The 69,951-nt window shown below is 39.1% G+C and overlaps 2 protein-coding genes across 6 annotated transcripts; one reads left to right on the top strand and one right to left on the bottom strand.

Moving 5' to 3' along the window:
• Positions 1–37,533: 37,533 nt before the first annotated feature.
• LOC109207092 lies at positions 37,534–38,056 on the bottom strand. The gene is made up of 2 exons (XM_019369976.1): positions 37,914–38,056; positions 37,534–37,854 (listed from the first exon to the last, which is right to left on the bottom strand). Exons 1-2 carry the CDS (start codon positions 37,922–37,924, stop codon positions 37,560–37,562), a joined length of 306 nt encoding a protein of 101 aa, XP_019225521.1. The 5' UTR covers positions 37,925–38,056; the 3' UTR covers positions 37,534–37,559.
• Positions 38,057–51,797: 13,741 nt separating this feature from the next.
• Positions 51,798–68,455, top strand: LOC109207098. Of its 5 annotated transcripts, none has more exons than XM_019369982.1 (7): positions 51,798–51,902; positions 51,988–52,151; positions 52,255–52,462; positions 53,555–53,698; positions 54,671–54,797; positions 62,435–62,634; positions 62,723–63,008. In XM_019369982.1, exons 2-7 carry the CDS (start codon positions 52,093–52,095, stop codon positions 62,840–62,842), a joined length of 858 nt encoding a protein of 285 aa, XP_019225527.1. In that variant the 5' UTR covers positions 51,798–51,902; positions 51,988–52,092; the 3' UTR covers positions 62,843–63,008. The 5 variants fall into 5 exon arrangements, 4 of the variants coding, with proteins under 4 accessions (XP_019225527.1, XP_019225526.1, XP_019225528.1 ...); XM_019369983.1 differs by adding an exon at positions 68,333–68,455 and having other exon boundaries at positions 51,804–52,151; positions 62,723–62,802; XR_002064966.1 differs by adding an exon at positions 68,333–68,346 and having other exon boundaries at positions 51,810–52,151; positions 62,728–62,802.
• The last annotated feature ends 1,496 nt before the right edge of the window (positions 68,456–69,951 follow it).

Raw genomic sequence — 69,951 nt, 5'->3', positions numbered from 1 at the left:
TGCAGGACGGTAGGGTGATTGCCTACGCATCCAGACAGTTGAAGATACATGAAAAGAATTACCCTGTCCACGACCTTGAGTTAGCTGCCATTGTTCATGCCTTGAAGATCTGGCATCATTATTTATATGGAGTGCCTTGTGAGATCTATACTGATCATCGGAGTTTGCAGCACTTGCTCAAGCAAAAGGATCTCAATATGCGTCAGAGGAGGTGGTTAGAGCTGCTGAAGGATTATGACATCACTATTCTATATGACCCGGGCAAGGCCAATGTGGTGGCGGATGCCTTGAGTCGCCGGGCGGAGAGTTTGGGGAGTTTGGCATATTTACCAGCTTTAGAGAGGCCTATGGCGATGGATGTTCAGGCCTTAGCCAGCCAGTTCGTGAGATTGGATCTTTCGGAGCCCAGTCGGGTTCTAGCCTGTGTGGTTTCCCGGTCTTCCGTATATGACCGTATCAGGGAGCGGCAGTATGATGACCCTCATTTGCTTGTCCTTTGGGACAAGGTTCAGCGTGGTGATGCCAGGGATGTGACCATTGGAGATGATTGAGTATTGAGGATGCAGGGCCGGATTTGTGTGCCCAATGTTGATGGCCTTCGAGAGATGATTCTAGCAGAGGCCCATAGTTCGCGGTATTCCATCCATCCGGGTGCCGCGAAGATGTATCAGGACCTGAGGTAGCACTACTGGCGGAGGCGGATGAAGAAGGATATAGTTGGTTATGTGTCTAGATGCCTCAACTGCCAGCAGGTGAAGTATGAGCACCAGCGCCCGGGTGGGTTGCTCCAGCAGATAGAGATTCCGGAGTGGAAATGGGAGCGCATCACCATGGATTTTGTATCTGGACTTCCACGGACCTTGAAGAAGTTTGATTCCATTTGGGTTATTGTGGACCGGCTGACCAAGTCCGCTCATTTCATTCCTGTGTGTACCACTTATTCATCGGAGCGGTTGGCGGAGATTTATATCAGGGAGATCGTCCGTTTGCATGGTATTCCAGTTTCTATCATTTCAGACAGAGGTACTCAGTTTACATCGCGGTTCTGGAGAGCTGTGCAGCAGGAGTTAGGCACTCGGGTGGAGTTGAGCACAGCATTTCACCCCCAGACGGACGGACAGTCCGAGCGCACTATCCAGATTCTTGAGGATATGCTCCGTGCGTGTGTGATTGAGTTCGGAGGATCTTGGGATCATTTCTTTCCACTGGCAGAGTTTGCTTACAATAACAGCTATCAGTCCAGCATTCAGATGGCGCCGTATGAGGCTTTATATGGTAGGAGGTGCAGATCTCCGGTGGGTTGGTTTGAGCCGGGCGAGGCCAGGCTATTGGGCACAGAGATGGTTCAGGAGGCATTGGAGAAGGTTAAGGTGATTCAGGATAGACTCCGTACAGCCCAGTCCAGGCAGAAGAGTTACGCAGACAGGAAGGTCCGTGATGTTTCATATATGGTTGGTGAGCGGGTTCTGCTTCGGGTCTCGCCTATGAAGGGCGTCATGCGGTTTGGGAAGAAGGGAAAGTTGAGTCCGAGGTTTATTGGCCCTTTTGAGATCTTGAGGCGAGTTGGGGAGGTTGCCTATGAGCTTGCCTTACCTCCCAGTTTGGCCGGAGTTCATCCGGTATTTCATGTTTCGATGCTCCGGAGATATCACGGTGATCCGTCGCATGTGTTGGATTTCAGTTCAGTCCAGCTGGACAAGGATCTATCCTATGTTGAGGATCCAGTGGCTATTTTGGACAGTCAGGTCAGGAAGTTAAGTTCAAAGAACATCGCTTCAGTGAAGGTTCAGTGGCGGGGTCAGCCGGCCGAGGAGGCGACTTGGGAGACCGAGCAGGATATGCGCAGCCAGTACCCTCATCTTTTCACTACTTCAGGTATGTTCTCTATGCTCGTTCGAGGACGAACGAATGTTTATGTGTAGGAAGATGTAACGACCCGGCCGGTCGTTTTTGGAAATTTCACCCCGATCCCCCATTAACTATTTCCCCTAAGTTCATTTCTGCTATCTTGGTTTGCCGGGACGTTCGATGTTGAATTTTGGAGAGTTTTGGGACACTTAGTCCCTAAATGACAGCTTAAGAGTTGAAAAATGGTCCGTAATTAGAACAGTGTGAAGACGACCTCAGAATGGAAATCCGATGGTTCCGTTAGCTCCGTTAGGTGATTTCGGGGTTGGGAGCGTGCTCGGAATGTATTTTGGAGGCTCGTAGCTCATTTAGGCTTTAAATGCCGAAGTTTGCATTTTTGAAGTTTCCGGTCCGATAGTGAGTTTTTGATTCGAGGGTCGGATTTGAATTCCGGAAGTTGCAGTAGTTCCGTCATGTCATTTGGGATGTGTGTGCAAAATTTCAGGTCATTCGGACGAGGTTCGGGTAGGTTTTTGATCGAAAACGTGTTTGGTTCCCATGCCGCAGAAGCGAGATTTGCACTCCCTCTCAGGAACCGCAGAAGCGGTCGCCTTTCCGCTGAAGCGGAACCGCAGGAGCATTATGTGTCCGCAGAAGCGGACTCTGGTCCATTAAGTGAAAACCGCAGAAGCGGTTGTTTTTCCGCATATGCGGGACCGCAGAAGCGGTCCCTTGTCCGCAAAAGCGGAAATCCCTGGGCAGAAATAGAAATTTCGAGGGTTTGAGTTCATAAGTTACAAAAATCAATTGAGAGCTCGGTTTAAGGCGATTTTGAGTGGGATTTGAAGTGAAGATCACTGGGTAACGTTTCTTTGGTCCTTTCTTGTTATATTTCATCATTTTATAGTTAAATACACCATTGGAATTCGAATTTAAGATCAAAAATTGGAAGAAACTTCATAGACCTAATTATTGAGTTTTGAGTGGGCAACTGACCTCCGATTTGGGAGATTTTTATATGGTTAGACTCGTGAGAGTACAAGGGTTCTGAAAATGTGAAAATTATTCGATTCCGGGGCGTTGTCCTGGAGGGCATTTTGGTCATTTCACCTAATTTTACGCCGTAGCTTTGAATTTATTAGCAAAACCAGGTGTTTGCGATGTTATTTACAATGTGTAATTGAATTGAATAGATTTGAGCCATTTGGAGACGGATACTCATGGCAAGAGCTTGATTTCTAGTTGATATTGAGCCGGTTCGAGGTAAGTGGCTTGATCTTGAATATTTGAATGCCCCGTACGTGAGGTGACGAGCGCGTACTTGAGCTAATTGTTGTAAATCCGCTTCTACTTGAAGTATTTAAATTGAGCTTTCTTGTTTACCTGTTCATTTTAACTGCAAGTTTGTACCTGTGCTAGCTTAGAGACTCATGTTTAGCCGGCTTACCTGCTTATTTGCTTTAACTGTGCTATTTGTACTCTGTGAAGCATGTTAGGCTATAATTTACTACTTCGTGTCCTGATTTTTAGCATTGTTCCGAGATTTAGGAATCGTTGTTGTTGTGTGTTTAATTTGGGACTACGGGACGGCTTTCCTGGGAGATCCCTCTGTACTTGAGATATTCTGGACTGAGGGTGCGGGATACCAAGAGATCCCTGGCACATGTGTTTCTATATATATATTGGGATACCAAGAGATCCCCGGTTTACTTATTGAGGATACCAAGAGATCTTCGGGATACTAAGAGATCCCCGACTTACTTATTGAGGATACTAAGAGATCATCGAGATACCGAGAGATCCCCAGTGTTGATAATGAGGATACCAAGAGATCTTCGGGATACCAAGAGATCCCCCGGCTACTATTCCTTGTGAGGGCAGTTTTCCGTGTATTGTTACCTTTGCTTTCTATTACTGTTCTTCCTTATTTACCTGGTTTAGATTCTCGCTGTAGACTTTATTTACACTATTTCTGTTATCTCATTATTTNTCACTTATGAGCCAAACCTGACGGCCCCTACTCTGACCAGACTTGGGCCTGGAATTTGCTTGTACAGGGCCCATGTTTGGGCAACTTTGTTCTTATGAGTACGGCTGAATTTGTTTAGGGCCAGCTTTGAGGCCCAAGACACTGAAAGTATATCAATACTAATTAATTAGGGCCTTAGAGACAATATTAAATAGAAAATCCTAGTTTACCTTAGGTTGGACCTTCAAATAATAGAGTGAGATGAGCCTCGCCAATAAAAATGCAAAATTACGAGGCCCTCAATAAATATTTTATTAATTCTTAGAATTCGGGTGAACTGTTTAGCGAATTTCATGGTTTTCCCCAAAGATAATAAAAGCGTAGCTACTTTAGGCGCGTATTTTAATAATATTACCTTCCTGAATGCGGGTGCACATTTATGTGACCCAAATCTAAATCTCAACGGAGTCGAAATGCGTCAAAAGCCACGGGTGCACTGGTGTAACGTGGTTCGAGATATATTTTCACGACGTTGCAATTCTTATTAAAAAGACATAAAGTAAAAGCGGTTAAAATAAAAGGCACATAGGCTAGAATATGTTTTAAAATCAGATAAAAGCAAATACAACAGTTGAGCGACCGTGCTAGAACCACGGAATCCGAGAATGCCTAATACCTTCTCCCGGGTTAACAGAATTCCTTACTCGGAGTTCTGGTTCGCGGACTGTTAACAGAGTCATAATTTCCTCGGATCGGGATTCAACTGGTGACTTGGGACACCATTAATCTCCTAAGTGGCGACTCTGAATATTAATAATAAATCCCGTTCCGACTGTCCTTTAATTGGAAAAAAACTCCTTTACACCCTCACAGGTGTAGAAAAAGGAGGTGTGACACCTGACGAGGCGAAACAATGGGTTTTTGAATCAGTTTGTAGTGCTTGGAGAAAGTATAAGAGTCAACTGAAGGCAAACCACTTCACAGCCTATGAGAATGATGAGCTTCGAATGAAGAATAGGCCAGTAGATGTTCCGGAATCTCACTTTAAGGATCTTCTTAAATATTGGAACTCCGATCCACGCAAGCTAGTTACATCCAGAATCTCTTGTCTTGTTTTAACATAATTGTTTTTGGGTGCCTGAGTCAAAAGAATTATAAGTAAAATAGTACCGAACATTACAGTTTTGGTTGCGAAACTGTAATGTATATACTAAGTCCTAAAAAAGCAATGGTATCACAAACTTCTGCTATCTCTACCTGTGTTTTTCCTTTCTGTGTTCTCTTTTTTGCCCCTTTTCTTTTACTTTCTCCTCTTTGTGTTGTTCTTCTCTAGACTCTTGAATAATGAAATTGCATCAATAGGATTCTAATCTCATGCCCTTCCTGCGCATGTTTTTCATGTGCAGATCCAGGTACTTCCTCCCAGACGTATCATCCTCGTGGTGGAGAGTCCTAGCTGAGACTTGAGGTATATCTGCTACGTTCGCAGACCAGGAGTCTCTACTCTATTCCGGCTTTAGCAGATAGTCCATTTTCTTTCCTTTCATGTTGTTCAGACATTCTGGTGTAGAGCAGTTTACTACATTCTATTAGCCTGTGTTTCCCGTGAGTTTCCGGGTTTTGGGATTTAGTTGCAGACTTCCGCATATTTCGAGTTGTATAGGCTGAGTGGCCTTGTATACAGTTGTTATTTTCGTATGTTCAGTTTTTTTATTATTCCACAAATATTAATTTGTTATTCTGCACTGTTAGGCTTACCTAGTTGTAGGAACTAGGTGCCATCACGACATGTTTCATGGAGGGTGAACTGGTCGTGACAAAAATAGACTTAACAAGTACTATACACCAATACACAGAGAGTAAAATAAGGATATTTAGTTAATATTTTGAAGTATTCAATCACCGATAATACAACTGTCAATCCATGAGTAGGTTGAGAATCCCAAATTCTAAGAAAACTTGCAATAAAGATATATTATCAATATAAGGAAACAGAGAAGTTTTAAATACTTCAAACATTCATTTTGAGGGGGGAAACTTTGTAGTAAAATGTCAAAGTACGAAGGTACATTTTAATTTCAATTGAGCACAAAAGTAATTTATGTCCTAATGCTATATGTGTTGATGAAATGACCATAATGAGATTCTTGCAAGAAAAAAAACTACAAAGAATTAACCCTAGAAAGCAAAATAGGCTATATTTTAAGATGCTTAGCTAGCATGACGATTATCTGGTGATGAAGAGAAAATTAAAAGAGATTGCAAGAAATGAATTTGCAGCTTTAATTGCATAATGTAATTAGCAGTTTCAAGAAGCAGTTGATGAGAATGTAGTTGTCTAGCGCCTGGGATTAGACTTTGCAGCTTCACCACTTTGTCTTGCTGCTGTTTAAGATCAACGCAGCCCATTCTTGATCTTCTCCTAAAGGACTTCAGTTTGTAAGAATCTGGTGGCATTCTTCTTATGGGTGCCATCAGATTCAGCCATTGCTTTGCTTGCACTGCAACACTCAATGGGAGTACTTATTTCAAATATGTGTGGTTCAGATCTTAAATGCAATGTGAGAGATTTTAATGTAAAGTTCAGTTGTGATAGTACTTAATCAAGAAAGCTTTAATACTATGAGTGTAGTCTTGGGTCTTGATGTGGGTAATAGGCATAACTATTGGTTGCTATTGGTTGACTCGTTTATTTGCAGAAAATATCCGAAACCAATCAGATAATCAAAGTAAGTTGAAGTGTCCGCACACTGCTAGCAGAACACCTTTTGCTCTTATTCGCGAGGTTTGATGTTTTATCTTTCTTATTTTTTTTAAATTATGAACTTGCTAACTTTATATGGAAAGATTCTTATACCTGTTTTCATGTAACTAGGAAAAAAAGAAGAAAATCTCTGATACTTCAGATACTCTGTCAAGTAAGGACATCTTTGTGGCTACAAGAAAAAGAAAACTTGGCCGAGTATATAAAAGGTCATACGACAAAACGATTAGTAAAATTGTACGACATTTCTAATTTAAAGTTGTCGTGATTATTTATTTGTTCTTAATTATTGATTCAATTTTAGTTACTTAAAACTCTTTTCTCTTGTATTTGGCTTGTAGGGTGAAATGGAGAGAATACAATCAACTCAGGAAAGTGAAGATGGCAGTCATTCAGTTGACGCTTTTGCATCAGTCATGGGACATGAACATCCAGGTCGCGTGAGATTGTATGGACGAGGGGTTACCAAGACTTTGTTAAAAGGGCAAAAAGGGAATCTCGGATCTTCTTTAGATGCTGATGAGAGGATGCAGCAGAAAATAGAGGAAATGGAAGAGAGGATACAACAAAGAATGCATAAAAGTTGAACGAACGAACAAAAGGATGCTATGGAACAAAATATTACAATCAACGTCATCGCACGACTTTAGCGTTTGAACCCAGATTTGCGACTTGATCCTGACATGTTAAGGCTCAGTGCACGTACACCTGTAGTGCTTCCTCTGCACAACAAGCTGTTGTTTAACTAAGCAGTCGACCATCTGCTGGTAGTAACAATCAAGGTCAGTACGTACCAAATGTTATACATCTTCATCTATTTCTTCTTAGAGCTTTAGTTGGACTGGTATCACTTGTACATCTTCCATCTCTACTATTAACCTCCAAAGTTTCAATCTTTCTGGTGAAATGTCACCTTCTATATGTCAACTTCCCAATCTTGCTCATCTCAACCTTGCAAATAACTTCTTTAACCAGCCTATACCTCTGCATCTCTCACACTGTGGTTCATTAGAAACTCTGAATCTTAGCAACAATCTCATTTGGGGTACTATTCCTGAATAGATTTCTCAGTTTGGTTCACTCAAAGTTGTTGAATTTAGTAGAAACCATCTTGAAGGAAGAATCCCAGAAAGCATAGGGTCATTAAAAGAGCTTAAAGTTCTTAACTTTGGTAGCAATTTGCTCTCATGTGAAGTTCCAGTGGTTCTTGGTAACTTCACTGAGCTTTTGGTTCTTGATTTGTCTCAAAATCCATTCTTGGAAAGTGAGATTCCTGTAGATATTGCTAAACTTTGTAAGCTTCAGAAACTTTTATTACAAAGTTATGGTTTTTACGATGAAATACCAAACTTCTTTGAGGGTTTACAAAGTTATAAGAAGTTTTCTTTAGGAAACCCAAGGAACTGGGAATGATTTTTTGAAAATTAGAGAGGCTCGTGAATTATTTGATCTTGTAAGGATTAAAATGTATATGAGTCACGATTAAACTTAATTGGATCAAACGTAACAGTACTTAGAAAAGATCAATAGCTTGTGGGAAATCACTGGTTTAATTTGATCTTGTTTGAGATTATGTTTGGGTCTTGGGTCTCCATTTGGTGCAAATAACTTATGTTGAGCTAATTCTAGAGATGCTTGAGCAGTTAGTTGGCCGACTTCAGATAATGAGAATAACCAAAAATGGGGTAACAATTCCTTTGTTGTTCGAGCAGAGTAACCCCGTTTTGATGATCTGACTAGTGTATGTTCCATTTGAGACAATCACTTAAGATTGTCTCGATCTGAAAATCACTTAGCTTGTTGCTTGATCTGTATTTCTCTGTGTATTAGGATGGGGGTAAAAGCAATTCTCGAGCATGTGCGATGATCAATGTATCATTCCCAACAAACAGAACAGTAGCTGTTGAATTGGCCATATGTTTAACTTATCCTCAAGACTTTCATCTTTACAATTTTGGTCACTTTTTTTCCTTCAATCACGGCAAACATTTAACTTCAACATAGATGCAGCAACATTTGTGCTGATTTTGTAATTATGTTTGTGATTCTTCTTATGCATTATTCTTTACTTTGCCATCATAGCTTGATAGTTTGAAAGGCTTGGTCCTTGGTAATAATATCAGATTGTTATAATATTGTGTATAGTTTGTTGAGATGAATAAGTTGGATTAATAAAAGAAGAACGAAAACAGTTAAATGCTTGAGTATTCTTAGACCGGGTTCTCTTGAAGGGTAATAACTTTATTTATCCTCTTTTGTAGGTGGAGTAGATCAAGAAATGGATGATGAAGACGATGAAGAACTAGACCTTACTTGAGATGAATTTTGAATTGTTATAGATGAATGTTCTAGGAATCTTTTGTTACCGACATTTTTTAAAACTTATTTACACTCTTGAAATGTACTAAACTTATGCACTCATGAGGTAGAACATTTGCTTTATGGATATTATTTGTTTGATGGATAATTTTGTATTATTAATAGTTTCATTCTATGATGTATTTAAATTTTAGTGTTATTATAATTTATTATATGTATAAATATTTATTTATAACAAGTGCTATATTTTGGTTTTAACTGAACTGATACAATAGCCTATCAGAACCGTTGCAATAGGACACCAATGGCATTCCAGTAGGCAATGTAAACCGTTGCAATAGGTCCCATAAACTGTTCCAAAAATGATCTACAAACCGTTCGAAATACAAATGTAACCGTTACGATAGCTTAAAGAAACCGTTGCTATATCCAACATGAACGTAGCAATAGCTTACATAAGTGTTGCTTTAAATAATATGGCAACGGTTAAAAACTGTTGTATAAACAATATAGTAACGGTTTAAAACCGTAACAATTGAAAAAAATAACCGTTCCAACAGAGAAATGGAAAACCGTTGCGATAGACGTATCTATTGTCACGGCTATGCAAACCGTTGCAAGAACCGTTCCAATAGACCTATGGGTACGCCGGCTGATGTGACGGTCTGTAAACCGTTCCAAAATCCCTACGGCAACGGTTTGGCAGTCTGTGGGGACGGTTTTTCAACCGTTATCGTAGACCAATTTTTCAGTAGTGGAATAATTGTGGAGTCACAGATATTGGTTATAATGGTTCTAACTACACTTGGTGTAATAACAGAAGACCAGGGAAAAGAATTTGGAAAAGATTAGACAGAATCTTTGTTAATGACCTTTGGGATCAGTTGTTTCAAAGATGTTGTCACGATCCCAGTTCACCCTCCATGAACATGTCGTGATGGCACCTAGTTCCTACAACTAGGTAAGCCTAGCAGTGCGGAAATAACAATTTAACTTGCGGAATCATTAATTAAACTGAACATATGGAAAAATATCAACTGAAAATAAGGCCACCCGGCCTATACAACTCTAAAGATATGCGGAAGTCTACAACTCAATCCCAAAACCTGGAAACTCACGGGAAACACAGACTTATAGAATTACCATAAGTACTCTAGTCTCCAGAATGTCTACATCAAAGTATGATAGGAATAAAAAGCCTAGAATAAGGAAGAAGACTCTTCGGTCTGCGAACGCTGCAGATATACCTCGAAGTCTCCGTGTATCTCCTCGCCTCAAGGATAGTGCGCCTGAGTAGAGGTACCTGGATGATCTGCACATGAAAAACATGCGCAGGAAGGGCATGAGTACACCACAGCGGTACTCAGTAAGTGCCAAGCCTAACCTCGGTTGGGTACTGACGAGGAAGGTCAGGGCCCTACTGAGATAAACATAATATATGATGAAATAAGAACAATATAGATAAAGTCTACAGCGAGAATCTAAACAGGACAAATAAGGGAAACAACAATAGGAAGCAGAAACGAAACGATATAAGGAATACTGCTCACAACAGGAAGTAATAGCCGGGGATCTCTTGGTATCCCGAGGATCTCTTAGTATCCTCATCATATGCAGTAGGGATCTCCTGGTATCCCGAGGATCTCTTGGTATCCTCATCATTTACACGAGGGATCTCTTGGTATCCTCGAATCTTACATTTACATGTGCTGGGGATCTCCTGGTATCCCGCACCTCAATCCAGAACATAACAAGTACGGGGGGATCTCCCGGGATGTCGTCCCGTAGTCCCAATTTAAAACACACAATAACAGCCCAAACATCAGGATAAATGCTAAACTCAGAACAAGTAATAGAAATCCTAGCCTAACATATTCCACGTAGCACAAACAAGACAGTTTAAGCACTTAAGCAAGTAGGTCAACTAAGCATGCTCAACTAAACTAGCATAGGATAAACTTACAATTCAAATAAGCAGGTAAGCAAGAAGACTCAATTTAAATACTTCAAGTAAAAACAGATTTTCAACAATTAGCTCAAGTATGCGCTTGTCACCTCACGTACGAGGCTTTCACATATCAAATATCATGTCCTAAGGGGAAGAGGTCCCCCACACAAGGTTAGACAAGCCACTTACCTCGAACCGACTCAATATCAACTAGAAACCACGCTCTTGCCACGAGTATCCGACTCCAAATGGCCCAAATCTATTCAATTCAATTACACATTGTAAATAACATCGCAAACAACTGGTTTTGCTATTTAATTCAAAGTTACGGCGTAAAATTAGGTGAAATGACTGAAATGCCCTTCAGGCCACGCCTCGGAATCGAATAATTTTCACATTTTCAGAACCCTCGTACTCTCACGAGTCTAACCATATAAAAATCTCCCAAATCAGAGGTCAAATGCTCACTCAAAACCAAATAGTTTTGCTCTAAGAAGTTTTCCCACATTTTGATTCCAAATTCGACATTAGATGATGCATTAAGCTATATATTGATGGAATACAACAAAAAGGGATTAAGGAAATGTTACCCAATGATCTTCTCTTCAATACCCACTCAAAATCGCCCTCTCCCGAGCTCTCAATTGATTTTTCCAACTATAGAAACTCAACCCTCGAAATTCCTTTTTCTGAATAGGTGTTTCCGCTTCTACGGACAAGGGACCGCATCTGCTGTCCCGCTTCTGTGGACCAATATACCGCTTCTGCGATTTTAATTAAAGGGGACAGGGCCGCATCTGCGATGGCTGGGCCGCTTCTGCGGCTCCGCTTCTGCGATGCCTAAGCCGCTTCTGCGGCTCCGCTTTTGAGGAAATGGCACCGCTTCTGCGGCTTCTGAGGGAAAAGGGGACAAGCCGCTTCTGCGGAGCCGCATCTGCGATTCCCAAGCCGCAGATGCGAAAATACCAGAAGAGGGACATTCAGCTGCTGCATTAACTTCAAAATTCCTCCGTTAACCACCCGAAATCATCCCGAGGCCCCCGGGTCCCCAACCAAAAGTACAAATAGCACCTAATACCTCATTCAAACTTGTACCAATCCTTAAAACACCTCAAACAATGTCGGAAACTCGAATTAATCAATGATTTGAGCCTAAGAACTTCAAATTCCATAAAAAATACATTTTCGATCAAAAACCTAACCAAAACACGTCCGAATGACCTGAAATTTTACACACACCTCCCAAATGACACAACGGAACTACTGCAACTTCTGGAATTCCAATCCGGCCCTCGGATCAAAAACTCACTATCGAACCGGAAACTTCAAAAATTCAACCTTCGGCATTTCAATCCTATATGAGCTACGGACTTCCAAAATACATTCAGAACACGCTCCCAACCCCGAAATCACCTAACGGAGCTAACGGAACCATCGGATTTCTGTTCCGAGGTCGTCTTCACACTGTTCTGACTACGGACCACTTTTCAACACATAAGCTCTCATTTAGGGACTAAGTGTCCCAAAACTCTCCGAAACTTAACACCGAACGTCCCGGCAAACCAAAATAACCGAAATGAACTTAGGGGAAGCAGTTAATAGGGGATCGGGGCATAAATTCTTAAGACGACCGGCCGGGTCGTCACAGATGCTCTGTTAGGCATCTTGCAAGGACAGGATTCGATCACAGACCTCTTCTTATGAAGAACTTGATTGGTAATCAACAACACATTAAGTATTTTAGATTCCTAAACTGCTGTGTGAATCAAGAAGGTTTCTATGAAATTGTCAAGGATTCCTGGAATACTAAAGTGACTGGAAATCCAATGTGGATCCTTCAATACAAGCTCAAGGCTCTTAGTAAAAGGCTTTATCAATGGTCCAGGAATGAAATTGGGAATGTAAATGAAGTTGTTATCAATTGGGAGGATAAACTCCAAGAATTAGAAGATATTGATATTAAAAATGACTCGGAAAGAGCAGAGAGGATGTCAATAAGGCTCATGCACAATATATTAGATGGCTCAGTCTTCAAGAATTTATGCTCGGACAAAAATCTCCGGTTATTGTTTGAAGACGGGAAAAATAATACTAGCTATTTTCACTCAATCCCCAAGGAGAAAAGAAGAAGGCATCAGATCAATCGCATCAGAAATAGTAGGGGAAAGTCGATCAAGGGAGATGAGAAGATAGCCAAGAAAGCTATTAATCATTTTCAAAATATTTTCAACCATACTCCTCCTACGATCAACAATCCAATTCTGGATTGTATTCCTCATTGTATCTCAAGTGATGACAACAACATTGTTTACCTCGAAAAATGTGAGTAATAATTAAAGATAATTTATGATTTCAAAGATATGTGATATATTCTAATACTAGTGATTATACAAGTAATATTAAGCTTAAGTAAGAAGAAATGATGAACCAAATCAGTGTGTTGGAGAAATAGGGGCCTCGAGCTTGGTTATCCCAGGGACCTCAAGGTCAGCTAAGAAGAATATAGTATGAACGATAAAGTAAAGGCAATAAAGCTGAAGAATAATTGTTGAGCACGTTAAACAAGAAAAGTAGAGTAGAATGTTCTATTGCAGTGAATAATCTGAGATCCCCCTTACAGAACGATTGGGGTCCCCTTTATATAGGGGGAGAAACCCCCAATATAGTACATTCCTCATTGTGGTAAAGAATTCTATTGGTACAGGTGGATAACGACCTAGTACGGACCCGTACCATTTCGTACAAATCTTATCCTTTAATTTATTCCCTGGTCCACATGTCCTTGGGATATTCCCGCTCTTTCTTGATTGACTTCGAGATTGTGCTGCTCTCGATGTAGGTCGTGCCAGGCCTTCGATCAGCTTCCTCGAGGTATGTGTCCCTTAGCCGGATCTGACCTCCACTTCGAGTCTCCCGGACTCGGACCCATATCCCGATTTAACACTTCAAAATCATTCTCCTTGATTTTGACTGTATACAGATAGTCCCTGTGAGCACGTGATTTTTGCCCTAAGCAGATTATTTCCAAAAGTTTCGAATAATTGATTTCTTTATTATTTTACAATTTTTGTGAATTTTTGTTAAATTTTTGTGTTAATTGGTTGCATTTTTATTCATATGAAAATACAAAAATATGCACTTGCATTTAGGGTTTTAATTTCACAATTTTAGTATTAATTAGGTATTAATTAGTTTTAGAACAAAATTTAAAGAAAATTGCAAAAAAAAAAAAGTTTCTTTGCATTTTTAATTGTTAATTGTTGCATTTATCTTCAAATAGAGTTTTAAATAATTTTAGGAATTAAATAGTTTAATTAGGTCTTTGTTGTGTTTTAGCATTTTATAAAATCAGAAAAATATAAAATACAAAAATGAAAGCAAAACAAAAATAAAAAAGGAGCAATTAAAATAAAAGAATGGTCTTGATAAAAGACCAATTTTTGGGGCTAAAATCTAATTTTAAGCCCAAAAGCCACTCAAAACCGGACCAAACCACTGGCCCAAACACCCTGCCCAGTCCAATTGCCCCATATTCAAAACGACGTCGTTTTGACGTCGTTTAATCATGACCGTCCATCCCCTCTAATCCAATGGCCACGATTGATTCTTGAATTTAAATAAAATTGTCCGAAAAATCATACAAAACTTAAAACATAACTCATCTTCCTCGTTCTCTAGCCGCCACTACCATCTCCGCCGCCCTCCGCCCTAGCGCCGCCGCCGGAAATCGCCTCACGGCAGCGGCCAACGTCCAAATCATCCAAAATTTTCACCATGTCATCTCCTTTACCCTCCCGTCCCATATCCGTCACTATTTTTTTTCAAACCCCAACCAAACACCCCAAATCCTCCAAACCCTAGCGCCGCCGCCACCGTGCACGGCGGCGCTACCCTCCAAACCACTCCAAAGTTACACCCTAAGTTCTCCTTACTCCCCTATTCTCAAACCCCTAATTAATTTCTTTCAAATCATCCCTGATCTGTTCAAAATTTTAAATTACAAACCGGCAGAACCCTAGACGCCCATACTGTTCGATTTTTACCCGATTGCTCGAGTCCAATATTGGATTCGAGTCACGAAACAATGTTTCGTTTGTTCTTTGAGAAGAACAAATGCTTAACATTGTTCCGAGACTCGAATCGAGTTTTCGATCTCCATTCCAGCCTTGTATAGGTAAGTTTCTTCTATTTCTTTAGTTAGTTTGAACATAATTTTCTTTTATTCCTGATTAATTTGTTCATCTGTCAGTTATGCTTCTTTTCTTCTTTCTTTTTTTGGTAGTAATTAGTACTAATTTTGTCATTTGAATTTTGTTTTTGATTCCTCTTCTGTGCTTACTGACAGTAGTTTTAAAATTCATAAGTTATCGTCGATTACCTGCTGAATTCTTGATTGTTTGTTAGTTAATCATAGATTGTTGACTGATAATTTACTGGGATCTCAATTGTTTAGTGGTGTACTGCCTATTAGTTCAAAGTTACGTATTAATTAGAGTTGAATTTTAGCTTTGTTATAGCTGATTTAGACTCATTAGGATTAACTATAGTTAGAATCTTAACTAAGGTAAAGGGGTTGGTTGGTCTAGTAATTTTAGGAGCAAGTAAGGGTAGTTTGGGCATTGAAAAAGGGTAGTTTAATCAGATTTGGTAATTTTTGAAATGAAGTAAGGATAGAATAGGAATTGTAATGGGTATAGACCCTTCTAGAATGGGTTTTAGTATAGATTTCAATAAAATATGTGTAGTAACTTGTAGTACAAGTCAGAAATGAGGGTTAAAAATAGAAATGAACAGGGACTAATGTGTGAAAAGAAAATCTGAAAATTCCCTCCAAGTTATGTCTATAAAAGGGCATGTCCCTTACTTGTTTCACAAGTGGGAACCTCCAAAAAAACAAAATTCCTCCCAAAACTCTTCTTCCAATTTCAGATTTCAATTTGAATTTTAAATCTTCTAAAAATCCAAAAAAAATTAGAAAATCATCAACAAAAACCAAAATATCACTGGAGCATTCAAGATAATTTCAATTTCTAGCTGTTAAAATTCATTCTGCTAATTCCTGAAAATTTCAGAAGTTATTGGTTGGTTGTTTTTTCGAGTGAATTTGGATCAGTTCAAATTGATTGCTGGTTATCTACTGATTGTGATGGTGTAGTGTGCTCATTTTGTCTATTTGACACTACTGAGGGGTTGACCTATTGAGTTTGCTTGGCTTTTAAAACATCTCTGAGCTGTTGAACTCTTTCAGATTGAATTTTAATCCTGCTGTGAATCTGCTGTGATCTGCTGTTGTTTGTCACTGCTGATCTTCTCTTCTCTTCTTTGTTTCATTATCCAGGTACAAGCTCTAAACCATGGTGATGTATATTTGATTTAAGAAGCGAAATGGAAATCTCATTACTCTTGGCTTGGTGTTTATGTTAGCTTAGTTCTAATTTTAGTAGTTAAATGTTGTAATTGAACTGGACTATACAGACTTTTGATTTGAGGTAGTAAGAGCCATGATTAGCTATGCATTGATATTATAATTTATAGTTTGTTTGTTGCTGACTTTTAATTTCATAAGTCATTATAGTGCATTAGGATTAATCATATCAGCGTTAATAAACGGTGTCTCATGTGTTATAGGGACTGCTTCATCCCTTCAGGAATGTTTCATGTGTTAATAAGCAGTTGAATGCAACTCTGTGATTAAATGATAGTAGACGTAGTATTATAATTAGGGCAAACAATTATAATCAGTTTTGAGATCAAATACTCGGCACAATTACGTTAACCAGTTATCAGAATCTCTAGATGTTTGTATCATGTTCAGATTATGTGTCAAATTTAGAATTAATTAGCAATGATATTGAATTTAGAGTTCCCCTCTCTCTGTTAGTCGATCCATGAATTGAATGGCTTGGAATCGTGTAGTAGTTTGTTTGGGTTCGTTGATAGGCCCAGGGCGTACAGCCCAAGCCATTTGGACCCTAATATGGATGATAATTTCCGTTTGGGGCTTGCATTGAAACCAGGGCTAGTATCAAGTCCGCAAAGCAAATTGATGCCATCCTTATTTGTTTGGCCAAGTTCAAATATCCAAGGGTGAAGGCCCAAAAGCTTTTTATAGGTCAAAGCCTTTAAAATTACATTAGGAATATGGGGAATTAGTTTGCAATATAAATTTAGGTTTTTCGAGTTAAGTAGCGGGTTCAAATTAAGAGGGTCCTCCCTTTTGTTTGAATTCGGGCTTGAACTCGAGGCCCGAATTTATAAATGCTAATTAAGTAGGCCCTTTTAGAGACAAAAATAAAAAAAATAGGAAATCGTAGTTTGCTTTAGGCTGGCCTTAAAATAATGAAATGAGATGAGCATCGCCAAACAAAATGCATAAATTGCAGGGCCCTCATTGAATGCTTAATTAAAATACTTAGAAATTCAGGACATGCCATTTAGCGAATTTTCGTGGCTTCCCGCAAAGTTAATAAGACGCTAGCTACTTTAGGCGCGCTTTTTAATAATTTTACCTTCTTAAATACGGGTGCACATTTATGTGACCCAAATCCAAATCCCAAAACGTTGAATAAGAGGTGTTCAGGATCCGGATGCATTTCATGTGACGTGATCCAAAAACACGCTCTTAAACGGCGTTCACTTTTTTAAAAATAACTAAAGCAGTAAATAATCTTAAAATTACATTATAGGGTGGAATGTGTATAAAAACCGGATGTTTAGCCATTTATAATAATTTAAGCGACCGTACTAGAACCACGGGATCCGGGGGTGCCTAACACCTTCCCTTGGGTCAACAGAATTCCTTATTCAGAATTTCTGGTTCGCAGACTCCATTCGGGAAGTCGAAAATTTTCCTCGATTTGGGATTCAAGATAAACCGGTGACTTGGGACACCAAAAGCCAATCCTTTCCCAAGTGGCGACTCTAAAAATAAATAAATAATCCCATTTCGAATAATGTCACTTTAAATGGAAAAACTCCCTTATACATTATCCTTCGGGGTAGGTGTGTAAAAAAGGAGGTGTGACAGTCCCCACGTTTCTTAGAATAAGATGATAAGAAACGATTTGAACCTCGGTCTCCCCGAGCCACTTGTGATGATGTTATGCCCGTGACGTAGGCATTTGAAGTGACCGAAAATGTCATGTCAGTGTGCTTCCCCAAAACGTCCAATATGTTTCAGCCTTTGTCGGCCACTTGCGACGTCGATTCTTTCGTCAGCTTCCTATAAATAAGAAGTCACTCAACTGAACACAAACTACACGTGTTCCTTCTTCATCTACTTTTAGTCCCTTCCCTTTTCTACCCCTTCCTTTGATCACCTCTTTCTATGGTTCAAAAATGCGACCACAAGATCGCACGGCAGCAACTTTACCAGTTACGCCAAGGCTTCCTTTCTCAAAGATTTGGCTCGAGACAACGAGAGAAGGGCATCGATTCCTTCCCGCATCAGAAGATTGAGGACTTTACATTACTGCTCATCTCTCTTAACTTCAACCTGGTGTGGCGCTTCATTCCTTTTGCTTTCCATGGAATGAGGTGGCACTATCATCTACTAAATTTTGCATCCCACACCGGAACAGAGTTTTGAGGATGAACACCCTTGGATTGTTGCTCGTGCGTCTTGCAACCTCTTTTGGGTTTTTCCTTTTTCTTGTTCTTTCTTAATGTATTATGGCCCAAAACTTCAACAGAGTGCTCAATATTGGCGGCTGGAGATGCAATCACATTCATCGATGACCTTCTGCCAAACGTTTCCAAAGACCAGAAATGGTTCCCCCGAGAAGAGGATTTCCGGGAACGATGCTCGAGGACGTGGCCCTAGAAGTGAATTAGGATCTTTGGCTTTTGTTTTTCGTTTCTTTGTTCCTGTGTATGTACCCTTCATGGGTGCCATAGTTATACCTTGTAATCATTTCTATAAAGTAAAAAGGATCCTTTTGTATCGCTTTCACCCCATGCTGCATTTTATTTCATCTTTATTTGTAGAAGATTTGATTTTATGATTTCAATAACTAGCCCGAATATCGAGCTTAGGACATAACAAACCCTTAGGTTTTTAATTGATCAATACAATATCCCTTGAGGTTCTTGTTAATCCTCGAGGTGAGCTTAAATGTGAGCTCGACTTTTTCTAGCCCGAGTTGGATGAGAGCGAAATCTCGAGATGAAGTAAATCCTTAGATTTCCTTGAAGTCCTCGAACGGGAAAGTTCTCCTACTTGGGTAGCCCTTAGGATTTTACAGTCGAGCAGGCATTTGCTCGAACTTGTAATAAGGATAGCCCTTAGGCCTTTTCACACTCTTCGGGCGAGAAATTCCTCAAACTCAGATAGCCCTTGGGCTTAGTAACCGAGCGGATATTCTGATCGAACTTGACTTATAGGTTGCCTTTATGATTTTTGATGAATTAACGCTTGGTGCCTTGGCCCTGATGCCAATGTTGTGACATCAGCGATTGAAGCGACGGAAAAGTTACTTTTGTACAATTCCCAAGATCATTAATTGGAGGCGGCTGACGGTCGGCCTTTTGGCTTCCTCAGCACGCTTAAATGACCTTTATAAATAGGCAGATTCTACAACCTTACAAACTTTATTCCATATTTTTTCAAAGTCTCATTTAGCCTTTTTCAATTTCCTTGAGCTCTCCCTTCTCTTCACTAACAACATTCTTCATCTTCTTGGATCTACCGCATAGCGATGGCTAAAAGTTCTAAATTTGTTCCTCAAAAGCAAAAAGCTCCTTCATCTTCTCGATCGACCAAGAGTATATCGGTAGTGCCACCTCGTATCGAGGAATGTATCCCCCCTCCATGTGAGATAACATCCGATTTCAAAATCGAAAAACCTGCTTCGACATCAAGCTGATGCGAGACCATGTCTTGATATGTTTGTTTGGTGACCAAGGCCGAGATCAAGCAAGTAAAGGAGGATTGTAAATGGGACAATAAATAAATAGTGATCCCTTCCTCCGAGGAGGATATCACCATATATAAAGCGGGGTACTTGAGCGTATATACTTACTCGTTTACGCTGGGCCCTGCAATTCCGGCTAAGGGTCCCATAGACCCAGTTATCCTCGACTTTTGCCAACGATATCGAGTGACGCTCGGCCAGATCTGCCCCTCCTTCTGGAGAATCATTTAATTAATCAGATCTTTTTTGAACCAAATCGAGCAAAAGTCTTTTACCCTCGATCATCTGATCAGATTGTACAGTCTCCGACTTTATCATGGGGGCTTGATAAAATTGCAATGCCGATCTGTAAAATCTCTCTTCTCTAGCATCGATGAGGACAAATACCGTGGGTGGATGAGCCGATTTGTCCGAGTCAGGACCTCCGATTTGATCCCTACTGATTGGGTGTTGTTCCCCGAGGAGTGGAACATGAAACGTGAGTATGCAGCAGGTTTATACCCTGCTTTCTTTTCTTTTCCCCGACTTTATATTCTACTTTGGTCTAACCTCTTTACGATGGGGCAGCCGATGCCTGGTTTCCCGGAGGGGTCCCTAACCTCGAGGGCTGGGTCCGAAAGCTGGCCTCCGCCTCCTCTTACTCGGATCGTTGCTGGCGAGATCTGGCCAAGGGTCGATGGGAGGCAAAAAAACATGGTGAGTTGTCTTGTTTGTTTTCCGGTGTTTCTATTACGGGATACTAATCTCGATTTAACATAGTTCTTGGAGATGCCATTGAATTGAGGCCGGCCCCAGCTAGTGAGGTGGAGGTCCGAAGCCTCCCAAAGAAAAAAAAGGAGGAGAGAGTCATCTGAAAATCATCGAAAGCCAAACAAAAGCGTGGCTCGAAGGCCTAAGGCCGATGCAGCAGCCTTATCTCCGGAAACGGCCCAACGTCTTCAGGACCAGGAGGAAGAAGATGATGACGACTGCCTGTTGGTAAACCGTAAAAGAAAAAATGCCGATGCTTCAAAGCCCACCGAACCAGTAGCGGTTGATGTGGCTCATTCCAGAGCCGAAAAAATCTCCGAAGGGAGCTCAAACAAAGTCCCCGAACCATCATCCAGAAAGAAGGTTCCTCGCTTAGGAAACCATTATGAGGGCGAGGCCGAACATCCTGACCCCGAGCCTCTTCAAATAAAGAGAATGCCCCGAGTGGATCACTTGGGGAGATCAACATGGATGATTCTCCTCCTGGCCCCGAATTCTCCGAGGGACAATCCAGGAGGCTCTGAATATGAGGTCTTCTAAAGTGGAAGCAAGACATAAAGGGCACAATATCTTTGAAGAATGTCTCGTAGGGCTCGAAATGGCCCCGACCTCGATGCTTCTTTTATTTTTAATGAGGCACTTAGACTCTTTAAACAAGTGAGTTTTCTATTTTTTTTATGCATGTGCCTTTGTTTTAGCTGTTCCGAATCTAACTTTCCTTCTTTTTATGAAGGTTGTGGTGCTCTATAAAAGGGCATTTTCCAAGTCCCGAGCCAATCTTGTTCGATGCGAGGATGAGCTGAAGAAGACTTTGGGTGAGAGGGACGCCATCAAATCCCTATATTCTAAGAAAGAGTTGCAGATCAATGATCTACGAGTTGAGTTGACACAGGCATGCCAAGATCGAGCCGAGTATGTTGAGAAGGTAATATAGCTCCCGAGAGTCTGTTGCGCACTTGTTTTGTTTTGGAGGCTGACGTTTTTAATTTTGCAGTTCCATGAAAAGGCCGACTTGGAGGTGCAGCTTCGGGAGGAGCTTAAGATGAAAGAAGCTGAGGCCCTGGGGTGGAGGCAAGGTATGGACGATCTTGCATGTGCGAAGGAAACTTTAAAAGAGCAGTTAGCTTTGCTCGAACGCAAGCTTCAAGGTGCGAAGGAGGAGAGCCTAGCTCGGGGCCTTGAAATTGAGGAGCTTAAAAGCCAGATCTGATGCTGAGCTAGCCAAAGCCAAATCTGATGTTGCGACAATTATGGCTTCGTACCGAGCCGATGCCGAAGCTGCTAATGCTCGAGCAAAGGAGATCTCTTCTATGGCAGAAGCTATGTTATCAAGTGCCCTCGATCATGCTAGAAGACAATCCCGGAGGATGACCCGATACATGCTCGCGGCTTTGACCTTTCAGCCGATATTGAAGCGGAGAAGATTTTAGGAGAAGATGTGGCCGCTCTGCTTTCTGATGAGGATGACTCAGCCAGTGTCTCGGAGAGTGAAGGAGACGGGGATGAAGTCCCCGAGGGTGAAGCTCTCGAAGATGTGACTTCTGAAGATGCAGCTGCTAAGGAAGTGACCCCAAAGTAGTTTTAGGTTACTTTATTTTGTTTCTTTGTAAGCCTCCCTTGCGTAAATACTTCTTGTAATCATCTTTTTGGAAATACGGGAGGAACTTTTTATCCCGTCTTTGGTTAGTGCTGGATTTAATATTGCCTTTATTTATGGAAGACTTCTTTTGAATGATTAGTCCGAGGATTGGTCTGGGGGTTCGAGGTATTATAAACCCTTAGATTTTTATCGATAGGTGTAATAATTTTTTAGCTAAGTTTAAATCGATCCGTTGTGAGCTTGGGATATTGTGAACCTTGAGTCCGGATCGAAATGAAAGTGGAGTCTCGAACTACATGTTTTTGGCCCTTAAGCCTTTCGAGGTTGGCCTTAGGCTCTTATACATCGGCCCTTAGGCTCTTTAAGTTGGCCCTTGGGCTCTTATAAATCGGCCCTTAGGCTCTTTAAGTTGGCCCTTGGGCCCTTAGAATGGCTAAATAGTTTTTCCCTCATTTCGGCTTAAAAGACTTAGTGAAAATTTAATTATTCCTTAGCATGCGTTTTTCGCACCCGTAGGTTTTTCGAGGGTTTGACATATCGTAACCTTATTAGTGATTTGTTTGTGTAAACATAATCGAACACCTCTTGAGGTATTTCCGAGGTCCGATGTTATCAAAACCCTTGGAATTTTTTAGGGTTGATTATTGAAGCCCTTTTCATTTTGCTTTTGCCGAAGGTAGACTGATTTAACCAGTTTTTACAAAGTGTTTGAAGGTGTCTAGTTTTTATAGCGGAAATCGGACGTCTCTGAATTGCATTATTTTGGTCATAGCTTTTATGTGACTGTAGTCTTTAGTATGGTTGTATCCTTCGGGTTTGTCACTTGGACTTGTTTCCCGATAACTTTCTGAACTTGTTCGAAAAGTTAGTCCCCGAGTAAATTGGCCTTGGCCTTCGTTTCGAGGGGGTGCCTCTTTGAGGTCTTATGAATCTGAATTTTCGATAGCTTGGATATATTGACTGTCAGTGATAGTCCCCGGGTATTTTGGGGTGCTTTGGCCCGTGAAACGTTTCCCGTAGGATTATAAGTGTAAAGCTCGTATGAGACACAAAGTATTTTTGATATAACCAAAATGCTTCTTTAAATAGTTGATACATGTGTACATGTTTTGCCGTCGGGGCTCGACTATTCTATATGGATACGGTTCGTTTGATCGTTTGACCCATTACAAAATTCTCCTATCAAGACCCTCTTAGGCGTGAAATATCTTTACCGAAAATGTATCCTCCGAGGGTGATGCCCCCCAGTATTCGAGGTTGATCTAAAAGAAGCCTTGAATACTTGTTGTTTGTTCCTTAGGTAGCATATAGGTGTTGCCTAGTTAAAAACCTTGCCGGTAAAACCCATTTGGGAAAAACCCGATCTAAGTGAAAAAGAGTGCAACGCATGCTTTCAAACCCAAGGTCTTCGATCTAAAAGATGCCTCGATGTCTCCAATCGAACATCTGCAAGGAGTTAGTTTTATACAAATGAAAAAGGAGGGAAGGTCATACCTCAGCAGTAATATCGCTTGAGCATTGATACATTCCAATTGTTTGGTAGTTGCTCGCTTTCCATTGTGCTAAGTTTGTGGGCGCCAAACTATTTACCTCGAAAAATGTGATTAACAATTAAAGATAATTTGTGATTTTAAAGATATGTGATATATTCTAATAGTAGTGATTATACATGTAATATTAAGCTTAAGTAAGAAGAAATGATGAACCAAATCAGTGTTGTTGGAGCAATAGGGGCCTCGAGCTTGGTTATCCCAGGGACCTCAAGGTCAGCTAAGAAGAATATAGTATGAACGATAAAGTAAAGGCAATAAAGCTGAAGAATAATTGTTGAGCACGTTAAATAAGGAAAGCAGAGTAGAATGTTCTATTGCAGTGAATAATCTGAGATCCCCCTTACAAAACGATTGGGGTCCCCTTTATATAGGGGGAGAAAATTCCAATGTAGTACATTCCTCATTGTGGTAAATAATTCTATTGGTACAGGTGGATAACGACCTAGTACGGACCCGTACCATTTCGTACAAATCTTATCCTTTAACTTATGCCCTGGTCCACGTGTCCTTGGGAAATTTCCGCTCTTTCTTGATTGACTTTGAGATTGTGCTACCCTCGATGTAGGTCGTGCCAGGACTTCGATCAGCTTCCTCGAGGTATGTGTCCTTTAGCCGGATCTGACATCCACTTCGAGTCTCCCGAACTCGGACCCATAGCCCGATTTAAGACTTCAAAATCATGCTCGTCGATTTTGACCGTATACAAACATGGTGAGCAAGATTCTAGCGGAGAATTAAATCAAGGATGCAGTTTTTAGCCTTAGTCCTCATAGTACTGCAGGTCCAAATGGCTTTAACGGCACCTTCTTTCAGAGTTGTTGTGACATTATTCAAAGGGAAGTTATTGCATTTGTGAAAGAATTCTTCAAAGTAAAAGGTTTGACCAAATTTTACTCTCATACTTGTTTAGTTTTAATTCCTAAAGTTGAAAATCTTGCTACTTTTGCTGAGTTTAGACCTATTAGCTTGTCAAACTTCACTAATAAGATTATTTTTAAAATTGTTTCAATTAGAGTAAACACGCTATTGTACAAATTAGTCTCCCTAAATCAAAGTGGCTTTGTTAAAGATAGACTAATTTCTGAGAATGTTGTGTTAGCCCAAAAAATTATTCACAATACTACTCACAAAAACAAAGGTGGTAATGTAGTGATTAAACTTGATATGGCTAAAGCATATGATAGAATGTCTTGAGAATTTATCTATGCTGTTCTTAGAAAATTTGGCTTCTCTGATAATTTGATTGGTCCGATTCATAATCTCATTTCCAATGTGTGGTACTCTGTCATAATTAATGGAATAAGACATGGCTTCTTTGCATCTTCTCAAGGGCGTAAACAAGGGGATCCTCTATCCCCAACTCTCTTTATTATAGCTGTCGAGGTCTTCTCAAGATCTCTTAACGCTCTTTAAAGGAATCCTAAATTCGTTCCTTTCTATATGCCTGCTAATGTTCCTAGGATGAACCACCTTGCTTATGCTGATGATATTGTTATCTTCTGTAGTGGTGGAACTACCTCTGTTAAGATGGTCATGAACATTATTAATAAATATGAAAGAAGCTCAGATCAAGTGGTTAATAGGGATAAAAGTAACTTCTTAACTGCTCCTAATACTGCCACAACTAGAATAAACAGAATTAGAAAATGCTCTGGTTTTATGGACAAGATTTTTGCCTTTACTTACCTAGGTTGTCCACTGTATATGGGAAGAGAAAAAATTGACTACTTTAATAACATGATTAGCAAGATTGTTAAAAGTCTCAATGCTTGGCAAGGTAAATTGCTTTCTCATGGTGGTAAGGCTACTTTGATTAAAAGTGTGCTTCAGTCTATCTCTGTTTATACTTTCTCTGCTATGTCTCCCCCAAAAGGAGTATTTAGACTAATTGAAAAATATTTTGCCAACTTCTTCTGGGGTAGCTTTGAGGAACACAAGAGGTATCATTGGAGTTCCTGGAACCATCTTGCTCTCCCTACTGATGAAGGAGGCATAGGTATCAGGAAAATGGATGATATTAGTAACATGTTAGCTATGAAAAGGTGGTGGAGGATAAGGTCCACATCATCTTTCTGGGCTAACTTCATTAGAAATAAATACTGTGTGAGATCCCACTTAGTTTCTAAAAAATTGGCTCCAGGTGATTTTCATGCTTGGAACCATGTTCGCAAAGTTAAGGATATGGCAGAAAATCATATTTACTTGGTAAGTTAACTCAGGATCAAGTAGCTTTGTCACGACCCGAATTTTCCACCCTCGAGAGTCGTGATGGCGCCTACTATTAGGAGCTAGGCAAGCCAACTATTTATTATCTCTTTTAGCAAACCTCGACATTAATAAAAACAACATAACATTTAATAGAAAAGCGGAAGTCTTAAATATAAATAAACGGAAAACAATGCGGAAGTTCAATACAACTCTACCCAAGAACTGGAGTCACAAACTCACGAACGTCTGGAGAATGCTAAATACAATGCCTGAATAAAAACATAATTCTGTTTGTTCCGGTACAAAGAATAACAAACTAAAGTAAAGATAAAAGAGACTCTGGACCATGCGAATGCCAGCAAGGCTACCTCGGGATCTCTGGACTGAAGTCAGCTCCCAAAACTCCTACTGCTGTCCAAAAGCTGCTCCGGCACCGTGATCTGTGCAAAAAGATGCACAGAGTGTAGCATCAGCACAACCGACCCCATGTGCTGGTAAGTGCCTGGCCTAACCCCGGCGAAGTAGTGACGAGGCTAGACCGGACTACCAAACAAACCTGTGCAGTTCAATATATATGTATGCAATATAAAGGTATACAGAAATTAACCAGTCAAGGGGGAGGGGGAGCATGTTGTAGGGGCTGTAACAGTTCAGGTATAAAATCAATAATTGAGGAATGAAACAGTACAACTACAATAGCAACGATAGTAGGAAATCAACAATTGCACGACACCATCCTTCGTGCTTTTACTCTCATTCTCACCCAAACAATCATATAAAGTGCACGGCATCACCCTTCGTGCTTTACCTCACAAAATGATGGCACAGAATGACCCTTCGTGCGTAAACACTCATATCATGGCACGGAATGTTCCTTCGTGCATTAGTAATCAAATCAGGGCACGGAATGTTCCTTCGTGCATTAATAATCAAAACAGGGCACGGAATGTTCCTTCATGCATTAGTATTCATATCACAATCGTGCACGGCATCACCCTTCGTGCTTTATCACTCGTCCTCACCCAAACAACAATCACAAACAATGGGGCGAGGGATTAGACAAACTGTAATAAAAGTCCCGGCAAGGGAAACACAAGTAAATAATTAAATCCCGGCAAGGGAACAACAATAACAACATTCACATCCCGGCAAGGGAACAACAATAACAACTTTCACATCCCGGCAAGGGAGGTAATCAATATACGAATACGGCNAATAGCATGGCGAGCTAGATCAATGAACCGGGTCTCATACTGTGTGACTGTCATAGAGCCCTGCTGAAGGCGCTCAAACTGCCTGCGAAGAGCATCTCGCTGAGTAACGGGGAGAAACTTCTCCATGAACAACTCTGCAAACTGGTCCCAAGTCAGAGATGGCGACCCTGCTTGGTATGGCTAAACAATAGTCCCTCTACCAAGTCTTGGCGGATCCAGATAGACGAAAGGTGGCGAAGTCGACCCCATTGGTCTCCACAATACCCATAGTCCGAAGAACCTCATGGCAGCTATATAAGAAATCCTGGGGGTCCTCTAAAGAAGCACCGCTGAATGTGGTGGTGAAGAGCTTGGTGAACCTATCCAGCCTCCACAAAGTATCTGCAGACATAGCCGCTCCATCGCCGGTCTGAGTCACAATACCCGGCTGAACTGCCACAGCTGGCTGAACCGCTGGAACCTGAGCCTGGGGAGCTACCTGCTCCGGAGTAGTGTAGAAGGAGTCTGAACCCCTCCTCCAGCCTGAGAAGTGGCTGGTGCTACTGGAAGCAAACCCGCTCGAGAGATGCTCTCCATAAAGCCTACCAACCTGACCAAAGCGTCTTGAAGAACTGGGGTGGCATAAACCCCTCTGGTACCTGAGCTGGGCCCACCGGAGCTGTTGGGGCTGGAACCTCCTCATCATAATCAACATGAGGCTCCACCTCTAGGACTGCTTCTCGGGGCTGAGCTTTGCCCAGGCCTCGGCCTCGCCCTCTGCCCCTCGTAGGAGCTGCTGCTGGGGGCTCGGGCTGCTGCACGGTAGAAGAGGAAGCACGTGTTCTCGCCATCTGCGAAAGAACAGAGTAGAAAGACAATCAGTATTTGAGAAACAGAATCGCACGACAAGAAAGAACAAAAGTGAAGTTTTTCCTAACTCTGTAGCCTCTGGGGGATAAATACAGACGTCTCCCTACTGATCCCTCAGACTCTACCGAGTTTGTCCGTGAGTTGTGAGACCTATGTAACCTAGTGCTCTGATACCAACTTGTCACGACCTGGATTTCCCACCCTCGGGAGTCGTGATGGCGCCTACTATTAGGAGCTAGGCAAGCCAACTATTGATTATCTCTTTTAGCAAACCTCGACATTAATAAAAACAACGAAACATTTAATATAAAACGGAAGTCTTAAATATAAGTAAACGGAAAACAATGCGGAAGTTCAAAACAACTCTACCCAAGAACTGGAGTCACAAACTCACGAACGTCTAGAGAATGCTAAATACAATGTCTAAATAAAAACATAATTCTGTTTGTTCCGGTACAAAGGATAACAAACTAAAGTAAAGATAGAAGAGACTCCGGGCCATGCGGACGCTAGCAAGGCTACCTCGGGATCTCTGGACTGAAGTCAGCTCCTAAAACTCCTACTGCTGTCCAAAAGCTGCTCCGGCACCGTGATCTGTGCAAAAAAGATGCACAGAGTGTAGCATCAGCACAACCGACCCCATGTGCTGGTAAGTGCCTGGCCTAACCCCGGCGAAGTAGTGACGAGGCTAGACCGGACTACCAAACAAACCTGTGCAGTTCAATATATATGTATGCAATATAAAGGTATACAGAAATTAACCAGTCAAGGGGGAGGGGGAGCATGTTGTAGGGGCTGTAACAGTTCAAGTATAAAATCAATAATTGAAGAATGAAACAGTACAACTACAATAGCAACGATAGTAGGAAATCAACAGTTGCACGGCACCATCCTTCGTGCTTTTACTCTCACTCTCACCCAAACAATCATATAAAGTGCACGGCATCACCCTTCGTGCTTTACCTCATAAATTGATGGCACGGAATGACCCTTCGTGCATAAATACTCATATCATGGCACAGAATGTTCCTTCGTTCATTAGTAATCACATCAGGGCGCGACATGTTCCTTCGTGCTTTAATAATCAAAACAGGGCACGGAATGTTCCTTCGTGCATTAGTATTCATATCAAAATCGTGCACGGCATCACCCTTCGTGCTTTATCACTCGTCCTCACCCAAACAACAATCACAAACAATGGGGCGAGGGGATAGACAAACCGTAATAGAAGTCCCGACAAGGGAAACACAAGTAAACAATTAAATCCCGTCAAGGGAACAACAATAATAACTTTCACATCCCGGCAAGGGAGGTAATCAATATACGAATACGGCCCGGCAAGGGAATAATCACATTTCTCTCTCTTTCTTTCTTTTCTTACTCAGTAATAACTTTATCATTCGAGCCAACGCTCCAAAGAGTTCACAAATCATAATTCTTTCTCATACTCTTCACATTATATAGAGTTCATCAATTACACGAGGAAGAGTCACAACAAAATAGGAATAAACACAATATACGGACTCATGGTCATGCTAGACACTAGTGTATAGATACTCGTCACCATGCCTATACACCGTACTCGGTCAATTAGCAGATAGCAAACAAGACTCAACTCTTATTCCCTCAAGCTAGGGTTAAACCAAACACTTACCTCAACTTACACAGCTAAATCAATCCACAACGATCGCCTTTCCTCTCGAATTCGGTTCCAACTCAATCAAATCTATGAAATAACGACTTTACAACATTAATATAAGCTAAACAAATCAAACCCAATGCCTAAATATAGTTTTCTAAGCATTCTTCCCAGAATTCCAAAAATCGACCCCGGGCCCGCTTGGTCAAAACCCGAGGTTCGAACCAATTTCATATCACCCATTCCCCCACGAGCCCGGATATAATTTTGTTTTCAAATTCGACCCCAAAATGAGGTCTAAATCAAAGGAAATTGAAAAGCCCTAATTCTACCCAATTCCCCCAATTTCAACCCTAGATTACATGATTTGAGCCTATGAATTTGATAAATGATGAAGGAAAATGAAGGAAACAAGTTAAATAATACTTACCCAAGAAGCTTTGGTGAAGAAGAGCTCTAGAAATCGCCTATGGGCTGTGGAGAAGATGAGTTCGTGTGTTTTTGGGTGAAAAATCCTGTCACTGTTCTGTTTTGGGTATTTAAAATCACTGGGCAAAATTGCCCTTCGCGTTCGGGGGAAGTGGATCGCGTTCGCGAATGGTTATCAGAAAGGGCATCGCGAACGCGGACGGTAAGACGCGAACGCGTAGAAGGAAAAAGGCTGGGGTCCTGGGATTGGTCTACGCGAACGCGTGGACCCTAACGCGAACGCGGGGAAGAACATAGTAGAGCTTCGCGATCGCGGTGGTATGTACGCGAACGCGAAGAAGAGAGTGAAGCTGGGCCCTCATGGTCAAATAACCTTACGCGTTCGCGAGGGCTCGAACGCGAACGCGAATAAAGAAGGACTCAAAGCTATGCGAACGCGATGGTAAGAGTGCGATCGCGAAGAAGGAAATCCCTGGGCAAAAATATCAGATTTTTCTGCAACTTTTACAAAGTTCAAAACACCCCGAACCACCTCCAAAACACTCTCGAGCCCTCGGGGCTCCTAACCAAACACACACACTAACTCAACCACATCCTACGAACTTAACCGTGCGATCAAATCGCCAAAATAACATCAAAAACAAGGAATCAAACCTCAAAATCATCACTTTTTCATCAAACTTCATAAACTTTCATTTTTAGATATTTAGGTCCGAAACACGTCAAATGACGTCCGATTCCAACCAAATTTCACAGGAAGCGCTTAAACCACATATAAGACCTGTACCGGGCGCCGGAACCAAAATACGGGCCCGATACTAACACTTTCTAAACCATTTTCATTTCAAATTTCCATATAAATTTCAGGAAAAACAATTTCCTTTAAAAATTCATTTCTCAGGCTCGGGACCTCGGATTTTGATTCCGGGCATACGCCCGAGTCCCATATTTTCCTACGGACCCTCCGGGATCGTCCAATCACGGGTCCGGATCCGTTTACCCAAAATGTTGACCAAAGTCAACTTTATTCATATTAATATCAAAATTCATCAGTTTTTACACAGAATTCATATTTAAGCTTTCCAGCTACGCGCCCGGACTGCGCACGCAAATCGAGGCAAGCCTAAATGAGGTTTTCAAGGCCTCGTAGATACAGAATGAGTGAGAAAATAGGTGATGACCCTTTGGGTCGTCACAAGCTTCTGGTGGGATAATTGGTCCCTAAAGAGTCATTTGGCTAAGCTGGTTCCTGACATTCCAAAGAGTGCCAAGACCTTGGTTGGAGATTTCATAACTGGTGGTCACTAGAACATCAGTAAACTGAAGGATATTTTACCAGATCAAATGGTACACCATATCCAAACCATTATTATTGGCAATCAAGCTAAGGATGATAAAGTGTTATGTGAACTATCAGAAAATGGCAAATTCACAAACAGGAGTGCATGAAGTCTGGTAAGGAAATCTAGTCCAAAAGTGTAATTCATCAATAAGGTATGCAACTTTAATATTCCTTTTAAAATGTCTTTCTTGGTTTGGAGGCTTTGGCATGGTAAACTCCCCTTTGATGATGTGAGTATTAAGTTTGGCAAACAAATTATTTCTAGATGTAACTTTGCAAAAATCCAACTACTAATCACATAAATCATGTATTTGTAGAGGGCCAAGCTGCTAGTTACACTTGGAAACTTTTTGGAAATGCTCTTGGCATTCTGTACCACCCTCACCCCATTAGATATATGCTTAACAACTGGTGGACCTCTAAGGCAACCAATGTATGTCCACAGACTTGTTTTAAATATTACTCCTATCATTATTTGCTGGTTTCTTTGGAGAGAATTCTGTGCATGCAGGTATGGAGATCAAAAGAACTTCAATATTATAAATTATATCTTCAAATATCTTGGAGTATCGAGACTGCAGTCAATAAAGTTGATCCTAACTGCAAACTTAAGCTGCCATATAACAACTTTTGTGACCTCCTAACAAGGTTACAACCGATGTACAAAAGCATGGTGGTTCACTGGAAAAAGCCGGAAAGGGACTGGGTCAAGATCAACATTGATGGGTTATCTTCAAGGGGAAGGGAAGACAGGTTTAGGAGGAGCTATCAGAGATGAGCATGGGGATATAATCATGGCCTTTTCAATCCCTTTCAATGCTGAAAATCATAACATCGCAGAGGCTCAAGAAGCTTGGATTGATACTAATTGATGCGTACAAAATGGATTCACTCGAGCCACTCTTGAGTTAGATTCTCTTTACATTGTAGAGATCTTTCATTTAGAGAGTGAAACTAACTACAAGCTTAGCCAACTTGTGAACATGATTAGAGAGGTTATCAACACTTCCAACATCCAGATTAGTCACTGCTATAGAGAGGCGAATCAATTAGCGGATTGCTTAGCTAAAGTAGCACTGTACAACCATCAGCCTGCTTACTTCTCCTCCAACCAGCAGCTGCCTACTCAAGCAAAAGGCCCATTTTTGCTGGACAAAGATTAGGTTCCTTGCATAAAGAATAAATATGACAAGGCCAACTTTTTCGTTAGCTAGTTTTGCATTTTGTTATTTTGAGGGGGGCGAGCTATTTATAATTGCCTACGTCTCGTTTTTTGAAGGGTGTGCTCTACCCTCGTGTTGTATCAACAAACTCCTTATTTTTGCTAATACAACACCATCAGGCACTCTGGGAAAAGTTTATTAAAAAAATATTACTATGTAAATACCAAGTGTAGGATGAAAGAAATATCATATTTGTTTTTTTTAAAATAATTCAGTTCCTAAGATAGCAATATATTTACCATCACTAATGGATGTGGCAGAATATGGACGAGTGAGACACGTTCACCCTTAGGATTCTAGCATGACAATAAAGAAATTCTATTGGGATCATTTCCCCCGTTAATAGGGTATACGCAGACGCGAATCCAGATTACTCGAATCATTGAGTATCATAATAATTGTTGATGTTTTACGTGTGGATTCAGGTAATAGGTCCTATGCCTCTTGGTGGAGATATAAAAGCATTCCATTTGATCATTTTTTTTGTCAAAAGATATATCAAAGTTTTTGTAAAATAATACTAGTAGAAAGACAAGAAAAGACAATTGCGAAAATTCTTATTGAATAAGGTAGCCTGCTATACAATACAGTACGATAGGATACATTATGAAACGATACGTAACAACCATCCAAAAAAGCTGTAAGAAAAGGATGCTAACTTTTAGAGAAAGAATTCAAGCAACTATATAATCTCTTTCCTTCTAGGAAACTTTTTTTTGCCAAACTTAGTCATACTGTAACGACCCGGCCGGTCGTTTATGGAATTTACGCCCTGATCCCCTATTAACTGCTTCCCCCAAGTTTATTTCTGCTATTTCGATTGGCCGGGATGTTCGGTTTTGAGTTTCAGAGAGTTTTGGGACACTTAGTCCCTAAATGAGAGCTTAAGTGTTGGAAAGTTGACCGTAGTCGCAACGGTGTGAAGACGGTCTCGGAATGGAAATCTGATGGTTCCGTTAGCTCCGTTAGGTGATTTTGGGTTTAGGCGCGTGTTCAGATTGTGTTTTGGAGGTCCGTAGCTAATTTAGGCTTGAAATGCCGAAAGGTCAAATTTTGAAGTTTCCGGTTCGATAGTGAGATTTTGACCCGAGGGTCAGAATGGAATTCTGGGAGTTGTAGTAGTTCCGTTATGTCATTTAGGATGTGTGTGCAAAATTTTAGGTCATTCGGACGTGATTCGGTTGGGGTTTTGATCAAAAGCAGAATTCGGAAGATTTTAGAAACTTAGGCTTGAATCCGATGTGTTTTGGTTATTTTGATGTTGTTTGGAGTGTTTTGAAGATTGGTACAAGTTTGAAAAAGGTTTTAGGATATGTTGATGCCTTTGGTTGAGGTCCGGGGGGCCTCGGGATGAATTCGGATGGTTAACAGAGGTAATTTTGGAGTTGAAGTTGTGCAGCAGCTGTTCTTTTGGTATTTTCGCATCTGCGGTCTAGCAACCGCAGATGCGGAGCCGCGAGANTAGAACAGAAGCAGCTTGAGAGTAATATAGAGGTTCAGATTCTAAGGAGGAAGTAGAGGAGATGGACCCAGAAAAAGAAGGAAGCTAACACATATAATCCTTGAGGTAAGAAGGAGTGTTATGTTGTCTAGTAGATCTCCTAACTTCAAATTGTAAGAAGGAGGGAGGAGGAATGTCAGGATCAAAGTTTAGAGTAGGAGTAGAAGGGAAGGAAGTATCAGCTTGAACAGGATCATGAGGGAAGGAATTAGGAGCAGGAGAAGGAATATGAGGACTGACAAGGACAGAGGTAGGTGTCCCAGCATCCTGGTGATCAGGAAAAGGAAAACAGGAGGTGTAAAAGGAAATGTAGTAGAAGTAGTAGGAGTGGTAGTTGTAATAGTAGAAGGTGTAAGCAAAAGGAAAGCAAAGTCTCATGGAAGACAACATCACTGGATACAAAACATTTCTAGAGCTAGATNGTGTTTTGGAGGTCCGTAGCTAATTTAGGCTTGAAATGCCGAAAGGTCAAATTTTGAAGTTTCCGGTTCGATAGTGAGATTTTGACCCGAGGGTCAGAATGGAATTCTGGGAGTTGTAGTAGTTCCGTTATGTCATTTAGGATGTGTGTGCAAAATTTTAGGTCATTCGGACGTGATTCGGTTGGGGTTTTGATCAAAAGCAGAATTCGGAAGATTTTAGAAACTTAGGCTTGAATCCGATGTGTTTTGGTTATTTTGATGTTGTTTGGAGTGTTTTGAAGATTGGTACAAGTTTGAAAAAGGTTTTAGGATATGTTGATGCCTTTGGTTGAGGTCCGGGGGGCCTCGGGATGAATTCGGATGGTTAACAGAGGTAATTTTGGAGTTGAAGTTGTGCAGCAGCTGTTCTTTTGGTATTTTCGCATCTGCGGTCTAGCAACCGCAGATGCGGAGCCGCAGAAGCGGCGTAGAGGGCCGCAGAAGTGAAATTTGGGATTTTCCTCAGAAACCGCAAATGCGGTGAAATTTCCGCAGAAGCGGAACCGCTCCTGCGGTTAGAGGTCCGCAGATGCGGAAGCTGGTATTTTAGTGAGGGGTCGCAGATGCGACCTTTGGTCCGCAAATGCGGGACCGCAGAAGCGGTCCCAAGACCGCAGAAGTGGAAACTGCTGGACAGTGATTTAAAAGGAGTTCCGTGATATTGGGGTTATTTCCACCATTTTTATCTCGACTTGGGAGCTTTTTGGGCGATTTGAAGGAGGGGTTTCAAGAGAACTTCATTGAGGTAAGTAATTTGGGCTTAAAACTCGTTCCTATGTCATTATTTCATGGATTAGAGCTACAAATTTAGGGAAAAATCAGTAGTAATTGTGGGATTTACGGCTTGGGATTAAGAGACTTTGAAATGAGAATTTGAGGGGTCATTTGGGGTCCGATTTCAGTGTTCTTGGTATCTATGAACTCATGAGAGTATGAGAATTCTGAAAATGTAAATTTTACCCGATTCCGAGACATGGGCCTGAGGGGTGTTTTGGTCATTTTACCTAATTTCACGTATTAGCTTAGAATTTAATTATACAATCAGTTATTTGAAGTGTTAATTACATTATGAAACTTAATTGAATAGATTTGGGCCATTTGAGTCGGATACTCGTGGAAAAGGCGTGGTTTCGGGTTGACTTACACTTGTTCGAGGTAAGTGGCTTGTCTAACCTTGTGTGGGAGACCTTCCCCTTAGGTTTGATATATTTGGTAATTGAAATGCCTTGTACGTGAGGTGACGAGTGCGTACTTGTGCAAATTGTTGGAAATCCGACTTTTCTTTAAGTACTTATTAGTATGTTCTTCTCCTACTTTTATTACTTGTACTATTAAGCCTGTTGTTAGCTTAGGAAAGCATGTCTAAGTGATTTAATTGCTTTAATTGTTCAATCTGTTTACCTGAACCCTGTGCAGCATGCTAGGCTAGAATTATTGGATGCCTTAATATGAAATTTCCCTTCTCTGAATATTTTCTTGCTGCTGTGGTATATTTACATTGGGACTACGGATGTGGGATTCCGGTAGCTCCCCCTTGTCTGTTTACTTTGGGACTACGGGTTAGATTCTCGGTGGATCCCCCTGCACATTCACTTTGGGACTACGGGTTAAACTCCCGATAGGTCCCCCTGCACAGTTATGGAACTACGGGAATGCACCCGGTAGATTCCCCCAGTACTGGATAATTATATTTGGGTACTACGGATCGGGATTCCGGTATATCCCCCGCGCATTGATAGTTGGACTACGGGACGGGATCCCGGGAGATCCACCGGACATATACATAATTGGGACTACAGGACTGTATCCTGGAAGGTGCCCCGGTTGTTACCTCTGTGTTGAGCTGTATTTCTTTCCGTGGTTTGTTGTCTCTGTTCTAGTCGTTGTTGTTCTTTCAATTCTATGTTATTTCTTATTGTTGCACTTATTTATACTGTTTTTATTTCACACTGTTAACCCTTATTTTTTTATTTAACCTCAGTAGGGCCCTGACCTTCCTCGTCACTACCCGACCGAGGTTAGGCTTGGCACTTACTGAGTACCGCTGTGGTGTACTCATGCCCCTTCTGCGCATGTTTTTCATATGCAGATCCAGGTACTTTCGCTCAGTCTTATCATCCTTGAGGCGAGGCGCTTCTGTAGAGAATTCAAGGTATATCTGCCGCGTACGCAGACCGAGGAATCCCTTTCTATTTCGCTTTTAAGTATTAGTCCTTCTGTATTTCTTTTCTTTGATTAGACAAATCTGGAGTTAGACCTTGTTATATATTCAAAGGCTTGTGGTTTCATGAGATTCCGGGTTTTGGGATAGTGTACTTGGTTTGAGAATGCCGTGTTGTGTATGCCGAGTGGCATTATAACTATTGTTTCCATTCAGTTATTTTGTTTTTGATTATTCCTTCCGCAAGTTTAGTTTATTTTTACGCACTTGTTAGGCTTACCTAGTCGTAGAGACTAGGTGCCGTCACGACAGTTCACGGAGGGCGAACTGGGATCGTGACACATACAAAATGAAGGGACACATATATTATTTTATATAGAGATTTGCAAGAAAGTACAATCACTATATTGCACATGTATAGGCATGTTTTAATATTATTAAGCAAATAAGATATTCAACCTTCTTGAATCAGTTTAATTCATTTTCCACTCAAAACTTAATTCTTATCTCTGCAAGTTTTCGAAAAGGATAGTTTCGTTTTTGGAACTTACAAATAATTAAAATTATTTGGTACAGAAGAATCCAAAGAGATATTGCAAACTCTTCTACTACTTTGGTGGAAGTGGATAATCCGTTTGATCCAAGCCAAGTAAATTAGGTGGGTGTTTGGACCGTAAACTCAATATTTTTTGTACCAAAGATAACTAATATATATTAAAATATGCGTATAGGGTTTTGATGCTTGTGCATCATATTACATATACTAATATTAGCTATACTATCATTACAGTCGTAACTACGTGAGGTATTACCCCTAGGATTTTCACACTGACGATCCTCTAAACTAGTAGAGACTGCATTTGTGCTACTTAAGTTCTCAAATAATGTTCAGCAGTCTCATTAGATACATGATTATTAACAAAACATATATTGCCGACTTGGTCATACAGTTGTACAACTGTGATAGGAACCATGCGCTGAGATGTGAATCCTCGTTTGTCTGCTAACAGTTGAGCTGAGACGGAAGATGGTGGTTTAACAAAAATGTGCAATATAGCAGCAAGTGGCATTCTACTTCCTAGCTTTGTAAGATGGTCTGCTACCCCATTCTTCTCCTTGTACGCATGCATGACTACTGGATCATGGAGTATCCTCAGGAGGTACCTGCAATCCAAAATTCAGTTAGAATACTTTGAGGTTTCACTACCCAGTAGTGTAATTACCTCCTTTGCATCTATTTCCACTTCCAGTGATAGCAGTCGTAGTTGTATGGCTAAACTTAAGCCTTTGATGAGTGATTGCAATTCAACAGATAGACAGTGCACATGAGGAACTGGGCCAGCAAATCCCACCATCCACTCACCCATGTGATTTCAAACGACCCCTCCAATTCCATCTTTGTCCATTGCTGAAGAAGTTGCTCCATTTGTATTGAGTATATAATAATTTATCCTTGGTGGAATCCATCTTAGATGTAACGGCACCCTATTAGTTTGCATGTATTTTGAGCCTACCATGTATGCATGTTCTATAGCCAGATTTAGAACATTGTACGGATTTGGCTTTTGTTCTCTATGCTCATATATGTTTATATTACGAGTTGTGTCATGACCCCGGTTCGTCCTCCGTGAACCATCGTGACGGCACCTAGTCTCTATGACTAGGTAAGCCTAACAATATGGAAAATAAACAAAATTACGGAAGAAATAATTTTAAAGCCGAAATAACAAAGTGAAACAGTATTTAAGATGCCGCTCGGCATATACAATACAAACTGTCGAAACCTACAACATTTTTCAAAACCCGGAATCTCATGAAACACAAGCTTTTGAATGTCTACAAGTGTAATCTCCAGAATATCTAACAAAGAAAAGAAATACAGAAGGGCTAATACTTAAAGAGAGAATAGAAATGGACTCTTCAGTCTGCGAACGCGGCAAATATACCTTGGAGTCTCTACAAGCGCCTCGTCTCAAGCGTGATAAGTCTGAGTGGAAGTACCTGGGTCTGCATACGAAAAACATGCGCAGAAAGGGCATGAGTACACCACAGCGGTACTGAATAAGTGCCAAGCCTAACCTCGGTCGGGTAGTGACGAGGAAGGTCAGGGCCCTACTGAGGTTAAATGAAAAACAAGGTAAAACAATATAGGATATGACAATGTAATCAAATGCTAACAATAGGAAGCAACACATGATAATAAGACTAACAACAAGTATAACAGAGGGAAAAGCAATCACAAAAATGAGTACCGCTCATCACAAGGTAATAACCAGGGACCTCTCAGTATCCCGAGGATCTCTCAGTATCCTCAATATGTATGCTGGGGATCTCCCAGTATCCCGAGGATCTCTCTGTATCCTCAATATATACTAAAGATCTCTTGGTATCCCGAGGATCTCTTGGTATCCTCAATATATGCTGGTGATCTCTTGGTATCCCGAGGATCTCTTATTATCCTCAATGTACGTGCTGGGGATCTCTCGTTATCCCGCACTTCAGTTCAAATCAAAAATACGTACAGGGGATCTCCCGGGATGTCGTCCCGTAGTCCCAAATTAAAACACACAGCAATAACACAAAGAATACTCAATTAAACTCAACTTCATACCATGGTAAAACAAGTAATTCTATCCTAGCATGCTTCACATAATACAAATAAGGCAGTTTAAGCAAATCAACAATTAAGTCAATTAGACATGCTTCTCTAAGTTAACAGCAGGCTTAAATTTCAAGTAGTATAAGCAGGAAAGGAAAAACACAATTGAAGCTACTTTAGTGAAAATAGGATTTTCAACAATTAGCACAAGTACGCACTCATCACCTCACATACAAGGCATTTCAATTATCACGATATCAATCCTAAGGGGAATGTCCCCCACACAAGGTTAGGCAAGCCACTAACCTCGAACCAGCTCAAAATCAACCCGAAACCACGCTCTTGCCACGAGTACTCGACGCCAAATGGCCCGAATCTATTCAATTCAATTGCATAAAGTAAATGACACTTCAAGTAACTGATTCTACAAATAAATTCTAAGCTAATACGCGAAATTAGGTAAAATAACCAAAATTTCCCTCGGTCCCACGTCTCGGAATCGGGTAAAATTTATATTTTCAGAATCCTCATACTCCCACGAGTTCATGCATACCAAAATTATCCAAATCGAATGTACAATTCTCAGTCAAAATTTGAATTCTAGGGCTAAGAACTTTCTTCCAATTTTTCCCAAATTTTCATCTCCAATCCGAAATTAAATGATAAAACTAACAATAGATTAATGGAATACAACTAGAAAGGGATAAGGAATTGTTACCAAATGATCTTCTCTTCAAAAACCCCACAAAATCGCCCTACCTCGAGCTACAAATATGATTTTCCAAGTTATGAATTCAACCCTCGAAATTTCATATTTCTGCCCAACGATTACCGTATCTGCGGTCAAGGGAGCGCACCTGCGGTCCCGCTTTTGCGAAGACCCGGTCGCATCTGCGACATTTCATTAAAGGGGGACATCCGCACCTGCGACTGCTTCACCGCAGATGCGATGCCGCTTCTGCGGTGCCCTGACCGTATCTGCGGTCCACTCCCTTTCTGCCTGAAACTGCTTCTGCGGTTGTTCGACCTCTTCTGCGGTTATGACAGCAGACTTGTAGCTTCAGCTACAACTCTCAACTCCAATCTTTTCCGTCGACCATCCGAAATCATCCCGAGGCCCCCGGGACCTCAACCAAAAGCACAAACAAGTCATATACCACTATCCAAACTTATACAAATCTTCCAAACACCTCAAACAACGTCGAATCAACCAATTCGCTTCGGATTCAAGCCTAAGAACTTCAAAAACTCACAAATTACGCTTTCGATCAAAAAGTCTATCAAACCTCGTCCGAATGACCTGAAATTTTGCACACACGTCACATTCAACACTACGGAGCTACTCCAACTTCCGGAACTCCATTCCGACCCTCGAATCAAAATCTCACTATCGAACCGGAAACGTTAAAAATTCGGCTTTCGGCATTTCAAGCCTAAATAAGCTATGGACCTCCAAAGTACTATCCGAACACGCTCCTAAACCCAAAATCACCCAGCGGAGCTAACGGAACCAACGGAATTCCATTCCAAGGCCGTCTTCACAGTGTTCCGACTACGGTCCAAATTCTAAAACTTAAACTCTCACTTAGGGACTAAGTGTCCCAAAACTCTCCGAAACTCCAATTAAATCCTCCCGACAACTCACAATAGCAGAAACAAACACGGAGAATACAGTTAATAGGGGATCGGGGCATTAATTCTTAAGACGACCGGCCGGTTCGTCACAAGTTGTCCAAAGATGCCAAAGACTTGTAGCTAGGAAAGTTTTTGAATTTACTTTATGAGGAAAATTAATTCCTTTATAGTTTATGAGCTTATTCAACCAATGAATAAGGGCAGCATTGAGTGGAATTTTTGTAGGGAAATTTCCTAATCCTATGGTGTTCCAGTATTGTTTCGCGTAAGAGCAATGAAGCAGAATATGATTTATTGTTTCTTGGTTAGCAAGGAGGAAAATGCAGTTAGGACTTATGGGAATTCCTATGTGTTGTTTTAAGCGTCAATACCACACAAGAAGGGGGGTGATTTTTGTGGTACCCAATTTTCGCTTAAGTTGTTTATGGAAGGACCTAGTTCTTCTAGGTGTTCTAACTACTACTGTTTGCGGAATAATAAATACAGAAAATAAAGGACACAGAGATTTTTACGTGGAAAACACCTGGCTCAAAAGGTGAAAAAACCACGACCTACTACTCACTAGGATTTTCCCAAACCTCCACTAAATCGCTGAGCCAAAACAGCATTTACAAAACTCTTTGTAAACCTAAGGATTAACTCTAATCCCGTTGTGGCACACAGTCTCAACTGTTGCGACAACTTCAAGTTAGCTATAATTTGAACACTCTAGGTACCTAATACAATTGCTTCTATGAAAGCTGAAAGGTACAATTTTAAATCACCTACTACTATTGAACTAGAATAAAAGATAGACACAATGTAACTGGTTCTTCTATCTCGTTCAAGTAGCTTCAGGAGTGCACACTCAAATCACACATAAATTGCTTGCAAAATCGCCTTGCTCTTTTGCTCTCAATTTAGTTTAACTTGTGCGTATGTGCAACACCCTGTAAAAGAGAACAATACTGACATTTAATAGGTTAGTAATCAGAGTTTGATTGGGACTCAATTGCTGCTCCTCTATCGTAGAAGATTTCATGATGATCTCAAACTCTAACACTATCTTCATCCTAGATTGTGTTCTCTTCATATAAGGAGACTTTCTCCCCTTATTTAATATACAACCTTTTCGATCAGATCAGGAGATATTGCTGCTTGTTCAGTAGGACTTATCTCCTTCACGTGCATCTCACATGCATAGATTGATCATGAATGTGCTTCACAAGATGGACCTGGTCCATGACTGAGTTCTTTTGTCATTTTTCAAAACTTCACCTGTTCTTGGGCCAACACTATGTAATTTAGGTAATGAAGTGTAGGTAATCTATTATGAATAACCACCATAAAAAACTTCTAATCTTTGGTTGAACAGGCAGGTTCCATACCCATTGAAAGTCATTGCAAAAGATTGCAGAATATTTGACATTGTCAATTAGTTCTTTGTACATAGTTTGCACAGTGAACTTACCACTAGTTGTTAGGCCCCATAAGAGTTGATCATGTGTGTAGACGGAGATATATTGTTTGTTTATTATTGATCCTATATCAGTAGGAAGTTCAAAAGCAAAACTCGTCCAATCCCATACATTTTTTTGTTAGAACAGTAGAGATAGTATGGGTATTACGTGACTTAGGTAGTGGACCTGTAAACATGGATCTCAGAGTTGTACCCGTCTTAAGCCATGGATCAGACCATAGATTAATATGGGTCCATGTTCCTAGTCTCCAGTAGATACCCCGTTGACAATGATGCCAACCCTTTACAATATTACGCCGGGTTGAAGAAGAAGTATAGCCAGGTTTTAGATGAAGGTATTTATTTAGGAGGGTCATTGCCCAAAGAGCTCGAGGATTCTGAAAAGTTCTCCAGGATAGGCTGGCTAGCAAGGCATAATTTTTAGTTCGCAGGTTTTGGATACCCAAACCGCCTTTTATTGTTGGTGTTGTAATTTTCTCCCAATTAAGAAGCTGCAATTTGTTTCTTGTGTCAGTGGTACCCCCCAAAAAAAAATTTGGTAACGATTCAATTTATTAATGATATTATTCGGGATATGAACATACTGCATGATATGGTTATGAAGATAATTGAGGGTTGACTTTATAAGAGTGGTTCTTCCTGCCATAGTTAAAAATATAGTTTTCCAACCCGCTAGCCTATTTTTGAAATTATCAAGCAGAAATTGGAAGTCATTATTTTGAGGTCATCCATTAAAAATTGGGAAGCTCAAATATTTTCCAAATGACTGACCCTCCTTTATTGCAAAGGACTGTAACACAAAACTTTTATTAGAAGGGGAGCAGTTATTTAAGAAAAATATTTTAGATTTATCAAAATTTATTTTTTGACCTGAAATGTGATTGAAGTAGTTAAGAATATCAATAATCGCACGACAGCTTTGTGTATTGACTTTAGAGAGTAGTATGATATCATCAGCAAAGAAAATGTGGGAAAGATCCGGACCATGTTTGGAAATTCGAATTGGTTGCCAATGTAGATAATCTACTGACTGATCAATCATGCGAGAGAGCATTTTCATACACATTATGAATATGTACGGAGATAAAGGATCCCCTTGTCAAATTCCTCATGAAGGATTGAAATACGATGTACGTGTTCCGTTAATAAGTATTGACGTAGTTGTAGTAATAACACAAGACATTATTAACTCTGTAAAGGAGGTTGGCATATTAAAATATAAAAGAGTTCTCCTTATGAAAGACCACTCTAACCGATCAAATGCCTTTTCAAGGTCTAATTTAAGAAGCATATAGCTAGTTTTGCCTTTCATCTTACGAAAATGGCTAATGATTTTCTGAACTATTATAGCATTGTCAGAAGCTCTCTTTCCTTGTTGAAAACTAGATTGGATGGATCCTATAATCTTAGAAAGAAGAGACTTAAGCTTGTTAACAATTATTTTAGTAATTAATTTATAAATAGTATAGCACATACTTATAGGCCTATATTGTTGAATAGTGTATGCATGCTTGACCTTTGGGATAAGGCATATATAACTACGATTGAGGTCAGGGGGAATGACTTTATCAATGAAAATTTATTTACAAAAGTGGACAACTTTAGGGCCTACTTCATTCCAATATTTAAGGTAGAAGAATGGATGTAGACCATCTGGACCAGGTGCCTTATAAGGCTTGAATCCTTTCAGGGCTTGAGTAATTTCAACATCAGTAGGAATAGCCTGTAGGATTTGATAATCTGTATGCTCCATTATATTATAAGGAGCAACTTGAACATTAGATGTAGAAAGTGTATGATATGTGGCAAATAAATGTTGGTAGTAACCAAATATTTGCTTATGTATATCATCAGTGTTAAAAGTCCAATTTTCTACTGTATCTTGTAAAGCGGTAATCCTTTTTTTTCTTCTTTTCTCTAGTGTAGTCATATGAAAAAACTTAGTATTTGCATCACCATCATTTGGCCAAGATATCTGAGATTTAAGTTTCCAAAAATATTCTTCTAAACGCAGAATGTTACTATATTCAAGAGTTAATTGTTGCTCTAGATTTTGAAGGAAATTACTTGTCGTATAGTGAACAGAAGATTGAATGCCCATGAGTCTAGCTAGTAACTTACGTTTACGCGTGAATATGTTTCCAAAAGTATACGTATTCAAGTGTAAAGTAGCCTCTTGGAACTGTTTTGTAGTGCTAAGGAGGTCTGCACTATTATTCCAAACATCATGTACTAGTTGCTGGAATTGCGGGTGTGTTGTCCACACCGTTTCAAAGCGGTAGATTTTCATATAATAGGGCCGTCTAGATTCTAGTGTTAATAATAGCGGACAGTGGTCCGAGTAAGTGCATGGTAAATGTTGAATCGTTGCCTCAGGATATATATTAAACCATTCATAGTTCGCTAAAATACGGTCTAGGCGTTCTAAAATTATGTAACCATGACAACGTTTATTAGTCCACGTGTACCTGCTCCCCCTAAACCCTAAATCCATCAGATTACAAGCATTTATAAAATTGTTGAAATTATCCGCTCTACTATTACTTATTGGTAGACCCCCAAGCTTTTCCCGCGCACTAAGTATTTCATTAAAGTCCCCTCCTATTAGCCAAGGACCAATTACATAATTTTTCTTAAAATATCGTAAGCTATCCCATAGTGTATTTCTATCAGCATAAGAATTAGTAGCATAAGCAAATAATAACCATTTAGGAGTGGAAGGGCATACCTAAACAAGACAATGGATTTTATGTTCTGACATTCTCAGTTCTTCCACATTAATGAGTGTGTCATACCATAACACTACCAATCCACCTATGAGCCTATTTGTAGTCACCTGCGACATGTGCGTAAATGGGAAATCATCACGAAGAACTGTGTGATCCTGCATGTATGTCTCCAAAAGTATAGCCAAAGCTGACCTATGGTTGTCCAATAAAGATCTAAAGTGGCACCTAAACTCAGCATTATGAGAACCCCTACAATTCCAAATGATAAAATTTATGCAGTTAGGGGAAAAAGTAACCATTTCAGTTGGAACTGGAATCTGGCGATTGATAGCCTCCATGGCTATTATTCCCTGATCCTCTACTACATGATTCGGTCGAAACGTTGGAATTATGACCATGGCATATTTCCCCGTCCTTTTAATTTGTCATCAGCCGGAAATTGAGACTGCATGTGACTAACTCTGGGGGTATTTCAGTATGAACTTTTTTTCGTACTGCGCTTTGAGGTTGTAAAGATGAATGCCCTTTAGCCACAAGTATTCCCTGCGAGTTTCCTTCATCTATGCCAGTATTGCCATCAACTCCTGATTTGTTTGTATGTCTAGTACGTTTGGAGATTGTGGTGGTGATGGAGAGGGACTCATTTATGGAGTCAGTAGATTGTTTGGACTGATTGGGGTTGAGTATGGTGACGTCGATCGGTTGAAACCAAGGGGAATATATATCTGTCCCTAGTGGTGTGGAGGATAGAACGGGAGCAGATGCATATGAGGGTTGACATATGGGGTCGGTGGGTGCATGGTATACGACCACTGTGGTTGCTGCAAGGTTGATGCTTGATGGTCCAGTAGTAGTGGCATCTGAGTTGTGTACCACTATGTTTGATCATATGTCTCCATCCCAAATCTCATTCCCTCCACCACAATTTCTGCCAGGTGCATTGGATTTTGGACTAGGAGGATTACTTCCTGATTGTTGAGCTCTAAGGTGAAGATCAGAGCATAGGCCTGGATCCCCATCTCCAGCCAAGATTTGTAATGGCTGGTCCGCCATGTGAGTTTGAGAAGTGTAAACTAGTGGCGTTGATGGGTGTAGAACTTGTGGGCCTTGCATGATCAGATGAGGTAGATGAAAAAATTGGTTGTTATGGTGGATTTGTTCTCTGAAGTAGTTTTTGTAGTGTATGTTGGTGAAGTTCGGGCGCTGCATGATTTTTGGGTGAAGAAGAAAGCTTGGGGTGATTCTATGTTAGGAGATTGTATCGAAGGAATTTTAGAAGAAGAGATACTTCTTCAGAAATTATAGTGAAAGTATTAAGTGGTCCAGTAGAGTGTTTTGAAGAGGATAGTGGGATGATGTATTGATAAGGGTCTTCACATGGAGTGTAATCATGAGAGATATAGAAGTTGGAGAAACAGTAGCTTCATAGGCTACTATAGCAAGCTGATTATTTTGGTTAAATAAAAGTTGTAAAGGTAAATTGGATTCTGTATGTTGGTTATTAGAAGGTGTGTCCGTGTTTGATTGGTCAGGCATGGTGGTAAGGTTAATATTATGCTGACTGACCTGACGTGGCTGTTTGTAACGACCCGGTCGGTCGTTCCGAGAGTTAAATCCATGTTTCCCATATTTCTGCTTCTTTATGTGTTGTTCAGCTGTGTTGAGTTGTATCGAGTCTGTAGGTTTGGGTTCGGAGTAGTTTTGGAGTGAAATGATGGCTTAGTCTCTTAGTTAGAAAGCTAAGCTACAAAAGTCAACCAAAAGTTGACTTATGAGTAAACGAATTCGGATTTAGATTTTTATGATTCAGTTAGCTACTTTGGGTGATTTTAGACTTAGGAGTGTGTCAAGAATGTAATTTGGAGGTCCGTGGTAGAATTGGGCTTGAATTGGCGAAAGTTGGAAATTTGGTGATTTTGGTCGGCGGTGGAAAAATAATAATAATAATAATAATTAAAAATTAGGTCTAAGTTTGTCATTAGTAAAGAGAAACCAACGTGTCTATTCCCATAGAATAATGAACTTCTTTCTTCTTTAAGTTATTCACCCTTAATAATAAATTAACTACAACCTAAATATATATAGTACTAAGTGGCGGCTGGCTTTGGGCGGTTTGACGGAGAAGATTCGAAGTCGTAATTTTGGTTAGCCTTTCTCACTCGTTCAGTAGCAATTATATGCCAGTAACACCATCCGCTTCACTGTAGCAGCGGAGAAAATTTGCAATACAGGGTATATATCCTTCATGATTATTTCTGTTGGTATTTATCATTTATCAGATATATTGAATAGTGAGTATGTATTGTGATATTACGATAGATTTTCAGCCAGATATTTCAATATTTGAGGTGTAGAACATTGGGATTTAGTTCTAAACTTGGAATTTAAGAAAATTGGGATTTTACCTATAAACTAATATCTAGATCAAAACTTTATTATAGATTGGGACTCTACGATTTTGTGTAACTCGTAATTATTATTATTTTTCCGGGGGATTTGACCATGTTGATGGAGAATTAACTTTTCAGTTCACTTTGATTTGTCTATTCAAATAGAATCTATGTGATAATTTCGATTGGAAAAAATGGACATCTTTAATTAATATTTTACATAGTGATTGTAGTAATGATGATGGCAATAAAGTGAAACAACTATATAGTATAAGTCATGGCATAGTTTAAATAGAGTTTCTGTTTCGGTAGACCGTGTTTATGTACAAATTATTTATTAATTGGATCGGAGATTGACTTTGATTTTGAATTGTCCTGAGATTATGAAAATTTTCCACCTAGACTAATTAGGGCGTGTTATTAAATATTTTGGATAGATTCGGAGCTTTTGGAGACCGAGTCGAGGGACGAGGGCATCTCGGAGTAGAATTTTACGTTGTTAAGGTAAGTAACAGTTTTAACTCTGGCTTTGAGGGTATAAACCCAGAGAAATTAATATCATGTGATTGTTTGGTGGTGATACCCACGCTAGGTGACGGGCGTGTGGGTGTGCACCGGGAGGGATTAAGACTTGGTCCGTCCTGTGAGGCTGTGAGTCCTAATGGCTATCATCTATGTTTATGCATTTACTTGTTGTTGAACTTGTCTGCCTTCATGTTGGGGATCATGCTTAGGCTTTATTCATGCTCACATTATTTATCTCAGTCATAGAAATTATTGTACATGTTTACCTCCGTCTCTATTATTTGCTAATATGCTGTGATACTTGATGTGGGTTGTGTCCCCTTATTTGTTGATGATGGTGAGGCTAGTGAGGTACATGAGTGAGTGAGACCGATGGCCTGATTGTGAGGATATTAATACCATAGCGCGTGAGTTGTCCGCGTAGCACGTGAGTTGACCGTGCGGGTCCAGGTATTTATACCATAGCGCGTGAGTTGTTCGCGTAGCACGTGAGTTGACCGTGCGGATCCAGGTATTGATATTATGGCATGGTTGTGAGGATATTAATACCATAGCGCGTGAGTTGTCCGCGTAGCGCGTGAGTTGACCGTGCGGGTCCAGGTATTTATACCATAGCGCGTGAGTTGTCCGCATAGCACGTGAGTTGACCGTGCGGATCCAGGTATTGATATGGTAGCACGTGAGTTGTCCGTGCTTAGAGCTTGGGCTTTGGGAGCCCCTCCGGAGTCTGTACACACCCCTAGTGAGCGCAGAGTGTTGAGTGTTGAGTGTGGAGTGCTGAGTGCGAGTGTTGAGTGATGGAGTGACATTGCTGTGAGGTTGCATTTACTTTTGTTGTTGCTGCATTTACCTGTTAACTTCTTTGTGGTATTTGTTGGTTTTATGGAATTTACCTGTTTATTCATGTTTATTTTTTTTTAAATTGTGAAAATAAATAATTGGACTGTTTTACTTAGCTCGTCACTACTGCTCAGTTCCTTAGTTATTTCTGTTACTACATAGGTGGTTGTACTTATACTACACCCTGCACTTTATGTGCGGATCCAGGTGAGTTAGAGCGCGGCGATCGTTGAGTTTAGGCCGGCTATCTTTGGAGACTGCAAGGTAGCTGCTAGCGTCTGCAGGGCCTTGTTACTCCTTCTGTATTTCTTCTTTGGATTGTATCGATAGTTAGACAGTTATATCTCTTAGTTCATAGTTTTAGACGCTCATGACTTAGTGACACCCTGATGTTTGGAACTCGTTTTCGTATTTTATATTATTTATATTTAGAGTTGGTTTAGTTTATCAGGAATTAAATTATTGGAAATATTTTATTAAATTCTTATAATCAGATTTGTAGTAATTTTGGGAATAGACTTGCCTTGTAACACGATAGGCTCCATCATGACCAAGGTTAGATTTTGGGTCGTGACACTGTTGGTGGGCAATTAACGTGTGTGAGTTATTTTTTGATTGAAGGATATCTTGGGTGCGCCTAGTAATAGGGCTGGTGTATGTATTATTTTGTATGTCAAACTTTGCCTTATTATGTAGCCCATTAGGCCCATTCGAATAAATCTCAGACTTGCAAACGTTTAGAGAGGCCTCATGGATACGGATAGGTGGAAGTCGTATTGTCCTTGGAAGATAAAAGTAAGCTAGTATTAGTATTTTCATTTTTAACAGAGGTAGTATCCATGTCATCTGAAATATATTGAAATTGGTTAGAAATTTGATTGGGCTTGGTAGTTAAGTTGTTAGAGTAACAGTTAGTTTGGGCCTTGTTTAGCCCATTAGGTATAGATAACTTACATGCTCCCACCGGCAAGGTGCTAGATTCTGCCTAATCCCTTGAATTCCTCATTGTTGAGCTTGCATATTTTTGTAGTCGGTTATTATTCCTCTTTGGAAAAGTAACTGTTTGCCACTCTGTTGATTGAAGTTTGGTTGTAGGGTTTGATGTATATTGAGATTTAGTAGTAGAGGTTGAAGCAGAAGGAGAACTTGAGGTGTTGGTAATGAGAGAGGGGGTGAGTGTTTGCTTTTGAAAAGAGCAGTGTATTAAAGTGGCCAAATATTCCACATGCAGTACAAAGTAGATTAAGGCCTTCATATTGGATTGTTTGTTTGTGGTTGCCAATATGAAGATGTATTTTGAGAGATTTTTCAAGTGGTACCTCAATGCAAATTCGTGCATACATGCCCCTAGAAGTAGTTGTTGTGCATGTATCGACTTTTAGCAACTTACCCAATTCCGCTCCCACTCGGTGAAGAATTTCCATATCGTAAAACTCAGTAGGGAGTTCAGGAAGTCGTACCCATAAAGCAGAGTACGTTAGTTGAGTGTTAGAGGCAATAAACTTAAGTTCCCACTGTCTCACATATAGAAAATAGTTGAGAACAAACCAGGGACCCCATGAAGTGCTTTTTGCAGATTTTCTTCTTTCTGGAATTTGATAAGGAAAAATTCAGACCCAAGGTCAATTAAAGACATGTTTTCAGTAGGTTGCCATAGGGAAATAAGCTTTTGTTTCAGCAGTTGATGACCAATTTTTTTTCCAAACACTTTAACAATCACTGATAATTTCCAAGGCGTATATAGTCGTGATTTATCATCAGTAGATAGAGGAATAAATAAATCTTCATCAACCTCAGTAGTAGTGGTTTCATGAGAGAAATCCTCATACGGTTGTTGAGGAAGTTGACTATCAGTAATGGAAAGTGATGAGTTGTTTAAGATCAGTGTTTGCAAAAATGTTTTCTGTTGGCCTAGGTAGGGGTGTTCATCGGTCGGTACGGTACGGTATTTAGACATTTCGGTTCGGTATTTTCGGTATTCGGTTTCTTAAAATCCTATATCAATACCGTACCTAATTAAATTCGGTATGGTTCGATTTTTCTCCTTTCGGTTTCGGTTTATTCGGTTCGGTAACTTCGGTTTATTCGGTTTGAATACTAACTAGTGCATAGAGCCGTACACTCTAATATTCTTAATTAAAGTGCTCAAAAATACAAAACTGAAAATGTTTGTTGACAAAAATTTTGTCCAAAACTAGCAAATATCGACCCAAATAGAGAAAATTATACATAAAAGAATATTTGATCATTAGAAATGTCTTGTTACTTGTTTAGAGTTAATTGATGAACTTTGAGAATAAAGGGAAGTAAATTTTTAGATTTTTTATATTTATGTTATAACTGATAATATGTCTTTTGTGTAATATAATATATATTTCGGTACGGTATCGGTATTTCGGTATTTTATATCAAAATACCAAATACCATACCTAATACCAAGTTTTTTAAAAACTTAAACCAAATACCAAAATACCGTATACCAAATACCAAAATTTTCGATTTCGGTACGGTAATTCGGTATTTATCAAATTATGCCCAGCCCTAGGCCTATGGGAGGGGAATGGTCATCAATCTGCATTTTTCCTATATCAGGTGGTTCTTGAGAGATTGCAAAGGGAATTTAATAGAGCTATAATCTATTAGTTATTTTTTGGAGAAGATGAACGAAGGTAAGGAAGCGTGATAGTAGATTTTTGTAGAAAGAGAAGTTCTCACATCTCTAGCTTTTTTCTTACCTAATTTTTTACCGTAAACTCAATTATTTTTGCATATTTAAAATTATATTGCTAGTAGATTACAAAAAAGAGCAATTTAGTTTAAATTTAAATTCAGAATGTAGTACACCTTTAAAATCCAAGTTGGACCAACAACCTTTTGCAATCAGAGAAATTTGGTGCTTAATTGTGTTAATCCCTTTTATATAGTGAAATCAAGAGGCGGTGAAAGTTCAATATATTCGTTACAGTTCTAATTCTTTTAAAGTTATACGTCACTGTGAAATTTGTTCGACATATAAAAAAAATGATTTATATTAGGTAAATCTTAATAATTTTTAAGTTATAAATATATTTTTTAACATATTTCAAGTACAAAAGAGATTTTAATAACAAATTTTTTTAGGAGGAGCTATTTGAAATTTAGCCAAGAGCACGAAAAATCAAATTCGAAAAGCCTTTAAATAAGCGGAGTTTCAAATCTTCAGCTCCTCATTTCCTTCTCGTGAAGATGTCAATTGCAGTTTCGCAGCAGATCTCCCTTTTCCAATCCCAAATCGAAAGCCGGAGGTTTGTTCCGAGCTCATTTCCTCTGTCTCTATTTCCGATTTATCAATAATTTTCATTCTGATTCAGTAAAATGCGCTTGATCTGAGCATGTTTTTTTGTGCAGATTCAATGAAGGAACTATTCGAGTTCTAGAATCCTTTTTAGCTTCGAACGACTTCAAATCCTTGGACGGAGTGGTGCGTGCTTTGAAACAGTTCATGAGAAACGAATCTCTCTGCATTATTCAGGAAATCGCTGGAAAATCTACGGAGCATAAGCTTCTGATCGTCGATTTTCTAGTACGCGTTTTTGCTCTAATTGGAGATACTGAGGTATAAAGCTTTGGCTTTATCGAGTTTATATTGATACATAAATTTTGTACTTCTTTATTTTGATTTGGCAAATTATTAGTAGTTATTAGCAGAAAAAGTTATTTGGAGATAGGAGTTGTTTTTGCAGGATGATGTTGATGACACTACAAATGCATATAGTGAAAGAGAGTCTGATGCGTTATACCATGTATTTTGCTGAAATTTCGTGATAAGTAGAAGACTTATTGAAATTTTGTTGGTGTTTGTGTTCGGTAATTGTATCCTCTTTGAACTATATATGTCATGGAGATTTTTTGCTTCGGAAGTTGCTTTTTTAGCGAATTTTAGTGTTCGAATGCACTTTAATATGTATTACTTAGTAGACTACGGATAACTTATACAGCTGTAGAAGTGGTGGTGCTTTTGGTGGTGGTTGCAGGAGGTAAGGTGATTAGCAAAAGATGTGAACAATGATTAGTTGCTGGCTGGAGAAACTGGTATTAGGTTGTACCGGTAAAGGAAATATATCCTTCCTTTTGTATATACATGCAAAATGTCTTAGGGGAAAATAGAGAAAATTAATTACTTAGTAGAAGCGATATTAGGAACATGAACCATTTGACTCTCCAATAAGTGTAATGAAGGAATAACGCTAAGCGCCACTATAGACCTGATGGCTTAAGCTGAAGTTCTTTGAAGCAAAGGAGACAAGATCAATTTGATCACTCGTAGCCATATTATTTGTCACAATTTGGCGGAGTGAGAGATTTAAAAGTTTACTGTACGTAGTCTTCAACTGAATGTCGTTGTACATAGTTGTGAAAGCTTATTTGATATTATAAACATGGCGCCGTGGTTCAAAGTTCATCTGTTTGGAACTTGCCAGAGATGCTTACAAAACTTATCAGATGTGACGGTGCCTTAAATGTTATTCGACATCCAAAGTGGTAGGCATATCCTATGCTGTGAAACTTTTTAATAAAAAATAACTGATAGTGGTTTTAGTTTCTTCTATTTTACCATTTTTCTTTTTTGTCTTTTTTTTTTTAATAATTACTAGTGATATCTTATTTTTGTTCCAAGTATGTGACTCTTGACTATTCGGATATTCAGAGTTGCTTGGCCTTGAGATATGAGGCATTGCTTATGAGAGAGCAAAAAGCCACCAGTGATCAGAGACTTCTTGTTTCATATAGTGAGTGGCTCACTTTTGCTGAGCATTCACTGGAAAATGGCTTTTGTATCATCGCGAAGAAGGTAAATTTCTGTCAAATTTTTTTGTACTTGTAAGCATATTACATGTGGAAATGGGCACGGAATAGAACTTTTAGTATGTGCAGTCCTTAGTAAATTTAAGCTCACTTAGTCAGTTTTGTATCTCTACTTTAGAATTCATTGTATGGTACGGGCATGTTAAGGTCGAAGTATTATAAACTAAAGTACTGCTCGTACTGTTTTCTTGTTGTTCATTTATGTGCATGTAAAGGACTAGTCCCAAAATCACAGCTTAAAGGTTCTCATTGTGTCATCATGTTTTCCCTTTAGGATATGTTTGTAAATCAGCCAGAAGTGAACTTTTTAATAGGTTCTAGCTGAGTTGGAATAACTGATATAATTTATTTGATCTGACATTCAGCGAAAATCCCAAAACTCCGGTTATCTCTAATTCTCTATGCCTCTTGTTGGAGGAAATCTCTTTATGTAGGTTATATAAAAGGGCAGCCCGGTGCACTAAGCTCCCGTTATGCGCGGGGTCCGGGGAAGGGCTGGACCACAAGGGTCTATTGTACGCAGCCTTACCCTACATTTCTACAAGAGGTTGTTTCCACGGTTCGAACCCGTGACCTCCTGGTCACATGGCAGCTACTTTACCAGTTACGCCAAGGCTCCCCTTTCCTTTATGTAGGTTACATAACTAGGAATTACACTTCACTGCTGAAAACATCTCCTTGTAATTGACCCCTTCCCCTTAGCTATGAGTTTTCCTGTTTCTACAATATTATGAATAGTTTGTGGAGGTAGGAAATAGATCGGTCAAGCTACTTAACTATTGCATGTTTAACATCTTGCTGACGAAAAAAGCTATGTATTTCACTCGATGCTAGCTATTTTGTGCTTTACCTTTACGTACCTTGTTTCTTACGGCATCAAAACTCTAGAGATTTTATAATATCCTACAGCTTATTGCGAGCGTATCTCAATATCTGCCTCGGAATTGTACTTTTGCAGGCATGTGAAAAGGCACTTTTATGCTTTGAGATGAACATTGTAGTTGACCCCAGAAAAGATGACTTCGTAATTGAAAAAATTAAGAAGCTTAAAGATATTGCTGTGATCTCGGCTTCTTCAAGATCAGGTATTTTCAAGTATTAGCATTTCATTAAGATCACTCATGTGTTGACTTTCGTAGTTAATGTTGTTCGTTACTGTGTTAAAACACAAAATCAGAAAACTGTTAGAAGAATAAAAGAAACTGGAAAACAGTAAAGAATAAGAAATATTCCGAGTTCACAATTTGCTTGTGCGTCCTTAAGGAATTTTAACCCCCTCACAAGTTGCCAAGGTAATGGATTAAATCCTCCCAGGATGAAACGGAATAAACCTTCCTGCAACAGTGGCAATACAAACTGCAGGATACCAACGAACTCAAAGAACGGAGCAAAATCACACTTACGAATTTGAGAGAGAGAGAGACTGCGAATTAGAATGCAGTATTTTCAGAAAGAAGGAAGTTCTGTAATGTTTTTGGTGTGTTAGAAACGAAGCCATGCCTCAGAATTTATAGGCAATTATTGGAAGAGGTCTGATATTTGTTCTGGAAAAGGTGTCTGTTCAGAAGTTTACGCGTCCTGCCGCGGTTACGCCAGGACCGCGGCCAAACTAGCCTTCTGAATCTGCAGCAGTGTTCTGGCGCGGTCCTACCGCGGTTACGCCAGGACCGCGGCTAGACTATCCTTCTGAATCTTCAGCAGTGATCTGGCATTTAGTTAATTATTAAATAATTAATTAAATAAATTTTGTCCAAAAATAATCTTATCGATCGATCATTTGACAAATCCAAATCCAAATCCAGAGCAGAAGCCGAGCCGAGCGAGCGACGACGACGGCGCGAGGGTTCATTCTCTTCAACTCCTTTTAAGAGCTTTAAGAAGTGATTCTATATATAACACACAAATGTAATTGTCCCTCACCAATGAGGGACAAAGTGCAAGTCAAAAGCTCACTTTATTCAAATTTTCATTTCCCTCCATTTTATTTCCCACCATTTCCAATTCACACTCTTAGACTTTAAAGCCCAATGCTTAAAGTCTTTGAAGCCCAATGCCTTTAAAGTCCAACAATCCCCCACATGAATGGGAATGACTGTAACAAGAATGATCATAGATGAAAGCTGTGTGATTTGCAAGTAAGGATTAATCGCATCTGGATAAGTATGTTTCCCTTTAAACTTTCCGTAGTGAACATATGTCGGATATACTCGGTCAATCGGTAGATTTGATATCTTTGAACCGTCGAACTTTAGTGTATACCTAGACAACCATATGTCACACAATCAACCCTTAACCGTTTTTTTTGGTTCTCATTGTTGTGTTCGTTTCAGCAATGAACACCGCCTGGTTTCATAAGTGTGTAGAGAATTGGCCTTACAAAATTCTCATTAAAGCGGCTTCCACTTCACACTTACATAGGTGATTCCTAAACGTGTAATCCTTTAGATTGACACTATTTGATAAATACCACATCAAACTTAGGTAATCATTAAATAACGTGTAAAGTTCTATCCTTGTTACTGAACATTGTCTTCATCACGAGAAGGGACCAAAGATTTTACTTTGACAATGTTGAACCGGTCAATCACAACTTTGTTTGAGCTCCTTGAACCTATATCTCGGAGCATCCAAAATTCTAGGTAGAGTTACCGCCATGTTGACTTGTCCTTGGCCATAGTCCCATTCCCTTAGATGATTTCTCAACTCCCTCTCTAGTTAAGCCTTTTGTAAGCGGATCCGCCACATTATCCTTTGATCTTACATAATCAATGGTGATAATTCCACTAGAAAGTAGTTGTCTAACGGTGTTATGTTTTCGTCGTATATGACTAGACTTTCCGTTATACATAACGCTCCCTGCCCGTCCTATTGAAGCCTCACTATCGCAATGTATGCAAATAGGAGCCAAAGGTTTTGGCCAGAACGGAATGTCTTCTAAGAAATTTCGAAGCCATTCAGCTTCTTCAACGGCTTTATCCAAAGCTATAAACTCTGATTCCATTGTAGAGCGAGCGATGCACGTTTGTTTGGAAGACTTCCAAGATACTGCTCTTCCACCAACAGTAAAAACACATCCACTTGTGGACTTTGTTTCTGTTGAGCCGGTTATCCAATTTGCATCAGTATATCCTTCGATAACCGCAGGATATTTATTGTAGTGCAAAGCGTAGTCTTGGGTATTCCAAATATCCCAGAACTCGTTTCATTGCCACCCAATGATGTTTGTTTAGATTACTTGTGAATCGACTAAGTTTACTTATTGCACAAGCTATATCAGGTCGTGTACAGTTCATGATGTACATTAAGCTTCCCAACACACGAGCATACTCCAATTGAGACGTACTTTCACCTTTATTCTTTATAAGATGATGATTTAAGTCAATTGGAGTTCTTGCACTTCTAAATTCCAAGTGTTTGAATATTTCAAGTACCATTTTCACGTAATGCGATTGAGACAAAGCTAGACCCTGAGGAGTCCTCTGGATTTTAATTCCTAGAATTACATCGGCAACTCCTAAGTCTTTCATATCAAACTTACTAGCAAGCATACGCTTAGTAGCTTGAATGTCGGCAATGTCTTTGCTCATTATTAGCATATCATCAACATATAAGCAAACAATGACTATATGATTTGGAACGTTCTTAATGTAAACACATATATCACATTCATTAATCTTAAAGCCATTTGACAACATTGTTTGGTCAAATTTCGCATGCCATTGCTTGGGTGCTTGTTTTAGTCCATAAAGGGACTTAACAAGTCGACACACTTTCTTTTCTTTTTCCGGAACCACAAACCCTTTGGGTTGGTTCATGTAAATTTCTTCCTCTAGATCACCATTTAAGAAGGCTGTTTTTACATCCATTTGATGGATTTGAAGATCATACAAGGCGGCTAACGCTATTAGAATCCTAATGGATGTAATTCTTGTTACCGGCGAGTATGTGTCAAAATAGTCAAGACCTTCTCGCTGTCTAAATCCTTTGACAACAAGTCTTGCCTTGTATTTGTCAATAGTACCATCATCTTTCATTTTCTTCTTGAAAATCCATTTAGAACCCAATGTTTTGTTACCTGGAGGAAGATCAACCAATTCCCAGGTATGGTTGCTCAATATGGATTCTATTTCACTATTGACAGCTTCTTTCCAATATTGTGCTTCTGAGGAAGACATTGCTTCCTTGAAGGACGAGGCTCATTTTCTAGCAGGAAAGTCAGAAAATCTGGACCGAATGAAGTAGATGTCCGTTGACGTTTACTTCTTCTCGGATTTTACTCATTAGGCATACCATCTGTTATTTCCTCCCGAGGTCGTTTTGACTTTTGGTAGGTCACTTCACTTTCCTTTTTATACGGATAAATAATTTCAAAGAATTCAGCATTATCTGATTTTATTATCGTTTTAACGTTAATCTCAGGATTTTCTGATTTATGAACGAGAAAACGATATGCCTTACTATTGGTTACATATCCAATAAATACACAATCAACTGTTTTTGGACCTATCTTAACCCTTTTAGGTTTAGGAACTTGTACCTTAGCTAAACACCCCCACACTTTGAAGTATTTCAAGCTGGGCTTCCTTCCTTTCCATTTTCCATAGGGAATGGACTGTGTTTTACTATGAGGTACACGGTTGATTATTCGGTTAGCTGCAAGTATAGCTTCCCCCACAAGTTCTGTGGTAAACCAGAACTTATCAACAACGCATTCATCATCTCTTTCAACGTTCGATTCTTTCTCTCCGCAATTCCATTAGATTGTGGAGAGTAAGGGGCAGTTGTTTGGTGAATAATGCCATTTTCCAAACATACTTCTTCAAAAGGAGATTCATATTCGCCACCCCTATCTCTTCTTATCATTTTGATCTTTTTGTTTAGTTGTGTTTCAACTTCACTCTTGTATTGCTTGAAAGCATCAATTGCCTCATCTTTACTATTAAGTAAATAAACATAGCAATATCTCGTGCTATCGTCAATAAAAGTAATAAAATACTTTTTCCCACCGCGAGATGGTGTTGACTTCATGTCACAAATATCTGTGTGAATTAAGTCTAAAGGACTTGAATTCCTTTCAACAGACTTATAAGGATGCTTAGCATATTTTGATTCCACACATATTTGACATTTGGAATTAATGCAATTAAATTTTGGCAATACTTCTAAATTTATCATTTTTCGCAATGTTTTGAAGTTGACGTGACCTAAGCGTGAATGCCATAAAGTGTTTGACTCAAGTAAGTAAGAAGAAGCATCAACTTTATTGATAGGAACTGCTATTACATTTAGCTTAAAAAGGCCCTCATTCAGGTAACCTTTTCCTACATACACATCATTCTTACTTAGTACAACACTATTAGAAATAAAAATACATTAGAATCCATTCTTGATAAGAAGTGAGTTAGACACAAGATTCTTGCAAATTTCTGGAACATGGAGAACTTGGTTTAGAGTCACTATTTTTCCCGATGTCATCTTCAACGCAATCTTGCCAACTCCTTCAATTTTGGCTGTAGACGAATTTCCCATGAAAATTGTCTCGTCGGGTCCTGCGCGGGCATAAGAAGAAAATAACTCCTTGTTAGCACAAACATGGCAGGTGGCTCCAGAATCTATCCACCATTCTTTAGGATTTCCTACCAAGTTGCATTCAGACAACATGGCACACAAGTCCTCCATTTCTTTAGCATTTTCAGCCATGTTATCTTGATTCTTCTTCTTCTTATCATTCTTTGGTGCACGACAATCCACGGCCTTATGCCCAGATTTTCCACAGTTGTGGCAATTACCCTTGAACTTTTTCTTGCTTGGGTAATTCTTTGGTCCAGAAGCCTTCTTTCTCTTCTTATTTTGTGGCGCCTCCTCAACAATGTTAGCCCTTATTATTGTCGAGTTTCCACGTGACTTCTTTTCAGCATTTTTGTTGTCTTCTTCTATCCTCAAACGAACAATCAAGTCTTCTAGTGTCATTTCCTTCCGCTTGTGTTTAAGATAGTTCTTAAAGTCCTTCCACAACGGAGGTAACTTCTCAATGAAAGCAGCGACTTGAAAGGCCTCATTTATGACCATACCTTCAGCAAGGAGGTCATGCACAATGACTTGTAATTCTTGGACTTGAGTTATGACCGACCTCGTGTCAATCATCTTGAAATCCAAAAACCTTGCAGCCACAAACTTCTTAAGTCCGGCATCCTCAGTCTTGTACTTTTTCTCAAGCGCATTCCATAACGCTTTTGAAGTTTCCATGACACTATAGACATTGTACAAGCTATCTTCCAAACAACTCAAAATGTAGTTTTTGCACAAGAAATCAGAATGTTTCCATGCTTGAGTTACAACAAATTGTTCGTCATCCGGAGTGCCTTCAGCCAGGACCGGAGGATCCTCCTTGATAAATCGCTGCAAACTCAACGTAGTAAGATCGAAGAGCATCTTCATTTGCCAACGTTTGAAGTTAATACCGGAAAACTTTCCGGGTTTTTCTGCTAGTGCCATAGCATGAGCAGGAGTTGTACGACTTGACGAGGCAGCAACACTCGTAACAGTAGCACCCGTTCCTGCAACATTTCCATTAATTTGGTTTTCATTCGTCATTTTTCTGTAGAGTTGGAAACAAAACAGAACTTTGTTAAATCAGTGAAGTTTTGATATCTTCAAACTGAATACCAAACCAAACATACAACACGTAACAATGGTGAAGTTTTTATATACTTCAAACCCGTACGTTTATTATTCCGGTAAAGTTTTGATATACTTTAAACCGGATAGAACAATTATTGGAGTAGAAAGCACGAAGGCTTTAGTCTCCAAACCAGTATACAAAATATAAATAACAGTTTAATATATATTTCAATACAGAAACGTTAGTATTAAAATTCCTTAAGCTTGTTGTTCGCTACTGTGTTAAAACACAAAATCAGAAAATTGTTAGAAGAATAAAAGAAACTGGAAAACAGTAAAGAATAAGAAATATTCCGAGTCCACAATTTGCTTGTGCGTCCTTAAGGAATTTTAACCCCCTCACAAGTTGCCAAGGTAATGGATTAAATCCTCCCAGGATGAAACAGAATAAACCTTCCTGCAACAGTGGTAATACAAACTGCAGGATAAGCAAAATCACACTTACGAATTTGAGAGAGAGACACTGCGAATTAGAATGCAGTATTTTCAGAAAGAAGGAAGTTCTGTAATGTTTTTGATGTGTTAAAAACGAAGCCATGCCTCAGAATTTATAGGCAATTATTGGAAGAGGTGTGATGTTTGTTCTGGAAAAGGTGTCTGTTCAGAAGTTTACGCTGCGCGGTCCTACCGCGGTTACGCCAGGACCGCGGCCACACTATCCTTCTGAATCTTCAGCAGTGATCTGGCATTTAATTAATTATTAAATAATTAATTAAATAAATTTTGTCCAAGCCGAAGCCGAGCCGAGCGAGCGACGACGACGGCACGAGGGTTCATTTTCTTCAACTCCTTTTAAGAGCTTTAAGAAGTGATTCTATATATAAGCACACAAATGTAGTTGTCCCTCACCAATGAGGGACAAAGTGCAAGTCAAAAGCTCACTTTATTCAAATTTTCATTTTCCTCCATTTTATTTCCCACCATTTTCAATTCACACTCTTAGACTTTAAAGCCCAATGTTGAAGCCCAATACCTTTAAAGTCCAACAGTTAACGTCAATCGTACTCAACTTCGGTATACTATGCAGTATGCTCTATGATTTGCTTCTATTATCATCATTTCCTGTTTACTTAATAGCAGAGGAGATAATGTTATGGCCTTGTCTAAAAATATTTCATGTTATCTTGAGCATTTACAATTTCTAGAACCAACTTTGTGTGAACCATTTAACATTTTCATGAAAGGTCCATTAGAGCATACATGTACAAGGCTGACTATGGGATGATAAGTCTCACATGGCTTTTCAGTTATGTTGTTTGAATTGACTCATTTTGAGTAGTCTTATTTGTGATTCCAAGAAAAGATAACCACTCTATGTTCAGTTCCTGCAAAAGTAGTCTGTTTTCTTGAGGAAGATTGGACCAGAGCATGTTGCACAGTATGCATCCCTCGCGTCTTACGCAAATACAAGTATTTTAGTCATTAACTTTTGTAATCCTCAAGAATGGCATTGGTATTTTTCCTAGCACAGAATCTATTTTGGTGTATTTGATGAAAGCAAGTGCAAAAATATTTAACAATGACAATAAGGATATACTTGAAAACTTTAGAATCTGCTTATAATTACTCAAGGGTAGAACGGAAGTAGGAAAGATAGTTGTATTTCCTTAGTTTAGCTTTAGAAGGTACTTTTCTCCCAGAAACTAGTATCTTTTAACATATAGCTATTAGCTTCTTTTCTGTGAATCATCAAGAAAATAGAAACTGCAAGGAAAGATGAGAATAGCAGAATTTGAGCAAGTTGATATATCTTAATTATATGGAAAAATCAGGGATATGTAAAGGATGCAGCAGCCTGAGAAGTAAAAAAAAAACAAAAGAAGAAAAACTAAGGACTTTTAGCTTTGATTTTGACTTCTTATGCATTGTATATCCTTGACATGTCATAGTTCAATCATTGGATTGGATTATTGAATTGAACTCTATAATTTAGTGGAATGTCATCAAATGTTCCTTCAGAGCATGTAACAAGAAGGGGCGGCGAAGGGGAGGTTAACAATTATCAGTTCGTTATTGCTAAAGCTTTCTAGTGGTACATTAGTTCAGGCGCAGGCAGCAGAGTATTTCAAGAAGAAAACAATTCTGGAGACTTCAGAAGAATCCTACATTTCTGTGGAAGCCAAAAGCTCAGGAAGCACTCTATTTAGAAATGGAATCAAAAGACGACACAGGCGCCAATTGGATGAACATCGACATCTGGAACAGAACCAAGAAGCGTCTGGAGACGTGCCAAATATTTTGGTAGATAATTCTGCCAATATGCTTCCTTCCCCTGCCCACTTAATGCCAAATATCATATTAATTTCATCGTTTAATTACAATTTGGTAGTGCAGGAATGATTTTTCTTTGAAGTATTACGATATTAAAGATCACCAATTTGACAAAGAGATCAACTGCCCTTCCATATGGTTAGTACAATCTCTCCCACAGATGATTACTTTGATATAGCATGATACAGTTGCTGCGATATATTTGAATCTTATAAGAAATTTGGTCGTATACGTATGCCTGCGAAAAGAGCCAACTTTTGTGCTGTGGCAAGAACCTCTTGATTCATCTACTCGTTCTCCTGTTCAACATTTGCTCCTGCAATATAATAAATAATTAGACGTCCCCTCTGGACAATTGTGATCAGCATCACTTTATGGCAATTTAGAGTATACTTAAAAAAAGACAAGGTCAGACTGCCTGCTTTGTCTCTTCTTGACCCGAGTCCTGCAATATGAACCTTGCATGCTGGTGATAAGCCTTCAAATAAAATATGTTTCTTAGGGAATCTGTAGTTAATTCTAAGCAACAAACAATGAGTACATTTGCAGCTAGAAATTTAATTAGCTTCGGCCCCTCTCCATGCAATCACGTGCCTATGCAGTTGAGTCTTCTGTCAGTTTTCATTCTTAAGCAAATTGGATTATATAAATCTTACGGGTCAAAACCAGCGAGTTACCTTTGTAAGAAAAGGCTCAGGCATATATATAAAAATTTCTTCAAATCAAATTACGCATAGCAACATTCACAACTAATTGATGATGGATTCTTAATGAATCCTCTTATCGACTATGACCGATCTTAGCCCTAACTCACCCTTTCTTGACATTGCAGAGGAAATATTAGATTTTCTGGAAATTTTTTCTTAAATTTTCATTACACGGGGAAGGGCAAGGGCAAGGAGGATAGTAAGAATTATCTCACTATTGTACGAAAAACCTCCACCTTCTAACGATACCATTAGACATAATGAGCCTTGGCTGCTATGTCGCGCGGACTCTCTAAAATGATGTCGCACCCGTATTAGATCCTCCAAAAATGTATACTATTTTTGGAGGATTGGACACGTACCCGGTATCATTTTCGGAGAGTCCGAGCAACATAGCTTGACAATAGTCTTCATGGAATTAAGTCTCACCAATGTTTGCCACTTTTTTTCCTTTGATTTTTCCTTTACATTTCTGTTTGCAATAAAAAAAAGGGGCAACCTGGTACACAAAGTACGTCGCATTCACACATGGTTCGAAGGGCCGCATCTCTAAGGGTGATGTAGACTGCCTACCCTAGTGCAAGCATTGATGACTGCTTCCACGGTTCAAGCTCACATGAAAACAATTTTACCGTTGCTCCAAGGTTTCCTTCAAAACTGAACCAAAAAATGAAAAAAAGATAAATTTTCTCAGTCGAATAGAACCCGAAGCTTTGGGAACCCAAGAGCGCTTTCCAGCAGCAAGTGGATCTCCGCTAAGTTGTCTCTTCAAACTCCCCAAAACTCTAAGCAGGCAAGTAGCTACACTGTCAAAGATTAGATTACCTTGAATTTCCATCCTTTTAGTTGTCTTAACATAAAAAAAGACAAAATAAAGAAGAAAACATCCATTTTCCCAATAATCGAATCTTCCATATCACCAAGTGCAATTAATGGGTGCATTGAAGCTCGCATGTTTTTTATTTTCTCTAAGACGGTACTGAAGATGTCTGTTTTTCACTCTTACTTTATTCATCACCTTAAAATAAGTGATTATGCCATAACCCAATAAACAATATTTACAAGGTTCTCATCCTGTCGACCACGTATCTTCTTGCTAAGAGGGTACTTAGATTTGAAAATTGAAATTAGAAACTGAAATAGAAGAAAAACTACGTATTTTATGAGGTAATACAGTTTAAATATTAAAAGCACTTTGTAAGGGTGGATGTGGGAGGGAACAAAGGATTTAACTTATATACGCTAACATGTAAAGAATTTATTCTAAAGGTAACATACTTTCTTTTATAGGTTATTGATCCTACTTTTTATGCATGAAACATATAATTACATTGAAGAATTAACCTAAACAACCGTCCACAATAGCTTTTATATATATATATGATTTATGATTTATGTATACCGACTAAAAAATATAAATGGTGAATTCGATCGACTTCTTATATAAAAATCCCAACCCTATTTAGATGATCTGGTTGTAATAAAATTATTTTTACGTTGTCACTGTATAAAAGTTAAATTCAAACGAAAAAGTGACTTAGTTAGTAGACTAGTGAACATAGAAAATTGGATATGATTATTATTCAATTGTGTTCTAGTAGCTGGGAAAGAGAGCTCTTTTCCTCGGAATAGAAGATAAGAAGTTTGGAATCATGTGGAAAGCATTAAATGCTGAAGAGTGAGAATCGAACTTAGGGTTCTTCAATTCTCATTTGTTTAGGAGTATCATTTCAGAAACCTCGTGATACATTTTGCACTAATTTGCTGATAGAGATTTTTAATTCTAGTTGTCGTGCTAAGCCATAACTACAGAAGAATCTTTTCATTTTCATGCCAACTACTTACTGGTGTGAATCTGATGTGTAACAGCTTAAATTACTTAATTTTGTGCATGTTACCAGTTACCACTCATGTCCTATTAAATTACAATCCTTTTGTTCTCATTTTGGTCGTCTCCAATTAATATCCAACTTTTCCAACTCTTGGATGTTAAAGGGACGACACTTGGACAAAATTAACAAGCAACTCGCCAAAATTAATTTTCTTGCTCTTGAAAATTAATTCTTGCTCTTGAAAAAAAAGTACTATGTGAGAGGGCTGTTTATTTTTGGGCTTCATCTTACAAACATAAACTTTTTTCTCCTTTAAATGGAAGTAGATTGTGTATTTCTAACAAGAAAGTTAAAAAACAAGTAGAAGAATTAACCTAAATAGCTGCCCATTAACCAGTAAATTAAAAATAGTTAGCCGATGTATAATATATGTACAAACTTGTGTATGCAGTGCATATAATTAATGTATAATAATATATGTATACCAGCTAGAAAGAGTAAACAATGAATTAGACTGGCTATTTGTGTTAAGCCGCCTCCCTCCTTCTCTCTCTTTAAGCTTGAGAAAAGAATTTATCAGACAAGATTTTAGCTCATAGCATTTGAATTCAGTAGATCTGCTAAATATGCTCGAACATAATATTTCGTATATGTACATAGGGGTGATTGATGGCTTTTCCAGCCATTACTATAGAGGTAATTGGAAGTTGGAATTTGTGTTAAGCACGTCGTATTTTGTAGATTAAACAACTTTAACACATGGTTTACAGACTAAACAATAATTTCCTTCAATAAGATTCCTTAATTAATGTCTATCAAAATATTGTTCGGCTGCCGGTGGACAAGTCGATTGACACAAGTTAAACCTTAAAAGGTCTAAATGTGGAAAATGAGAGGAAGAATTTAAGGTTTGCCCATTCGATTGCGCCAATATTAAATTAGTACTCTCTCCGTCTCATATTATTAGTCATGATTATTAAGAATAGTTGTCTCAAATTATTTGTTTTTAAAGTTCGAGACAAAATTATTTTTTTTTCTTTTTTACCCTTAGTAATAATTATCCTCGAAAATTACAAACACTTCAATTATGGATAATTTTATTCAAATACCAATGAAGAAAGATTAAATATTAAGACATGAATAAGGATCAAGTAGTCAAAATCTCATCCTAATTAATTTTTCTTAATAGGTGTGTACAAGAGAATCATGACAAATAATTTGAAACGGAAGGAGTAGTATTTTGAAATTCAATAGACAGTAGTAATTTTCTCTTACCATAGCTCGAGCTTCTTTTGCCTACAAAATGGACTGAAATCTTATTAGTGGCTCCTGCTTTCTTTTATGCACTGCACTAGTAGTCTAGTAGTATAAGTAATTTTTTAGACCTCACATTAATTACCTGCAATATATAAGAGATAACTGTTTAATAAGTATGATCTGGTAATTAACTTGGAAAATAGAATAAAAATATCATGTTATAATAAATGTGATACTGTTATTAATTCTTGTACACAATTATATTAATGTTTAACTTCATTTGGGTAATCTGGCTAATTTGTATCCAATTTTCACCTAATTAAGTGGAACAGTGGTTGAACAGGTTATTAGAAAGACATATTACCTAAACCAAATTTTATGTTTTCATGTGAATGTCCGCCAACAAACATTCACGTCGAGCTCATCTTTCTCTTGCTCGGGGCTAGGACTTTTGCATCGTTACTCACCATTTTGCTAAACCCTAACCCTAGTTGTTCTACCATGAATTTATTGCCCCTTGTCTTATCTAGTCTTTAATTAAAAGCACTTCTTCTTCTATTCTTTAAAAATATTTCATTTGCAACCTTATTCATTATTTATTACAACTAGCTAGTGTCAATATTAGTATATTGCTACACGTATATATAGATCTCAAATATACATGAGTCAAACAATAACGTGGAATTTGATCAAACGTGGAATTTGATCAAACTGAATTAGTTGCCAACCTTTAAATAGTTGCCGACCTTTAACGCATCTTGGCGGTGGTCAGCCTCTCAACCTTTATTCCTCATTATGATTTAAGTTAAAAGTAATTAATCTAAATAGCCGTCTACCCTAGAAATAATCGGCAGATATATAATATATTAGTCGTGTATAACAAGTGTAGTAAATGTATATTGAGTGCAGTTAATATTTTTGGCCGAGCAACCAAATGTGTAATGTCTTCCTTATTTACCTACTTTAACTAACTCAAAGAGTAAATGAAGCTCGAAATGATTTTTTTTGTGTTTTCTTTTCTATATCCATGAAGATCCAACTTTATGATGTCATTTTACATGATTAATATTTAATGGGCCTCATATTTTCTGATTGGAAGTGTTCACAATATATTTTATTTATCAATCCATTCTATACAAGAGTAACTCTTCCTAAAGCGTTATAAATAGGTTCCCAGCTCATTCTCTTCCAAACTACACTTTGTCCTAGCTACATACTACTACTACTACATCTCTCTTCCTTAATTAATTCTCGTTGAAGAGAAATTTCTCTTAGTTCAACTTGTCTTTTTGGCACAAAATGGGATCAGGAAGTTCTCCTTGTGCTTCCTGCAAATTATTAAGGCGTCGCTGTGCCAAAGACTGTATCTTTGCCCCTTACTTTCCTCCTGATGATCCCCACAAGTTTGCCATTGTTCACAAGGTGTTTGGTGCTAGCAACGTTAGCAAGATGTTGCAGGTTTCTCCTTCTTCCTCTCCCCTTTATACATCCTTCTTATGTAATACTGTAATACATCAACACAAAAAACAACATTAAACCCGTAACTTTCACGTAGGGTTGTGCAATCATTTAAGTATACGTTTCTTTTAAAAGTAAAATAAAACTTGAAAAGACTAAAAATGTCAAATGGAGAAACTCCTAGCACTTATCCCTTCAGTCGGCTCTACATGGCGTAAATCCGGACATCCCCGATGCATTAAAACAAATGAACTTGAAATGACTTTTATATACATATAGTAGTGTATTTACTTCTTTATATTTTGACTCTTGTAACGAAAATTCTGATTCCGCCACCGACGTAGAGGGGTGGTTTCTTCATGTTATGCAACATTTTGTAAGATATCTTTTTTCTTGGTATACATTTATATTCAGGAACTTCCAGTACAACAAAGAGCAGATGCAGTAAGCAGTTTGGTATATGAAGCAAATGCAAGAGTGAGAGACCCAGTTTATGGATGTGTAGGTGCAATCTCCTTGTTACAGAATCAAGTTTCCCAATTACAAATGCAACTGGCTGTAGCTCAAGCAGAGATATTATGCATCCAAATGCAGCAAGAGCCTGTTCCCAGCTTGCCAACAACGTGTCTAATGGAACCTCATCATGTCGAGAAATCATCACCATTTTCAACAAGTAACGCTACTAATTATAACTTCAATAATAATCTGCAATCTTACCTCAGCTTTACGTCCTCTAGCACTAGTCATGTAATGCAAGACCCTGTAAAGAGAGAATCTCTCTGGACATAAAAACTAGGCAGCTAGCTCTTGTTTAATTTGGTCATCTTGTTTTGTAGTTGGCTAGATGTTTTGGACTTCTTAAGTAATGAAGTGCTAGCATTTCGACTGTTTCTACTGTTGAATATTACTACTCTATCTGTTCTATTTTATATGGTGTTTTTAGTCTGTTCCAATAATTAGAATGAAACACAGGTATTTCCATGTTTAGAAATTATTTAACTTTAAACTTTTCATTTTAAATGTCATCCTCTTGAAAGATCATAGAAATATCATAACATGTTTAAATTTACAAGTTCTAAGGGTACTTTATGTGCGTAAAATCTTTCTATCTTTCTTAAACTCAGTTTCCAGTTAAACACCACCATACCTAAAACGGAGAAAGCACAATTTGCAAGTCTTTCTTTCTTTGTCCAAAATTATAGAAGGTGGTGATCACTCCGATTCCGCCAACATTTTATGAATCTAAGGACTAAGGTCGATGTCTGAGGGTGGAAATTATCTTTTTTTTTCTTCTTCTTTAGGTGCTTTAATTAATGGGTTTTTGCAATCAAGGAGAGGGATAGAGAGGGTGTACTGAATTTGAACTATGAAACGGAAAGACTAGAGATATCAAACAGGAAAGAAAAGAATAATAAAGAGATAAAGAGGGGTAGTATAACTTATTTAATTTGTATGTATGTGCTCAAACCGAGGTCCCTAGCATGTGGAATTTTGTGGAGTAAAGAGTAAGTAGGAGTTTAACATTTTCATGAATTATCAAATCTTTCGATGCAAAAGAATTTTTTCTTTTAGTTTTAAAAAATGTCTGTTGAAGAAAACCATACAAGTCTCCTTTGATTGGGAAAAGTATTCTTCTTTCGATCCTTCCGTGCTAGTTTTCGCTTATTGTCTGCGTGGAAGTTCTCGTTATTGTTGATGTTAACAAGGTGGAATCAGTAAATCTTAATATACGCTACTAAAAATCTGTCAAAATTCGTCGAAAATTAAATAGGTCACAAAAGTCAAAGAAAATATTTTTGACAACGGAAATAGTAGTCCACAGCAAATATATAAAAATTACGCTTGATTTCCGTCGGAAATTGGTCAATATTTGACCACGACCTAGTCATACTTGTATATTATCAAAATAATTTTTAGTTAAAAATTTTCAAATATACCAACCGATTTCGGTCGGTATATTTGAAATTATTCTTTCCCGCCCAAGCTAAGGCAATTGGTTTTCTAATATAAAAAAAAAAAAAAAAAAAAAAAAA

This window comes from Nicotiana attenuata, unplaced genomic scaffold (genome assembly GCF_001879085.1).
Source record: "Nicotiana attenuata strain UT unplaced genomic scaffold, NIATTr2, whole genome shotgun sequence".
NCBI classification, from domain to species: Eukaryota; Viridiplantae; Streptophyta; class Magnoliopsida; order Solanales; family Solanaceae; genus Nicotiana; species Nicotiana attenuata.
Note: the sequence above shows the minus strand (reverse complement) of the source record. Positions and strands in the feature narration are given on the sequence as shown.

What these genes read in the sequence shown, in the direction of transcription:
- LOC109207098 (XM_019369982.1), top strand. Translation starts at nt 52,093, where the DNA reads ATGTCAATTGCAGTTTCGCAGCAGATCTCCCTTTTCCAATCCCAAATC. An exon ending in CTCGGCTTCTTCAAGATCAG is followed by an intron (nt 54,798 to 62,434) that starts GTATTTTCAAGT and finishes GTGGTACATTAG; the next exon opens with TTCAGGCGCAGGCAGCAGAG. An exon ending in GAGACGTGCCAAATATTTTG is followed by an intron (nt 62,635 to 62,722) that starts GTAGATAATTCT and finishes ACAATTTGGTAG; the next exon opens with TGCAGGAATGATTTTTCTTT.